The sequence below is a fragment of the Solanum dulcamara genome, chromosome 6 (assembly GCF_947179165.1).
Source record: "Solanum dulcamara chromosome 6, daSolDulc1.2, whole genome shotgun sequence".
NCBI lineage: Eukaryota > Viridiplantae > Streptophyta > Magnoliopsida > Solanales > Solanaceae > Solanum > Solanum dulcamara.
The window spans coordinates 56,991,001-57,055,096 of NC_077242.1; the positions used below are offsets into that span (position 1 = coordinate 56,991,001).

Sequence of the window (64,096 nt, forward strand, 5' to 3'; positions counted from 1 at the left end):
CTTAATTAATTTCAATTAATGTTATTCTACTCTATCATGCATGAATTTACTAAGATATATAATTTTTAATTGATTTCATATGGACCCATGCATTATGCCTACGATTTTCAATATGAACTATAAATTTATGATCATGAAATTTATGAAGGATTTATGAATGTCTTATGAAAGTAATGGATGATGTTTCAAGGATGTTTTCAATTATATATCAATGTATTGTGAAAGGTTTTCTCACAATATGAATGAGATCATGATTTAGATGCTTACAAAGGTATGTGTCTTTATGAATAATATTATTAATCTGATTTAAGGAGCTACTCTTATATGATTTTATGAATGTGGATTGGTACATGTTTATTTTCTTTCCTAATTTTAATGATTTTATATATATTCGGATGCGATTTGACTTAGCACCAGGAGGTCTTGAGGTGGAGACTTGGTAATAAGTCTCTAGTAATAACCTCTAGTCCCAAACTACGTGCCCTCATAGGTTTTCTTAAATGACTTAGCTAGTAGATCCACAAATAGCTCATGATGATAATGATAAGGAGTCTACCTTGGCAAGTAGCCTCTCTCTTTTCGGTGTAGGAGTTACACCAAAATCCATGTTATAGCTTACATAGTTTTATTATCGATGATAGTCCATATCCCACAAAATGACTATGTTTCTTATAAGTTCTTAAAGGATATTTTACGATGCATCAATCTTATCTCATGATTTTATGTTTTTCTTCACACTTTTCAAGTTATTTGGTTATGCATCGCATTGTCATGCTTATTATGTCCTTTTATTCATGTTATGCATATTTCTCACATACTTAGTAAATTCTATGTACTAACGTATACTTTTACTTATATTATTTTATAATATAGGTCATGATGCTCCCGTCTGCGTGGCTAGTTTGGACATTTACTCAGAGTTAGCTTATTTTGGTGAGTCCTCGTGATTCGAGGGTGAACCCGTCATGTCATTTCTATCCTATTCAAGTTTATGGTCTTTATATGGTTTGGATGAGCTAGGTCTTGTCCTACACCCCCCCTAAAGTCTAGTAGAGGCATTATCAAACTAGTAGAGTATATTTCATTTATTTCGTATTCTATTTTTGAATTCTCTTATATCGAGATTTCTATGGTTTAAGATTTATCTTCCACATTTAAAGTTTACTCTTGATTTCATGTTGTGTTATGTCATGATATGTATGCTAAGAGGCTTGATTAGACCCCTTTGGGATTTAGTTACCATGTCTGTTTAGGGTGTCTGGCTTGGATCATGACAACATCCAAGATCAGTGGTTGTCAAAAACATTCTTTTCTATTTGAAATATACTCTTTACCTTCAGTTTATCATCCTGAGCTCACCAAGATTCATTCTACAGGCCTTCACATATTCTGATTGGGTTGTCTCTCTAGATAATGAAAAGTCAACAAACGGCTATGCCATCTTTCTTGGATAGGATCTTATATCATAGTCATATAAATAAACTCATAGTTGCTCTCTCTTACAATGAATCTTAATATAAAGCTCTTTCTAATGTTGGTGTTAATCTCTCCTAGTTGCAATCATTTTTATTTGAACTAGATATCACTTTTCGCTCCCCAATGTCCTTTGGTGTAACAACCTTAGTTATCGCTTATTTTACAATAATTGTGTGTTCCATACTCATACCAAACATGTTGAAATTAGTTATCTTTGTTCAGTATAGGGTAGCCATAAAAAATATCTCCAACCAGTTCCTGTTACCAACAATCAACTTGTCATTGTTTTAACTAAATGTATTGACCCTCAAGGTTATTTTTATCTTTTCTAATATTTTTCAGCGTTTAGAACTTTCCTGTAGTGACCCCAAGTCATTTATGACTTACTGGCATTGATAGTTCGGTTGCCTAGTCGTTCATTTAGATTTTATGCCCGTTTTCTTATTTTGGAGCTCTTAGAGTTTGAATGGTTGACTTTGGTTAAAACTCTATGAAAACAACCTCAGAAAGAAATTTTGATGGTTCTATCAGCTCCGGAATGGCCAAATTAGGCTAGTAGCTGGGTTAGCACGAGTATCAAGTCAATCGGTGTGAGATTGAGGCCATTTGACGCTTTAGCCTTTGAAATTTGGCCTAAGGTTGACTTTGATCAACATTCTTAGAAAATGTACTCGGATAAAAATTTTGTCAGTGTGATTAGCTCTGAAATGTCGATTTTTGTCTAGAACGACCTTTCATTCATGTCCCAAGGCTTCCGGTCTCATATCGAGCCTCCTTATGGAAATGACAAAAATAATACTTGGGTGTGGGACCCACATTTTGTCGAGACAACCTCAGACAGAAATTTCAACTATGCTATTAAGTCCGGAGCATCAAATTTGGTGGGATATCATAGTCCGTTTGCACGCACGAGGTTCCGAATGAATTCCGAACGCCCATCGAAGAATCCCAAATTCTCTTGGCCTTAGCTGATGTAGGGTTGCTGGTGCATCCCACTCTTGTGTTACACATTCGTGGGCCTCTTGGCCTCTTTCGCAGGCCTCTTGGCAACATTCGTAGAAGCATGGAAGCCTAACCTCCGCGTTGGCGGGCACTTCGCCGCATTCACGGAGTGACATCCCCTAGACCTCCGCATTCGCGGGAGGACTCTCAGTGTTCGCGGAGGATTAGCATGCTTGTCTCATCGTTCGTGGGCTTGTTTCCGCATTTGTAGATAAAAAATTAGGCCTGGCAGTGGTCTTAAAACAAACCAGTTTAGCAGCCCAGTCTCATTTCAAGATTTGGCATTCTTGGGAATTTTGAGAGTAATTCTCAACCAAAATTCGTGATTCTTGTTCCGGTGAGTTAAAAATTCTTATGGGAACATTCTGGGACCCTTTCTTATCCTAAAAATCTTGTAAGTTCCGCGTAAATTCATTGTTTCCTTGCATTTTTAACTATTCTAGGCTTGAAATTGGTGGAGTTGTTTTGAGCTTTTTTGGTGATCGAAATGTGCCCAATTTTAGGACACAAGTTGCTTGAGCTATTTGGGACCTTCTGACGGAATTGGTTTTTTAATTTCGTGTGCGCATCCTACAATCCCATTTTAGACCCAATTTTGGGCCTGTCTCCGAAAAATAAGATTTTAGTGTCAAAACGTCTGTATTGACGAGGTGATCGATATTTTGATAGCATGGAGGAAATTGGTTGTCATTTAGTTGTCTCCCCTTCGTAGTGTGTTTTCATGTTTAGGTCTTGGGCTGGCACCACCACATACGTCCTTGGTTCCATGATTGTTTTCTATCTTTCCCCTTATATTAGATGTGCTTATTGCAGGCTTCCGTATTATTGTTGTTAGTTACTTGTGATATATACTCCATGCTAACATGTTCCTTATACTTGCTTTATCTTTGGAGCTAAGTCGGCCGATGCCTACTAAGTGCCACTTGGTTTTATTCATATTACACTTTTGCACCCAGCAGATCATAGTATGGGTTTTCACTACTTATTTGGATATTGTGCAGAGCAGCTCTTGGATTTTAGAGACTTGGGTGAGCTCTTGGCGTTCAAAGTTGTCTATCTCCCTCCGTTTTGGCCTGGACTAGCCTTTATTTCGTATTCGAAGATGGTCTGTATTACTATTATTATCATTGTATCTGTATAAGCCTTGTATTCCTTATTAAGTTTAGTAGCTCGATTACCGATTAATACTAGGTCTTGGGGGTTGTATTATTATCATTCTCTTTTCTTGTTATTAATATTATTATTATTTGTTTTCTTTTCTTCCGCTTGTGATGGTCTGTTGCTTATGATTCCGGACTGTGGGGTTAGGCTTACCTACAGGTGGGTTGATAGTAGGTGTCATTATGACTTGAGAAATCGGATCGTGACACTAAGCCACTCCCATATGCTCTCTTTGAATGTAACTACCATTCTACAAGATGAATATTATTTTTCCACCTTCAACTTACAAGAGTATTAGATCAAATCCTAACTCTTGTAATATTTCTAGAAAGAATCCTCTTTTAACAATTACGGGTTAGTCTTAGTTGGTATTAGCTTGGAACTAGAACTCTACATATCGATCGTGTATATAATATTCATGTAGTCGTATGATGTTTTTTGTGAAGGAAAATATACATATCGATTGCACAAGACTTTATCGATCTAATAAGTGTAGATCAAATTTTGATTTTTATATCTAACGACCTTTTATATATAAACAAACTTTTGAGACTTTTAAGTTTAAAGGAGGTAAGATCACATTAACTCTTAATCCTAAAAATGTCATTTTCCTATAAAATAAAACTTGGATAGAATATCTAAAGATCCCCACTCATGACTCAACTCCACCCAATGTTGACTTCAAATTTTTCCTAAATTATTTATAGTGTTAATTACCCCTGAGTTTGGCTATTTGATAGTCATGTATTCTACTTAAAACTTGAGTTGTTTCGTCTTTTAAAACAAGCTAACGTGTCTTTTTAAATTGAAGAATTCCTTTCTTCTTTCTCCCTCCTATTCTTAAATTCATTTTATAAAATTTCTTGGATCTAAACCATTATCACCCAAAAAAACAACACTATATATTTGCACCCACATCACATGTTCTGGCCAACTATGGGCATATTCTAGTTTTGAAATTGTGAATTTAAGATCTTCTTGAAAAAGTTGAGATGTTAATTTGTATATTAATTCTCTTTCTTAACTTTTATAATGTCAACAGAAGATGACTAGTTAGATGAGCCATCACTATGAGTGTCAAGTAGATGGGTCGCGCTGAAATCGAGCAACTTAAAATAGATTGAGCTAATAAATGGTTGAAATAAAATCAGTCCAAAAATTACTTCGGCTCAAATGGGTGAAAAAAGGACTAGTCATGACCCGTCCAATTTGTTTCAATTTTTTTAAATGGTAAACTTAACCCTGACTAGAGACACGGAAATTGAACCTCAACCCGATACTCAAGACATGAAATCATGACCCAACCTAAGATTAGAGCCCCGATCTTGACTAAAAATTGAGATCAATTTCGATATGACACTACTAGAAAATTCCCACACAGATACTAACCTGAGGAGGTCGTTTTTTATATTCTTTAAAATTTTATTTTGTAAAAACAACGATCTTTAGAGGTCAGTATTTGTAAGAACAAAAAATTTGCAAAAACTGACCTCCGAAGGTCATCTTTTGCAAATAAATAAAAAAAATTAAAACAGGCCTTCAAAGGTAGATATTTTGCAAAAATAAATTAAAAACAATTACCTCAGGAGGTCAGTTTTCGCAATTTTTATTTATTAAAGAATTTGACCTTTCCCAATATTTAGCTCTATAGAAATGACCTCCAACCTGAACTCTAAACGTGAGCCTCAAAGTTGATCTAAAACCCAACACTCAAGCACCCACTAGAGACTCGAAACCTGATCCTCAACCCTTACTTAGGATTTGAGTCGAGATTCAATTCTAACTCAAAATCTAGGAATTGAACACAACTCAAGACTCGAGACCGAAAATGTGATCCAGACCCATGACATGATAACCGACCTAACCTTGACCCTGGAATTGATACTTGAGCCTCGATCCTGACTAGGGAATCGATCTCCACCCCGACCCAAAATTCAAGAGTCGAGACCCAACTTATAAAAAAAAGTCAAAGTATGGTTTAAATAATAAATCCAAATTAAAGTAAATTTTAAATATGAGCTAGAATTGGGAGGAATTGACATATACATACAACCCTAAGATTGAATTGACATGTTTTAGATAAATAATTATTCAGTAAATAAAGCCTAAAAGAATTGACATTTTATAGACATATGTGTATTTTGCACAAAACATGGGAGGCAAATTCTATTCACGTTCATCTCTCTCTTCTAATTATTTTTAATTATTCTTTTTTAAAATAGTAGAAGATATTTAATAGTTAGTACCATCTCTATCTCTCTTTTAACTTTCAACCAAAAATTCTCCTTAAAACTAGCAAAAAGTTATTTAGAATTATATCTCTTCTAAAAATTAGCAAAGATATTTAATTATAACTATTCTTCTTCCATATTCCTACGAGTCCACCATCTACAAAAATAATTTTTTCAATCTGTATTTATCTAATCGATCGGTATACATTTATATTGGATACAATGGTTCGTATTCATCAACATCTTTTAGCATTAGTATCTTTCTAATTTTACATAGGTATATATTGGTCTGTATTCACCTAACATTGGTTTGCATTCACCTACCAAATTTATATATATTTGTTCAATTCAAGAGTGGCATTCATTGATATACATTGATTCGTATCCATTTAACAAATTTATATACATCTATTTGAGACGAAATTTATATCCATTATCAAATTCAAGCAACGAAATTCAATATTTTACAAAATTATCATAAATATATTAATTAATTATTTGAATACTCTAAGAGCAAGTTAGTGTATTCTATAACTTTCATAATGGAGGGGATTTTGGGTCAATAGTCTAGAAAATTGACTAAAATAAATATGAAGGAAAAAGACAATGATGCACCTGGAAAAAAAATCGTGGAAGCTGAATTTAATTTTTTGCTAATTTTAAGGAGAAATTTTAGTTGGAAGTTAGAAGAGAGAGAAAGTATTATATATATTACTATTTTACTATTTTTAATGAAAATGACATGAGTTTTGTAGCGCTAACTTTTTGATGAAATTGTTAAGTAGAATATGTGGAATGTCCACTAAACAAAATTATTTAAATAAGTGGGGTCCACTGAAAATGGGCAGCCCACTAAATTATGCCTATATATAGAGGTCATAATTGATATGGAAGGTACACACAGAAAACATATTAGAACAAAAATATACATACGATAATTCTCTTTTGTTCTTTCTTCTCTCAGATTCTCTCCGTCTCAAATTGCTAGATTTAGTTTATTTTATAACACGTTATCAGCAGAGGTTTCACCTATTGTTTCAAGGTAACAAAAAGTGGTAAAAATTTTATTTAAATTTATTTTCATAAAATGACAAATATTTTAAAAATTGAATTTACTGCTCTTGATATTTCTGGAAAAGACTACTCCTCATGGGCACTAGATGCCGAAATTCATTTAGAATCAGTGGGTCTGGCAGACGCCATTAAAGATGATAACCAGGCATCTAGTCAAGACCGTGCAAAAGCTATGATTTTCCTCCGCCACCATCTTGACGAGAGTCTTAAATTACAATATCTTACATTAAAAGATCCCTTGAAATTGTGGAAACATTTAAAAGAAAGGTATGACCACCTGAAGTTGGTCATGCTTCCACAAACACGTCATGACTGGTTAAATCTGAGACTAATGGACTTTAAAAATATAACTGAATATAATTCTGTTTTATTTCGAATTATAGCTCAGTTAACTTTATACGGAGATGAAATCACGGAGCAAGATAAACTTGAAAAAACATACTCCACATTTCCATCCGCGAATATGCTCCTGCAGCAGCAATATCGCAAAAAAAGCTTTACAAAATATTCTGAATTATTATCTCACTTACTTATTGCTGAACGCCATAATGAATTATTAATGAAAAATCATGATAGTCGGCCCATTGGTTCTTTGCCACTCCCTGAAGTGAATCAGGCAAATTCTAACCAACGAGAAAGAGGTCATGGCCCCAGTCGTAGTCGTGGTCGTAGTCAAAGAAGAAATTTTAATCATGATGCTCGGCTGGCACCGAGAAATAACCAGCAATATAAAAGGCAGGGTAAAAAGCCAGAAGCTTTACCGAAGAATAATTCAGAAACAATATGTCATAGATGTGGAGGTGTGAGGCACTGGTCGCGGATTTGCCGGTCGTCAAAACGTCTGGTTCAGCTATATCAGGCATCATTAAAAAGGGCAGAAAATAATCCAGAGACAAATTTTATCTCTGAGGACAATATTGAGCCTATGCATCTGGATGTAGCTGATTTCTTTAATTTTCCAGAAATAAATATGAATGTTGATAAGCCCGATAATATTTAAACAATTCTCTTTGTTGTTGTATGTATTAAATATTATGTTTGTATTTTTCTAGATCCATGTAATAAAATAAAATTTTGTATAATAAATTATGTATTAATTATAATATTTACTTTCTTTCTTTGTGAAGAAAATATGGAAATACCTCAAATCTTGTTTGGATCAATGATAAATCACGAGTATATTTGTGTAATTGATAGTGGAACAACCCATGCTATATTTAAAGACGAGAAATATTTTTCCAATTTACTTAGAAGAAAAGCTAATGTTACTACAATTTCTGGTAATTCAAAAATGATAGAACGCTCCGGAAGAGCTACTATAATTCTGCCTAAGGGAACAAAAATTGTTATAGAAGATGCATTATTTTCTTCTAAATCCCCAAGAAACTTGTTAAGTTTTAAAGATATCCGCAGAAATAGATATCATGTTGAGACATTAAATGAAATGAATATTGAATATCTTGGTATAACCAAGAGTGTCTCAGGCCAGAAATATATTTTGGAAAAATTACCAACTTTGTCATCTGGCCTATATTATGCAAAAATTAGTGCAATTGAAGCAAATATGATCGTAAACCAGAAGTTTACTGATCCAAATATATTTGTGCTATGGCATGATCGAATAGGTCATCTTGGATCAATAATAATGAGATGAATTCTTGAAAATTCAACTGGACATCCGTTAAAGAACCAGAAGATTCTTACAAATGATGAATTTTTATGTGCTGCTTATTATCAAGGCAAATTAATTGCCAGACCATCGACCCTGAAGGTTGGCATCGAATCTCCTGGCTTTTTAGAGCATATACATGGAGATATATGTGGACCTATTTATCCACCTAGTGGATAGTTTAGATATTTTATGGTCCTAATAGATGCATCATCTAGATGGTCTCATGTGTGCTTATTATCATCTCGCAACCTGGCGTTTGCGAAGTTGTTAGCACAAATAATAAGATTAAGGGCGCAATTCTCAGATTATCCAATTAAGGTCATTCGCCTTGATAATGCTGGAGAATTTACATCCCAAGCTTTTAATGATTATTGCTTATCAATTGGGATAAAAATTGAACATCCTGTTGCTCATGTTCATACTCAAAATGGCCTTGCAGAGTCATTTATAAAGCGCCTACAATTGATAGCAAGACCTTTACTAATGAAAACAAAATTGCCAATTACTGTTTGGGGTCATGCTATCTTACATGCAGCAGCACTTGTACGTCTCAGACCGATACATTATAATAAATACTCTCCGTCACAATTAGTATTTGGTCATGAACCAAATATAGCCCATTTAAGAATTTTTGGTTGTGCGGTATACGTGCCTGTAGCACCACCACAACGTACAAAAATGGGCCCTCAACGAAGGTTGGGCATATATGTTGGGTTTGACTCACCCTCCATAATTCGATACCTTGAACCGTTGACTGGAGATTTATTCACTGCGCGATTTACAGATTGTCGGTTTGATGAAACAATTTTCCCGCCATTAGGGGGAGAGAAAAAGGAACCCGAAAAAGAAAAAGAAATTGCGTGGAAAGTTTCATCACTATCACATTTTGATCCACGTACCCGCACATATGAACAAGAGGTCCAGAAGATCATCCACTTGCAGAAAATAGCAAATCAAATGCCAGATGCATTTATTGATTTAAAACGGATAACTAAGTCACATATCCCTGCAGTGAATGTACCTATCCGGATTGATGTCCCAAAAGGACCATCTACAAGTATCATGGCTTCTGAATCCCAAACACGCCAGAAGCGTGGTAGACCGTTGGGTTCAAAGGATAAAAATCCTAGAAAGAGAAGCGTGAGAAATAATAAAGATGATACTACAATAGAACCTCCTGAAGAAGGTCAAGATTTGAGTAATCCTGATATTCCTGAAGAAATCAATGAACCCGAGACTCAAGTGAATGAAGAACTTTCAATAAGTTCTTTCGGTGATGAGATAAAATTAGATCGATCTAAAATCACGGTTGATAATGTTTTTGTATATAATGTTTCACTTAACCTCATGCAAGATAGTGAAAGTCTTGAGCCTAAATCCGTCGAAGAATGTCGACGTAGATGTGATTGGCCAGAATGGCAAAAGACAATTCAATTAGAATTAGACTCACTTGCTAAACGTGAGGTTTTTGGACCTGTAGTCCAAACCCCTGAAGGTGTAAAACCAGTTGGCTATAAATGGGTTTTTGTTAGAAAACGAAATGAGAGAAATGAAATTGTAAGATATAAGGCACGCCTTGTTGCACAAGGATTCTCTCAAAGACTCGGAGTCAACTATGAAGAAACATATTCACCAGTTATGGATGGAATAACTTTTCGATATCTCATCAGTTTAGCTGTACATAAAAATCTTGAAATACATCTAATGGATGTAGTTACAGCTTACCTTTATGGTTCACTTGATAATGAAATTTACATGAAAATTCCAGATGGATTAAAATTGCCTAAAGCATGTAAAAAGTCTCAAGAAATGTACTCAATAAAACTGCAAAGATCATTATATGGGTTAAAACAATCAGGGCGTATGTGGTATAATCGCCTCAGTGAGTACTTGATAAATGAAGGCTATATAAATGATGTCATTTGTCCATGTGTTTTTATTAAGAAAACGAAATCAGAGTTTGTTATACTCGCCGTTTATGTTGATGACATAAATCTCATTGGAACCCCTGAAGAGGTCCAAAAGGCAATTGAATATCTAAAGAAAGAATTTGAAATGAAAGACCTTGGAAAGACAAAACTTTGTCTAGGTCTGCAAATTGAACATTTAGCAGACGGAGTTTTTGTCCATCAATCTGCCTACACTGAAAAAATCTTAAAAAGATTTTACATCGACAAAGCACATCCATTAAGTACTCCAATGGTTGTTCGATCACTTGAAGTGAAAAAGGATCAGGTTCGACCTCCAGAAAAGGATGAAGAAATTCTTGGTCCTGAAGTACCATATCTCAGTGCTATTGGCGCACTTATGTACCTTGCTAACGCAACTAGGCCTGATATAACATTTTCTGTCAATTTGCTAGCAAGGTATAGTTCATCTCCAACGCGAAGGCATTGGAACGGTATCAAACATATTTTGCGATACCTGAAGGGTACTATTGATATAGGTTTGTTTTATACTAACAAAGGTTGCGCAGACCTTATTGATTATGTAGATGCAGGTTATTTATCAGACCCACATAAAGCTCGATCTCAAACAGGTTATCTGTTTACACACGGAAGGACTGCTATATCATGGCGATCTACAAAATAGTCCATTGTTGCTACTTCTTCAAATCATGCTGAAATAATAGCAATTCATGAAGCAAGTAGAGAATGTGTGTGGTTGAGATCGATGATACAGTTCATCAAAAAAGATGTGGTCTGGAAAATAATGTTTAAATACCCACAATTATATTCGAAGACAATGTCGCGTTCATAGCTCAATTGAAAAGTGGCTTCATAAAAGGAGACAGAACGAAACACATTTCACCAAAATTATTCTTCACACATGATCTTCAGAAGAATGGTGAAATTGATGTACAACAAGTTCGTTCAAGTGATAATCTTGCAGATTTATTCACAAAGGCATTACCAACATCAACTTTTGAGAATCTAAGGCATAAGGTTGGAATGCACCGTCTCCAAAATATCAAATGAAGTTTTCATCAGGGGGAGTAAAATACGCGCTGCACTCTTTTTCCCTTAACCACGGTTTTTGTCCCATTGGGTTTTCCTGGCAAGGTTTTTAATGAAGCAGCAATCAAGGCGTATTACCAGATCTGTGTACTCTTTTTCCTTCATTAGGCTTTTCCCACTGGGTTTTTTCCGAGTAAGGTTTTAACGAGGCACAACATCAGAATAACTATGTATCTTATTTCTTGTAAAGTGTTTTTATAGCGGCACATTACACGTGGACATTCAAGGGGGAGTGTTAAGTAGAATATGTGGAATGTCCACTAAACAAAATTATTTAAATAAGTGGGGCCCACTGAAAATGGGCAGCCCACTAAATTATGCCTATATATAGAGGTCATAATTGATATGGAAGGTACACACAGAAAACATATTAGAACAAAAATATACATACGATAATTCTCTTTTGTTCTTTCTTCTCTCAGATTCTCTCCGTCTCAAATTGCTAGATTTAGTTTATTTTATAACATAAATGACTATTTTATGCCAATTTCTTGAAAGATGGTTAATATTTGTCAATTATGTGTGTTAATATAGTAGTGCGTCATTTTTTTCATTGAAGTCTGAAGATTGCTTTAAAATGGGTTATGATGGATTAGGCTAAAATCAACCCAATATGAATATGAATTTATTATTTTGTGCCAAATTCATAAAATTTTAGATGAATTGACCGAACCATCTATTTTGACACCTTTCGTGGTCACAATTGTATAATAATGTGGATTTAGAAAGATATATTGAATTGAAAATAGAGTGATTTTGATGTCAAAAAACAAACAGCCTGGGAATAAGTTAAATTAGTTAATTAAGAATAAGGTAAAATAAAAGTGAGATCAAGAATGAGCAAGTGTAATAAGTTGTTGAACGACAGTAGGATCAGCCAAAGTACTTGTATCCCCAAGCTCATCTAAGGTTTTGGAAGCAATTTTTCTCAATATTCTCCTCATTATTTTGCCACTCCTTGTCTTTGGTAGACCTGGTGCCCAATGGATCTTGTCTGGTGCAGCAAAACTTCCAATCTGTCAATTAATATAAGTATCACTTTTGGATATAGGCTAGTTTTCATCTTCTGCTTCTAACATATAATATATTTAACAAATTAAAGGCAAACATACCTTATCTCTGACAATTTTGATAAGACTTCTTCTGAGTTCCTCACTGTATGGAACACCTTCAGCCAAAGTAACAAATGCGTATATCCCTTGTCCTTTAACATCATGCTCCACGCCAACCACAGCAGCTTCAACACATTGAGGATGTGAAACTAAAGCTGACTCTACTTCAGCTGTACCAATGCGGTGTCCACTGTACATATATATAGTTCAAATAACAGAAGCTAGCAAGTAAATTGGATGAGGGAGGAAGGAAGGAATCAGAAGGTGCGTGTACCTGACGTTAATAACATCATCTACTCTGCCAGTGAGCCAGTAGTAACCATCTTTGTCCCTACATGTAACCAAGAGTTTATATATATATATATATATATATATATATACCTATGTACTTACGAATTATGATCATGGAAATGATGAAAATTAATTAGGTAGGTACGTACCTGTTGCAACCATCACCAGTAAAATAATATCCAGGGAAGGCACTAAAGTATGTAGTCTGATATCTTTCATGATCTCCATAAAGTGTTCTAAATGCAGAAGGCCATGAATTTTTCACGCATAAATATCCACTGCACTCACCTTCTAACTCCACACCCTTTTCGTCCACTATTACTGGCTGCAATAATAAATATTAGAAATTCTAATCGCGATAAAATGTAGCATGTGGCCCTACTGTTGTAGGTGGTACCTGGACACCAAAAAAAGGTAATGTAGCAGAACCAGGCTTCTGTGGCCAAGCTCCTGGTATTGGGGTAATCTGCAACACAAATATTAATAATAGTGAAATTGAACATTATACTCCAAATGTTAATCAGAATAATAGACCTCAGAAGTTATTGGATTTTAGGCTATAAAAGCATAACCTTTTTTTCTTTCTTTCTTGGTATTGACATGGGTAACTAGAGAGGTATATAGCAAGAAATTAAAAAAAATTATTATAAAACGAAAAGAGCAAATATTGAAATACCATGAAACCTCCGGTTTCTGTTTGCCACCATGTGTCAGATATAGGGCACTTTCCATCTCCTACAACATTGAAAAACCACCTGCGCCAATACATTAAAAAGAAATTGCAGATAATTAGTAATTTGTTTTTTGAGAAAGTTCTCATAACTCAAGAAAAATAAATAGGTTAAGCTAACCTCCATGCACTAGGATTGATTGGCTCACCAACACTTCCCAGTACCCTCAATGATTTTCTTGAATACCGAGTCACATACTAAAAATATATTCATAACAAATTAAAAATATTTTCATGAATAACAAGAAACATACCATAAAAACATACATTTTATGATCAAAAAAAGAAGAAAATTGTATTTTGGTCCATACATAAACTTCTCGAATCAGAAGAATTATTACTGTCAAAACCATGTAAAGAATTTAAAGATACTCTCATCGTTCATTTTTTAGTACTTATCCACTATATTAAAAATATATGTTTCACTTTTGTTAGTCATTTTTAACATATCAAGAGAAAAGCATTTTTTTTTCTTTTTGTTTTAGTTTCCCACTTGTTCGGAATCCGTAGAACCCCGATTAAATTCGGATCGCGCACTGCAGACGCTCATTAGGGGATGACACTCCCAACAAGATTTTTTCCATACCCAAGGCTCGAACCCGATACCTCTAATTAAGGGTGAAACAGTCTAACCACTGCACCACAATTTTCCAAATCATTTTTCAAGACCTAAACCTAAATGTCCATTAATATGGACGGCTCAAATGAAAGGCCAGTGAAGCCTTGGCGCTGGAGCCAAAGAAAATTTGAGTGAATTAATTTTATGATTTGATTTTTACTTATACAATAATAAAAAATGTGCTTTTGAAAAGTACAAAATCTTTATTAAAAGAGAATGAAAGAAAGATTGTCTAATTTTAAATGTAATGGAAAATATTTTAGGACTTCGAATTGGACTTCTCAAGTTTTCATATTAGTAAATAAAGTTTTTAGAACATGATCCAATATTATGTATTCCAAGTACATAGGCTAACATTTTATTAGCTTAATTAACTATTCCAAATATAAATGATAATTATGTTTAGTAAAAATACAAAAATAATATTATCAATATATAGACATAAATTAATTGTAAAAAAATTTAAGGTCTCCTATTAATATTTGACTTTATATATGATACTAATTTTATTAGGTTGTCCTCCTATGGAAGGCAAGTTACTCGAAATCAATTGACTAAGAGAATTAAATATTAGATTAAAGCTTACCTCGTCTCCCTCGCGCATGAGAGATCTTACTAACGTGGGAGCAGTATAAAAAATTGAAATTTTGTACTTATCAACAATATCCCAACAACGTCCCGCATCAGGATAATTCGGAACCTGCAACATATGAGTCATATGTTATGTAAATTAAGTTTTTAAAAGTGATTAGAAGGATTTTTTTGGGTTACCCATATTTGTAATTAAACTCAAAAAGTGGTTAAAATAAAGCAACATATATCGATTTATTACTAATTACCCCTTCAAAAACCACATTCGTCGCTCCATTCAGTAAAGGTCCATATGTAACATAGCTATGTCCAGTAATCCAACCACAATCAGCCGTACACCTACAAAATACAATTAAAAAATTATTTAAATGAATAATGAAGAAGAAAATTGGACGACTAATAACCAAAAAAGGAAATAGGAATTATGATTTGATCCCTATTAGATGGAAGATGACACTTTGATTGGTGGCGACTTTAATTGTGTAAAGCGAATGTAGTAATATATTCAATCATCAAAATACTTTTGACTCATTTACAAGGGTATAATAGATCAGAATCTTCTTAAACTTAGTTATTGCAAATCTAAACTGTACATTGGTCTAATTACCCTCATGAATTTGATAATTTAATAATTTATATCCCCTAATTATTGACAACTCATAAAAGTGTGACACACACATTGGCACACGAGTTTTCTTGTTTATGTGACTTTTTTAGAATAAAATTTATATTTTACGAAATAAATTTCACCAATTACTTCAATCATCTTTTTCGGGCCAAATTTGTAAATAAAAAAATATAAAATTGTAATGACTTGTGCCCATCGTGTCGGGTAAGCCAATGGGAAAGGAAACCGAGCCGAAAGGTTTTTGGGTAGTGCTTGAAAATTTTGAGCCTTCAAGACTTGGACGGAATCTGAATCAGGTGAGGTCTAAGGTGATCCGATAATGGATGGGGGATTGAATTTACAGTTTGATTGATTAAATTGATAACCAAGATGATGCAGGTCATGTACGTCTTTATAGAATCATATTCGGGGAGTAAAACTCCCAAAATTGAACTTGGCGTGAAGGGTAGATATTAAAACGTCATGGGATGAGGGTGTGTTGCGATATGGAAGACCTTGAGACTCTTTACGAGCTCTTTGCCTCTACATATCCCTCCAGAGTGGTATTATTTCTGTTAGGGCAGGGCCTCCAGAACGGGATGGTCCCGTTATAGAGGGATAGTCGCGACTTAATACGGAGAAAAATCCCAAAAATGGTATTTTTTGCATAAAACTGTTCTTAAGAGTTAAGAGGCAACCCATGACACTTTTTCATCAAATTTCCATGAATTCTCGTCCAAAGGTAAGATAATTACTCCCGTAATTCGTATTTAAATTCTTAGAACCTAGAATTATGGTTGGTGATCATTGAGGGAAGGTTTTGGCACGAAATTAATGGTGGGAAGTATCCCTAGATGGGGGGTTATGATCATTTGTTTGGCCTAAGCTGGGAATTACGTTATAATTCATATAATTAAGTCATTTTATTGATCCTTTGTGTGTATGTGACTATTTTTAGACAAAGAACAAGTCAAACGAACCCGAAAAGGGAAAGCTTCAACAGTTTAGAGTTGTCAAGAAATTGATTTCGAGGTAGGTGATAGTTTTGTCTTCTCGAATATGTTATATGTGCTTGCTAATCACTCCACTGTATACATATACACATGTGAATAGGGAAATATGAAATGAACCATGCGAAAATACTATTTTTTGTCTATGACTTGTAATGAACTTGTTCTTGGTAAATATGATTGTTGAACTATTCATTGTGTTGTGGTTGATTGAGTGTATGCTTGGATCGGATGTCACGTTCCGACACGTAACTAGATCGGGTGTCACGTTCCAACTCATTTGGATTGGTGTCACGTTTTGAAATAACCCTAGACCGGGTGTCATATTCTGACACACTAATAGGTGTTTGTAGGTCCCGTAAGAGGACCCTTTTATTAAAATTATATGATAATTGGGACTGTTAATATGTGAGTATGTTTAAGTACTAGTTATGAGATCATAAGTGGTAAGATGCGTTGTATATATATGTTTACTACGCTGTAATTACTTGCTCATGTCTTACTTACTGGCTAACCATGTGATCCTACTAGTACACCATTATTTTTATGCACTGATACTGCACTTGTTCTATCTTTGTTGAGTACAGGGCATCTTCAGGCGGGTGTTGAGAAACCTCGCATAGAAGACCATTAGTTTCTAGAGTTCAAGCGTGAGCTAGTTCTTTCAAGCTACCATGAACTCTTCTATATCTAAGTCCTGCACACAGGACTTAGAATTTCAGACATTTCATATTTTTATGAATTTTGGGGTTGCATCCCCTTCCTTTAGACTTGTTGTTAGTTAGAATTTTTGGTACATCGACTTTCAGTTCCTAGGTGTTAATTTTTGCATAGTTGGGTTGTTGAGTAGGTTTTTCTGAGTTTATGGGAACTAAGGCTTGTTGAATTGTTTAAACCTGCTTTTGCAATTTTAATTTGTTTATCTCTTGTGATTACTCTTAGTGTAGGCTGAAATAGTGGTTCTCCTACCGGAGGGTTAGTATAGGTGGCAATCACAGTGGGTTAAGATCATGAAAAAGTTGGTATCAGAGCCCTAGGTTTGTTGATCTCGTTATATCAAAAAGAGTTTAATATAGTTGCAGAACGCAACAGAGACGTATGTACTTATTTTCGAGAGGCTACATGACTTTAGAAAAACTTTCTCTATCTTCTTTCCTTCATTCTATAACCTGATTTCAATTGTTATGTGATCCAAATTGGTATCTAACATATTTCACTCTCTTTTCTACAGATGGTTATCACACGCTACAATGGTGTTTGGCCCATAGCTCCTATTGAGCTAGAAGAAAAGCCAGTTGTAAGAGGATGCGGCTGAGGAAGGGCAGCACCTGCTAGAGGTGAGGCTCCATTCAAGGAGATAATAAGAGAGGAGGCCCATCCCACACACTAGGATGAAGTAGAAGGCAACATAGAGGTTGAGGAAGAGGAGACTGTTGAACAGGTGGAGGACACACCAAGCTGGGGTTGCCGGTCTGCCCCATTTGGACCCAATATTAGCTCAGCAAATTATAGCTTTCCTTAGTGGATTAGCTAGTACTGGAGACATTCCCAGAATGCTCGCAACACCAGCTCCAGTTGCTCGCCCATTTTTGCTATAACTCCTCAGACAAAGGGAGTGTTAGGCACTAATGCCTTTTTTCGAACACTTATGGGGCCAATGATGGTCGATACTAAGCATGATATGCTGATCGAATTTCTGAAGCTTAAGCCTCTAGTCTTTCATGGTTCCAAGAGTGAGGATGTCTATGAGTTCATCCTTGACTATTATGAGAGGTTGCACAAGTTGGGGATAGTTCACCAGCACGGGGTTGAGTTCGGGACTTTCCAACTGCAGGGTGAAGTCAAGCAGTGGTGGAGGACCTATATGGAGTGTCGCTTACCAGTTTTGCCTCCACTTACTTGGGTCTAGTTCCATGCTATGTTCATGAAAAAATATGTGCCCTATACCTTAAGGGATTGCAAAAAGGATTCATGGCATTGAAATAAGGTAACATGATTATGGCTGCTTATGAGGCTAAGTTCTATGCCTTGTCCAGATATGTTACTCAACTGGTAACCATAGAAGAGGAGAGAATATGGTTATTTGTGAAGAGATTGAATCTCGAGTTGCAGGTATTATCTCTCCATATGACCTCTTCAAGTAAAACTTTTAATGAAGTGACAGATTTTATGAAGAAGGTAGAAGGAATGCGACAGGATGGAAAGGCCAAGGCTTTGGCCAAAAAGCCCAAAAATATAGGTAACTTCCAGGGATCCTATTCTAAAGGGTTATTCAGGCTGATGATTGCAGCCCAGTGAATTCAGCCAGCAATACCCGCTTCTACGGGTAGTTTTTCATGTACTCCACAACAGAACCCTGCTCGAAAGGGCAGGGAGTTTCTTTTATGCTAGGCAGCAGACCATTATTTGAGCATGACTATTTTAATTATGGAGAGCAGGGATATATAAGTAGAGAGTATCCCCACCCTTGCAGGACTGATTCAACGCCGCAGTAGACCAAAGCAGTGGTACCGATGGGCGGAGATGGTAATGGTAGAAGATGTCCACAAAGTGGGCGAGAAGGAAATCTAAGAGGTCGTAGAGATCGAGGTAATAGTAGTGAAGGTTAAGGAGCAGTGCAGCCAAGTAGGGAGATGGCCCGCCAGGATGACAGGGCTCAGTTTTATGCCTTTTCGGGCAAGACCTAGGTTGAGGCATCTGATGCAGTGATCACAAATAATATTTTTGTCTGTGATTGGATGGATACTATTTTATTTGATCCGATTTTTACTTATTCATATGTGTCAGTGCGATTTGTGATATACTTAATGCCTTCATTCATATTTCTACCCGTATTAGAGAGTCTGTTATAGTCACCCGTGTATATTGTGCTTGTCTTGTTATGTTTATGAGTTTTCAGACTTGGGTTGACTTAGTTATTCTAGACATGACTGATTTTGATGTGATCTTAAGCATGACTTGATTGTCCCCCTATTGTGTTGTGCTTAGCTGTAATGCTAAGACTGTGACCCTAGAGATATCGAGGAGGGAAAGGTTAGAGTGGGAAGGGTTGTTGATGTTGAATCTCCCTCTATTGAGTCTATTCTAGTAGTATGTAAGTTTTAGGAAGTATTTCCTACTTATTTGCCTGGTATGCCTCTTCATAGAGACAGAGATTTTTATATTGACTTAGAGTCGGACACCCACTCAATCTCTATTCCTCCTTATCGCATGGCTCTAGCAGAGTTGAGAGAGCTTAAGACTCAAATTCAAGAATTTTTTGATAAGGGATTTATCTATCCTAGTGCTTCTTAGTAGGGTGCTCCGATCTTGTTTGTTAAGAAAAAAGATGGCAACATGAGAATGTGTATAGATTATCGGTAATTGAATAGGGTCACCATTCAAAATAAGTACCCATTGCCTCGCATAGATGACCTATTTGATCAGTTGTAGGTGCATCGATATTTGCAAAAATTGATCTAAGATCTGGGTACCATCAGCTAATGATTAGACCTAAGAATGTACCCAAAACAACTTTTAGAACCAGATATGGACATTATGAGTTTTTGGTGATGTCGTTTGGGCCAACCAATGCACCTGCAGCCTTCATGAGTTTAATGAATGGGGTATTCAAGACATTCCTAGATTCCTTCATGATCGTATTTATAGATGATATCATGGTTTACTTGAAGAGTGAGAAAGAACATGCAGACCATCTTTGCATTGTTCTGGGTGTTTGGGGAAAATACAAACTGTATGCGAAATTCTCTAAGTGTGAATTCTGGCTGTTTTTAGTTGCCTTTTTAGGGCATGTTGTTTCAAAAGAAGGGTAATGGTAGATCCACAAAAGATTAAAGTGGTCAAGAACTAGGGTCGGCCTAATTATGTGACTGAAGTTAGGAGTTTTGTGGGACTTTCCAATTATTATCGTCGGTTCGTGAGGAACTTTGCTTCCATCGCTACTCATTTAACAAGATTGACTCAGAATAAAGTACCATTTGAGTGGATTAATAAATGTGAAGAGAGCTTCCAAAAGCTCAAAACTCTTCTGACCATGACACTTGTCTTGACCCTGCTAATTGAAGGTAAATATTTCATTATTTATTGTGATACTTCACATTAGGGTTTGGGTATTGTGTTGATGCAGGATAAGAATGTTATAGCCTATGCCTCGCAATATTTTAAGTTTCATGAAAGAAACTACTCGGCTCATGACTTATAGTTGACAGCGGTAGTTTTTGCTCTAAAAATATGGAGACATTATCTCTATGGAGTCAAGTGTGAAGTGTTTACTGACCACCGCAATATACAACATGTGTTCACTCAGAAGAACTTGAACCTAAGGCAGCGAAGATGGATGGAGTTGCTCAAGGATTATGATGTCACCATCTAGTATCATCCAGGTAAGGCTAGTGTGGTGACAGACGCATTAAGCCAGAAACTGGTTAGTATGGGCAGCCTACCTTGTTTGGGAGCCTACAAGCGGCCTCTGGCTAGAGAGATTCGGGTCTTGGAGACTAAATTCATAAGGCTAGGCATCTCAGAAAAGGGTGGGGTGTTGGCCAGTGTTGATCTAAGGCCTACTTTTATTGAAGAGATTAAGGCCAAGTAGTTTGAGGATGTAAACTTGAATAAGATTAGAGGAAAGGTCTTATTGGCCAAGTCCCATGATGCAGTCTTTGATGCATGTGAGGTGCACAACTTTAGGGGAATGATTTGTGTTTCCCGGGTAGATGGTTTAATTCAGAAAGTGTTGTCTGAATCTCATAATTCACGGTACTCTATTCACCTCAAAGTGACCAAGATGTATCAAGATTTAAAGCAGCTGTATTGGTGGCCGGGTATGAAGAAAAACATAGTTGAGTATGTGGCTAAGTGTCAGAATTGTCAGCAAGTAAAATATGAGAACCAAAGGCTTGCGAGTTTGCTTCAGAAAATGTCTATTCCTGAATAGAAGTGGAAACAAATAACATGGATTTTGTGGTGGGACTTCCCAAGACCTTGGAAAATATGATTCCATTTGGATTGTAGTTAATCGATTGATGAAGTCGGCCCATTTTATTCCAGTCAGAGTAGACTACAACGCACAACAATTGGCAAAGATATATTTGAAAAAGATAGTAAGGTTGCACGAGGTGCCCCTTTCTATCATCGCAGACTGTGGTATGCAGTTCACCTCTAAATTTTGGGGAAAGTTGCATGAGGAGTTGGGAACCCAACCCACCTTCAGCACAGCCTTTCATCCATAGACTGATGGGCAGTTAGAGAGGACTCTACAGGTGTCGGAAGCTATGTTGAGATCTTGTGTGATCGACTTTGGCGAACATTAGGATAAGTTCTTGCCCTTGTGTGAGTTCTCCTATAAGAATAGCCATCACTCTAGCATCGAGATGGCACCATTGGAAGCCCTATATGGGAGGGGAATATAGGTCTCCCATAGGGTAGTTTGATGCTGGAGATGTAAAGCTCTTAGGAGTTGAATTGGTAAGAGATGCTCAGGATAAGGTAAGGAGTATCTAAGATAAGCTTCTAGCAGCCTAGATTCATCAAAAAAAAGTATGATGACCGTAAGGAAAGGGACACATTCCAGGAAGATGAGCAAGTTCTTCTAAAGATGTCATACATAAGGAGAGTAATGAGATTTGATAAGAAGGGCAAGCTCAGTCCTCGCTATATTGGCTCTTTTGAGATTCTTGATTGTGTAGGCTTACAGATTGGCCTTACACCTAGCTTGTCTGGGTACATCCAGTATTCCATGTGTCCATGCTAAAGAAGTATCAGGGAGATGGAGATTATATCATTAAGTGGGATTCAGTTTTGCTAGACAAGGATCTTCAGTATGAGGAAGAGTCAGTAGCAATCCTAGATCGTGATATCCAGAAGTTGAGGATAAAAAAATTAGATTCGTAAAAATCCAATGGAAGCATCGTCCGATAGAGCAAGCTACTTGGGAGACTGAAAAGGACATGTGGGACAAGTATCCCCAGCTATTCGTCGAATTAGGTACTATTCTATCTCTATCTTAGCCCGTTCATCCTAGTTGATCACTCGGGTATAAGTGATGGGTAAATTATTACCTATTGTAAAGACCTGTTCTCATCATTACAGCTAAGCCAATGGGGAAGGAAACTGGGTCAAAAAACTTTTGGATAGTGACTTGGAAATTTTTAGCCTAGGCCAGACTTGAATGAAATCTGAGTCAGTGAGGTCTAGGGTGATCCAGTAATGGATGGGGGATTAAATTTATAATTTGATTAATTAAATAGATAGCCAAGATGATACAGAGCCTGTATGGCTTTACAAAATTATATTCGGACAAGTAAAACTCCCAAAATTAAATTTGGCGTGAAGGGTAGATGTTAAGGCGTTATGGGATGAGGGTGTGTTGTGATATGGTAGACCTTGAGACTCTTTACGAGCTTTATATCTCCGCATATCCCTCTAGAGAGACATTCTTCCTGCCAGGGCGGGGACGCCAGAGCGAGATGGTCCCACTGTAGCAGGATAGTCGCGACTTAATATGGGAAAAACTCAGAAATGGTATTTTCTACATAAAACTGTTCTTAATAGTTAAGAGGCGATGTAGGGCACTTTTTCATTAGTTTTTTATGAATTCTTGCGCCAAAGGTAGATAATTACTCCCATATTCGTATTTCGATTCTTAGAACCTAGAATTATGGTTGGTAATCATTAAGGGGGGGTTGCATAAAATTAATGGTGAAAAGTAGCCCTAGATGGCGAGGGGTTAGGATTATGGGTTTGTCCTAAGTTGGAAATTACGTTATAATTCATATAATTAGTCTATTTTATTGATCCTATATATGTATCTGACTATTTTTAGACCTAGAATAAGCCAAACGAACACAAAAAGGAAAAACTCCAGTAGTTTAGAGTTGTCAAAAGCTTGGTTTTGAGGTAGATGATGGTTTTGTCTTCCTGTATGTGTTATATGTGCTTGGTAATTACTCCACTGTATGTATATACGATGTGAATACGGAAAGATGAAATGAACCATGCAAAATGACTAATTATTGTCTATGGCTTCCAATGAACCTGTTCTTGGTAGATATGACTGTTGATCTATTCACTGTGTTGTGGTTGATGGTGTATGATTGGATTAGATGTCATGTTCTGACACATAACTAGATCAGGTGTCACATTTCGACACACATTTGAATCGAATGTCATATTCCGACACAATCCTAAACTAGGTGTCATATTTCGACACACTAATAGGTGTTTGTAGGTCCCATGAGAGGACCCTTTCTTGAAGTTGCATTATAATTAGGAGTGTCAATCTGTGAGTATGTTTAAGTACTAGTCATGAGATGATAAGTGGTAAGATGTTCTACATATATGTGTTTACTGTGTTGTAAATGGTTGCTCATGTGTCACTTACTGGCTAGCCGCGTGATCCTACTAGTACGCCGTTGTTTTTGTGTATTGATACTGCACTTGTTCTGTCTTTGTTGGGTATAGAACATCTTCAGGTGTCTATTGAGAGACCTCGAACAAAAGACCGTTAGTTGCCAGAGTTCAAGGTTGAGCTAGTTCTTTCAGGCTACCATGAACTCTTCTATATCTTAGTCCTTCACCCAGGACTTAGACTTTCAGATATTTGTTATTTATATGACTTTCGGGGTTGTATCCCCTACCTTTACACTTGTTTTTAGTTAGAAGTTTGGTATATCAACTTTCAGTTCCTAGGCATTAATTTTCGCTTAGTTGGGTTGTTGACTAGGTTTTTCTTAGTTTATGAGAACTCAATTTTGTTGAATTATTTAAACCTGCTTCCGAAACTTTAATTTGTTTATCTCAAGCGATTACTATTACTTTGGGCTGAAATATTGGTTCTCCCACAGGAGGGTTAGTATGGGTGCCAATCATGGAGGGTCAGGTCGCGAAAAATTTGGTATCAAAGCCCTAAGTTCGTTGATCTCGTTGTACCAAAATGAGTCTAGTAGAGTCTTGCGGAATAATACAGAGACATCTGCACTTTTTCTTCGAGAGGCTATAGGACTTTAGAAAAACTTCCTCTATCTTCTTTCCTTAGTGTTATAACCTTCTTCCAATTGGTATCTGATGATCCAAATTGATATCTAACATCTTTCAATCTCTTGTCCGCAGATGGTTAATACATGTTATAATGGTGTTCAGCCTGTAGCTCCTATTGAGCTAGAAGAGGAGCCAGCTGCAAGAGAACGCGGCTGAGGTAGGGGCAGGAGAAGGGGACACTGAGAGGCCAAGGAAGGGCAGCACCCACCAGGGGTGAGGCTCAAGTCGAGGAGATACTTAGAGCGGAGGCCCCTCCTGCACCTGCAGGATGAAGTAGACGACAACATAGAGGTTGAGGAAGAGGAGATTGTTGAACAGGTGGAGGACACCCAAGCTGGGGTTGCCAGTCTTCCCCCTCTAGACCCAATATTAGCTCAGCATATTATGGCTTTCCTGACTGGATTCGAGGGTACTGGAGCTTTTCTTGTTCCCATAAAGAGAGTGTTTTCACGTTCTTTGCCATATCAACGTCTAGAGGGCAGTGGCAGAAATAGATGTTCGACTAAGGAGTGTCAAAATATAACGAAGTAAAATCACATAGAACCCAAAAAATATCAATATATGATAGTAAAAAATGATAAAAGGTCACTAGGTGGGAGAATTGTTTGGTGATTGTAGTCATTAGGAAGCGTGAAACCAAAGTGAGAATTATAGTCAATTCCCAATTATAATTTCTTTCATGAAAATTTGAACAACTTAAATCGAATTTCAGAATCTAAAAAGGGAAATAAATGAAAGTATAAAAGAATCTTGACACTATCCATTCGTATATATAACTGAAATTCATTTGGTAAAGATATTGAAGAAAGAAATTAAATGTGTTGGACATACCAATAAATGTCTTTTGGTTTGTAGTCAAATGCATATTTGAATGTTGTGGCAGTGTATACCATATAGCCTCCAGTTGTATGAAGAACACCCTTAATTAACATCAACTAAAAATCATCAAAATACAGAAACATACATGAAAATAACACTAATTGATACAAGCATGAATTTGACCTTAGGCTTTCCAGTACTGCCACTAGTGTAAAGCAGGAAAAGTGGATCTTCTGCATCAACCCATGCCACATCACATGTAATTGGATATTTCAAAACAACATCCTGGAATATTTACACAAAAATAACTCAAAATACTAAATGATATTTTTTTAAAATGTATTTTTAGTCGATTTTTCTTTACTGCTCCACACCCCCCAAATACTTTAGGGAGACATTCTCCATGGATGGTACCTATTGAATTAATACAATTTTATAAATAAATTTAAAATTAATATTTTCACTTTCATTAGATGAAAAGGGTATATTTGAGTCACTTTTGTAATGGTAGGGGTATATGTGAGCTACTTTTGTCTCTATAAAGATATATGTGAGTCACTTTTATAATTGTTGTGTTTAAATGAAGTGTGAATGAGAAATAAGAATTGAGAAATGTGGGGGAACCAAATGAAGGGAAAATGAAAAGTAATTTCTTCCTTCATTGATAGAAGAAAAGAAATGTTTTGTCCTTATATAAGGAAACACTTCCTTTAACTCATAAAGATTTAAGTAGAGGGTGCCCCCTCGTGCCGTCGTCGTCGCTCGGCTTTTATTTGGCTTTGAAAAATGATTTTATTGATAAGTTTTTAGACAAAATTTATTTATTAATTCATTAATTGATTTCCTTTTTCTGAATATTAATTTAGAATTGATTCACAATTATTGATTATTATTAATTAATTAATTTGCGGATTAATTTGAATTAATTAAATTTGTGAAATTAATTAAACAACCAAATTAACTAAACTGAATTTATTTAAATTTAGCAAAAATATTTCAGAACTGGCCTGTTCCTTCCGAAAAGACATTTATTTTTCAAAAGTCACTATACCTATTTTGAACAGATGAGACTGTTCTGAACAGGTATATTTGAACCCTTTGTTGGTTATAAATAGAGAGATTTCCTCTTAGTTTTCGATATGAAAATTTCTCCCTCTTCTGCATATATTTTCTTTAAAAATAAAATTGTGTCTTTGTGTGATTACATTGTTGCTTTTTGTGTTCGCTGAAATTATCGAAATTTGAGGTACCGCTACTTTTTTAGGGAATCTCTTTCTATGTTAGTTAGCGGGGGCGGGCTATCCATTTTATACAGGGAGGAAATAATCCATAACGTTGGGTATAATGAGGGGATTAAATTCTTTAAGGACACAAGTGAATTTTGTGGACTCGGATACTATTTTACTTTTCATCTTTATTGTTTCTGATTTACTAACTTTAATACAGCAAATAACAAGCTTCAGGAATTTAATATTTTTTCTGTCTGAATCTAATACTGATTCGAAGAATATAAAACATTCATCGATATTCAAGGTTCATTCGGTTAACGATTAGAAAAATAAAAAAAACTTCATCATTAAACTAGAAATAATTTGTATATTTCTGCTTCGTCTTATATTCTGTTTGGGGGCTGGAGAATAAAGTCGAAAGACTTTCTACTCCAGTGATTAACTTGGTTTGAAGAAATAAAATCTTCATCAAGTTAATTAATTTTTTTGTTTTTCTTAGTTCGAAGAATATAATAACCTCATCGAGTTGAACAAAAATTCTTATTTGGTCATTTTGTTGTTTAATACTAATTTTATTTTGTCAAATAGAAAGGGAGATACAAATGTATCCAGTTTTGTAGCAAACATAATGCCTTCAACTAGTCGAATACCAGTTTTTACAGCAATGGCTACTGTAGAAAAATCTGGAAAGTTCACCGACATTGACTTCAAACGGTGGCTGCAGAAGATGTTCTTCAATATGACTACCCTCAGTCTACAATGTTTTATCAATGGAGATGTTCCTGTATTAGAGAAAGAAACTCCTGAAAATGAAAAGTTTAATGTGACTAAGGCATGGAAATATTCTGATTTTCTTTGCATGAACTACATACTCAATGGATTGAAAGATGACTTATATAATGTCTTTAGTATTTGTAAAACCTCTAAAGAACTCTGGTATGCTCTTGAGAAGAAATACAAAACTGAAGATGAAGGCTTGAAGAAATTTATGGCTGCAAAATTTTTGGACTATACGATGGTTAATAGCAAGACTGTCATGTCTCAAGTCCAAGAACTACAAGTCATTATTCATGTTCTCTTGGCAGAAGGTATGATCAAATTCAATAGTTTGATTGTTAAAATTATTGAATGTTTTATTTATTTTAAATTATCCATTGTAGGTATGATCATAAACGAGACATTTCAAGTAGCAACATTGATTGAGAAACTGTCTCCTTTATGAAAAGACATCAAAAATTATTTGAAGCACAAGCAAAGGGAGATGACTCTTGAACACTTGATTGTTTCTCTAAGGCTCGAGGAAGATAACAAGGCTGCCGAGAAAAAGGCTAAAGAAAACTCAACAATTATGGGAGCAAATATAGTTGAGGCTAGTCCAACTAAATCAAAAAAGAGAAAGAAACCTTCTGGACCGAAGAACTATCCTAGTAAAAAGAGGTTCAAATGAGACTGCCATAGTTGTGGAAAAACTGACATAAACCTATGGAATGTTGTGCTCCCAAGAAGGAAAAGAAGAAAGGTCAAGACAACATGGTAGATACAAATGGTGATGTTAAAAACTTGTGTGCAATGCTGACCGAATGTAACCTAGTAGGAAATTCCAAAGTGGTGGCTTGATTCTGGAGTCACGTCACATGTTTGTGCTATGCGAGAAGCCTCCACTTTTTATTCCCTTACTGTACCTGGTAAGACTATCTATATGGAAAATTTTACAATGGCAAAGGTGGAAGGATATGGTAGAGTATTCCTGAAAATGACCGTTGGCAAGGTGGTGATTCTAAACAAAGTTTGTCATGTTCCAGAAATGAGAACGAACTTGGTTTCTATCGGGCTTCTAATCAAGAGTGGATTCGAGTGCATTCTGATTTCAGATAAAGTAGTAATTAATAAGAATGAAATGTATTTAGAAAAAGGCTACCTCACTGATGTGTCACCAAAATACAACACTTACGATGCTCAAAACATGGAATTATTAGAAGTTCTCAAGCACGTTTTGTTAGTTTGTTATGTGTTTTTGGTTAGTTTTTCAGGGAATTGAAGTTCACTTGGGTTAATGATCTTTTGCTAGGTTTATGTGGGGATTTGATTGATCTTGGAGTACGTTGGAAGCTTGGTTTTGAGGAGAGACAACAAGGAAAACAAATTATCCAAGAAGTGCTAAATTGACTTGAGCTTGGCAAGGATTTGCAACAACTTGAAAGGAGAACTCAAAGAACGAACTTCAACGGGCTTTGACGTATCTTGTACTGAACACTTAGAGGTGAAAGCTACATATTTGGACCAAGGATGCACACCAAGAGAACCTTCAAGGGCTGTGGTGCACAACACTGGGCGTGAAGGGAAGCCCTCCATCTGTTTAGAAGGCAGCCACCAAGTAAAAGCCACCAAAATGGCCAAGGCAAACTCCACAGACCTCACCATGATTCGTGGTGCTCACCACTGGCCGTGGTGGGGTGTACTGCCACAAAAAGGCAAGGCAATGACCAAGGAAGACCACCATGAGGTGTGGTACTCACCACTGCCCGTGATGGTGCCCGTCCAGTGTTATCCAAGTCCAAAACCAAGTTGGTTTCTTAGTTCATTTAGGATTAGTTTTAGGTTTCTATAAATATCCTCTTGTGTTATATTTTTAGGGCACGCTTTTGATACACTTTTCACATATTTTTACTATTGTTTTGAGGCTTCAAACACATGACCAGAACATTATTTAGAGAGATATTTCCTTCATCAAAGGGGCGCGGATAGATTTGAGAGAAAGTGACAACACTTGGTTTCTTTTGATTCTTGTTTTGACGTTTTAATTCAAGGTTTAATCTTCAATTGTAAGTTTAATTCATTGGTGTTTTAATACAATCCTAGTCTAATCTTCATATAGTTTACAGTTTCAATATTATTTATTTGTCACCGCATTATTATTTTTATTTGAAACACAACCAAACCCCGTACTTTTACTTTATGCAAGTTTATTTTCAGGAGGTAGCAACTACGATATAGTGATAGCTAATATAACTTGTTTAAACCTCTTCCCTATGGGTTTGACCCAGACTCATAGTTGGATAAAATATACTGCTAACGATGGTCTATATCTCTTTCAAGAGGTTTAATTGAGCGTTATCAAAATGGCGTCGTTGTCGGGGAACACGACTTTAAAATAATCTATTAGTTGTTATTTCTGTTCGTAGTTCTATTTCCTAGTTTTATTGTTTTTTTTTGTTTTTTTTGTGGTTACTACAAGGTACATGTGGAAACTTGATCAAATATGAGTAATCAAGTACATCACGTCGTGCCGCGATACTAAATAAAGCGCTTCACGGGAGGCAACCTATGTGGATACTTGATGAAGTCTGAGTAGTCAGATAACCCACTATTGATGCCCAGGGAATCACAAGTATGATCACTTACCTTGTTTTTAATTTCTGGATTTTTGAGTGCACTGGGGACAATGCACAAATTTTAGTGGGGAGTGGGGCATCCTGAAATTATTTGGAGTTTTTCTTGCCATGTTTCTTTTTTCTGAAGGTGTATTATCTAGTAGAATTGGCATGTTTGGGTTTTTGTGTGAATGAAAGTGTCTATAGGAGTTTGTATTAGCCTGTGAAAGTAATAAAAATAGCCCCTATTTAAAATTCTTGTGTAATTGTGTGATTGCTTCTCAATTGTGATAGCTAATTTGTTAAGATCTTTGTAACATTGTACATAGTGATTTGTTGGTCAAATGCTAGTTATGATTATGTTGATTGGTACCAAATAGCATAAGATTAGTGCCATGTGTGGGTGAGCTAAATTTGTGTGGTTTGATTGATGCATTTGTAAGCTAGAACTTGTTCGGTTAGTCTCACTAAAATAATTGGATAGCTGGATTAGGAAGGATCATAGGATTTTGTTGATAATGAGTCACTTAGACTAAATTTAACCAACCAGATAAAATTGTACCCTTTGAATCAGAAGTTTGAGCTTTAATAGACCTTTTTTTATCAACTAAAATTCACCTTTCTTTCTGATTTGAATCCAAATTTTGGCCCTGGTCCCTTCAAGGACAATGTGTACCTCAACTCAGGCTAAAATCCTAAGTTGAGGATGGATACTATAAGGAGAATCAGTTTGTGAATCTTTATCTTGGACCTAGTCCCTCTTATGAGATTATGCACTTCAGCTCAGGCAGAAAGCCTAAATTGAGGGTGGCCACCCTAAGAAAAAATAGCAAAGTTAGGATATGAAAAGAATGGTGCAATGAGAAGAAAAGAAAATCATGGGTTGTGGCCGCAAGTGAAAAAGAAAATAAGTGCAAAAATGAGTCATAAAAAAATAAGATTGAAAAAAGCGAAACCACTCCCGAGAAGAAAGAATGAGAAAATAAGGGAACAACAAGAATTTGGGGTGTTGAAAACAAGTAGCTAAGTCAAAGTAACATTTAAAAGGGCAAAGTAGTCACTTTTATCCTAAATGTACCCTACCTGAGCCCGAGCCTATGATACATGCCTAAAAAGTCCTATTGTGATCCTAAAAAGGTTATTCAAGAGTTGAAGTGTTGACAATAAGGGCAAGCCTATGATCTTTACTTTTGCATTGTTTGAACTTCTTTTGAGAGTGCGAGTAGTTTTGTTCTAGTCTATGTTTATCCTTTATACATTGTGTGAGAGATTTTCTTTTGGAGAGGGCACTGTGATTGTGTTGTTTAGTAGTTACATTGATTAGTATATGACTATTTGCATTAATTTAGTTAGCTAATAATATCACGATGTTATGAAGTAATCCCTGCAATATTGGTTAGAGCATGAGTGCATTGCATAAGTGAAGTTGGGCATGAGAATGATGTTATAGGGCTGCTATATACATATTTCCTATGAGTTGTTTGTATTTGCGTGTCGTTTGGTTTGATGTTATGTTATTGCTTGAGGACAATCAACAATTCTAAGTTGAGTGTGTTGATGTGTCGCCAAAATATGACACTTATGACACTCAAAACATGAAATTATTGTAAGTTCTCAAGCATGTTTTGTTAGTTTGATATGTATTTTTTGTTAGTTTTCAGGGAATTGAAGTTCGCTTGGGTTGATGATCTTTGGCTTGGTTTATGTGGGGATTTGATTGATCTTGGAATAAGTTGGAAGCTTGTTTTTGAGAAGAGATCAAAAGGAAAACAAATTATGTAAGAAGTGCTAAATTGACTTGAGCTTGGCAAGGATTTGCGACAACTTGAAAGAAGAACTCAAAGAACGAACTTCACCGGGCCTTGACGTATCTTGTACTGAACACTTGGAGTTGAAATATGCATGTTTGGACCAAGGGTTAACACCATGAGACTCTTCAAGGGCCGTGGTACACACCACTAGACGTGAAGGAAAGCCCTTCATCCGTAAAGAAGGCAGCCACCAATAAAAAGACATCAAAATGGCCAAGGCAAACTTCACGGACCTCACCACGAGCTGTGGTGCTCACCATTGGCCATGGTGGGTGTCGCGGTGAGGTGGCATTCCACAAAAGGCCAAGGTAATGACCAAGGAAGACCACTACGACACTAGACATGGTGGTGCCCATCCAGTGTTATCCAAATCCAATCTTCAATTGTAAGTCTGATTCGTTGGTGTTTGTAAGCTTTCTAATACATGTTTTCTTCAATATTTATTGAGTTATCCATTTTAATTATTCAAGTCTAAACCCACAATTAGGATTGTGGAAACCATGACGACATAACTAGAATAGGCAAACGCTGGATTGATATTTGTGAATTATTTTTGTATGAATTATGATTTCTTTATTCAAAAGTCTTTCTTAGTGAGTGCACACATTAAGAACTTGCCCTTATTCATTTCTTTTCCGGGGGGAGGTAGTGATTAGGAAAAGACTATCACAATAGTAATTCGTAGAGTCTGGCTTTGAAAGAAGGAATAAACTTCGTCTAAAGTTACTTGACACCGGAAGGAGATAGTACTCTAAGATCCAGGGCGAAGGCTAGTAAAATATACATTTTGAGACCGAGAGGAGGTGAATGAGATACGTCTAAGAAGGACCGGGAGGTTTATTAGATGTTACCTAACTCGCTAGATTTTGCATGCAATACAATGAACGATATCATAAATACGATTAGCCTATTAACTTACAAGTCATGGGGAACACAATACTAGTCTAGTATTCATATAGTTTACATTTTCAATCTTGTTTATTTGTCACTGCACTATTATTTTGTATTTGAAACACAACCAAACACCCCACTTTTACTTTATGCAAGTTTATTTTTGGGAAGTAGCAACTACAACTGAATAGTGATAGCTAATAGAACTTGTTTCAATCTCTTCCCTGTGGGTTCGACCCGACTCTTAGTTGGGTAATATATATTGCTAACGATCTTCTGTATCTCTTTCTACAGGTGTAATTGAGTGTTATCACTCACAGAGGGCCTTTTCAAACTGAATGTAATGTTTGGTGATAATAATAAATTTAAGCTTCTTCTTACTTACTTGAGTCAAATAATTTATGGCATTCACGCTTAGGACATGTCAATTATAACATTTTGTGAAAACTGATCAACTTAAATGTATTGCCTAATTTTGAGTGCAATAAATCAAAATGTCAAGTGTATGTTGAATCTAAATATGCTAAGCATCCCTATAAATCTGTTGAAAGGAATTCCAGTCCATTAGAATTGGTTCACACAGACATTTATGATATGAAGTCAACACCAACTCGTGGTGGGAAAAAGTATTTTATAACTTTTATTGACGATTGCACTAGATATTGTTATCTCTATTTGTTGAATAGTAAGAATGAAGCAATAAAAACATTTAGACAATACAAAATTAAAGTTGAAAACAGTTGGATAGAAAGATAAAAATGATAAGAAGTGATAGAGGTGGAAAGTATGAATCTCCTTTGGTAGAAATATGTTTGGAAAATGGAATCATCTATCAAACTACTGCCCCTTTCTCACCTCAATCTAACGGAATTGCACAAAGGAAAAATCAAACTTTAAAGGAAATGATGAATGTCTTACTTATAAGTTCAGGTTTACCACAAAATTTGTGGGGGAAAGCCATCCGTACAACAAATCAAATACTCAATAGAGTTCCCTACAACAAAACACAGTCTATTTCATATGAGAAATGGAAAGGAAGAAAACCAAACTTGAAATACTTCAAAGTGTGGGGGTGTTTATCCAAAGTCCAAGTTCCTAAACCTAAGAGGGTCACAACGGAACCTAAGATCACGACTTTGTTTTTATTGGATATGCTACAAACAGTAAAGCATGTCGATTTTTGGTTCACATGTCCGAACATCCGAATATTCATAAAAATACGGTAATAAAATCAGATAGCACTGAGTTCTTTGAACATATCTATCCGTATAAAATTAGATTTGAATTGTCTAATATAGCGTCTAAACAACCTCGAGAAGAACCAAAGGAGAATGCACCTAATAAAGAGATTCCAAAGTGTAGTAAACATCAAAGGACATCTTCATTTGGATTTGCTTTTGTCACATTTCTTCTTGAACATGAGCCTCAAACATTCAAAGAAGCTATGTCCACTGAAGACTCGTCCTTTTGGAAAGAGGCTGTCAATAGTGAGATTGATTCAATATTGAGCAGCCATACTTGGGAATTGGTTGATATTCCTCCAGGAAATAAACCTTTGGGTTCAAAATGGATTTTCAAAAGAAAAATGAAAGTTGATGAAACTATTGACAAATACAAGGTAAGACTTGTCGTCAAAGAATTTAGACAGAAATAAGGTCTTGATTATTTTGATTCATACTCACCTGTAACTAAGATTACATTAATTTGGATGTTAATTATGCTAGTTGCGGTATATGGCCTTGAAATTCATCAAATAGATGTAAAAATAGCTTTCTTAAATGGAGAATTGGAGGAAAAAATTTACATAGAACAACCTGGGGGCTTTGTGGTTCTTGGTAAAGAAAAGAAAGTGTCCAAACTTGTTAAGTCATTTGATGGACTAAAACAAGCACCTAAATAATGGCATGCGAAGTTTGATCAAATCATGTTGGCAAATGGATTTAAGATTAATGAGTGTGATAAATGTGTTTACATTAAAGACACTCCAAACAAAGTTGTTGTTGTTTGTTTATATGTGGATGATATGTTAATAATGAGTAACGACATTGCAAATATAAATGATACTAAACGTATGTTTTCTAGTAAGTTTGATATGAAAGATCTAGGAGTTGCCAATTTGATATTGGCAATTAAGATTCACAAAACTCCTCAGGGTCTAGAAATATCTCAAACTCATTATATCCAAAAAGGTACTTGAAAAATACAAGTACTTAAACTTCAAATGTGCAAAAACACCAATTGATGTGAACTTGGATCTTGCTAAGAATAAAGGTGAAAGTCAGGCTCAATTGGATTATGCAACAGTGTTGAAAAGTTTGATGTACATCATAAACTATACACGATCAGACATAGCTTGTGTTATCGGTAAATTTAATTGATATACAAGTAATCCCAACCAAAATCATTGGATGGCAATGAAATGAGTTTTATGGTATTTAGAACACACTCAAAACTTTGTTTTGCATTATAATAGGTCTCCAGCAGTTGTTGAAGGATATAGTGATGCAAATTGGATTACTGGATCAACTAAAACCAAGTCCACAAGTGGATACATTTTCATCATTGGTGGAGGAGCGATATCTTGGAAATCATCCGAACAAACATATATAGCTCACTTTACAATGGAGTTTGAGTTCATAGCCTTAGACAATGCCTGTGATGAAGTAGAATGGCTCCGAAATTTCTTAGAAGATATTCCATTTTGGCCCAAACCAATGGCTCCTATATGCATACATTGTGATAGTCAAGATGCAATATGAAGAGCTGGGAGCGTTATGTATAATGGTAAGTCTTGTCACATACGACGAATACATAATACCGTTAAGCAACTACTCTCTAGTAGAATTATCGCAATTGAGTATGTATAGTCAAAGGATAATGTGTCGGATCTACTTACAAAAGGCCTAACTAGAGAGGGAGTTGAGGGATCATCAAAGGGAATGGGACTATGGCTGAGGATAAATTATCGTGGCGGTAACTCTACCTAAAAGACTAGAGATCCCAAGATCTAGGTTCAAGGAGATCAAACAAAGTTATTGATGATGGTTCAAAATTGTCAAAATAATTTTTATGATTCATTCTCATGATGCGACTATGTTCAGTAACAAGGATAAGGCATTAGAACCTTTTAATGACATCTAAATTGATACAGGGCATATAAAATAGTGTTTCTATGAGATAACACATTTAGATATCACCTATGTAAGTGTGAAGTGTAAGTCGGTTCAAGAAAAATCTGGTAAGGCCAGTTTTTTACACTCTTATGAACCAAGAAGTGTTCATGGCTGAAAAGAACAAAATAATGAGAACTAAAAACAGTTAAAGGGTTAATTGTGTGACTTATGTTGTCTAGATATACACTAAAGCTTGACGGTTCAAAGATATCAAATCTACCGATTGATCGAGTATATCCGATATATGTTCATTATAGAAAGTTCAAAGGGAAGCCTACTTATCCAGATGCAATTAATCCTTACTTACGAATCACACAATTTTTCATGCATATATTTTAAACAATAGTCATTCCCCATTTATGTGGGGGATCGTTGAGTTTAAGTGAAGTCTGAATGGAAAATAAGAATTGAAAAATATGGGGAAACTAAATGAAAGAAAAATGAAAAGTCATTTCTCCATCATTGATACAAGAAAGAAAATGTTTTGTCCTTAGATAAGGAAACACTTCATTTAACTCATAAAGGGTTAAGAAGAGGGTGCCCCATCGAGCCGTCCTCGTTGCTCGCTCGGCTCGGCTTTGATTGATAATTTTAGACAAAATTTATTTATTAATCTCACTAATTGATTTCCTTTTTCTGAATATTGATTCAGTATTAATTTGGAATTATTGATTATTATTAATTAATTAATTCGCAGATTAATTTGAATTAATTAAATTCGCAGAATTAACTAAATAACTAAATTAACTAAACGAGATTTATTTAAATTTTGCGGAAATATTTTGAAAAGGACCTGTTCCTTCCGAAAAGACATATCTTTCCCAAAAGACACTATGCATATTCTGAACAGATGAGACTGTTCAGAACAAGTATATTCGAACCCTTTATTGGCTATAAATAGAGAGGTTTCCTCTCAGTTTTTTTATATGAAAAATTCTTTCTCTTCTACATATATTTTCTTAAAAACAAAGTTGTTTCTTTTGTGTGATTACGTTGCTGCTTTCTGAGTTCGCTGAAATTATTAAAGTTTGAGATACCGTTACTTCTTTAATGTTTTATCCGTTTAATCCTAGCAGAAAATAATCCATAACTTCGGATATAGTAAAGGGATTAAATTCCTTAAGGACACATAGTAAATTATGTGGAGATACTATTTTACTTTTCATCTTTATTGCTTTTGATTTACTAACTTTAATACAACAGATAACAATAACGAGGGTATATCAATTCTAAATCGCAAAATTAAAAGGTATATCAGGCCCTTTTTCCTGCGTAAATTAAAGTTGAAGTTGGTTTGAAGTTTGAACTAACCTGCCACCAAATATCTCTTCCTTCAACCCATTTAGTCATTTCTTTTTGTAATGCTGATTCATTCTCAAAAGTCAAACACACATCTGCAAGAGAGTAAAAGAAATTAGTGCAAGTTATATATATAATATTTATGGATGTTGATTAGTAATTTTGTGACCTATGTGGACTGCATTTTGGGCAGATTGTGTTAAGGCATCATCAACAATGTCTTTTAGAAAAATAGTCTTGGGTCCTCTCCTAACTGCATTGCATGTTATGACAACTTTTGGCTTGCAATCCACGATTCTCTGTGCAAGAGATTCTGCTGAGAACCCCGCAAATACTACCTGTATATATAACTTGAATCATTATGTATATTTTAGGAGTGTAATTAAATTACCCTAATAAAATCATTATGTACGTTTTAGGAGAGTGATACCTAAACAAATGACAAGAGGCATTATATATAGCTGTAAGTAAGGTTGTACAGGGTAAACTAATAAACCGCACCAGACCGATAAATCGAACCAAACCGGAAAACAAAACCGACTAGTGGTTTGGTTTGACTTGTTTTGGTGTTTGAAAAAAAACCCGACCATTATAGGGTTAGTTTGGTTTTAACTAAAAAAAGTCAAACCGAACTCAAACGGACCCGATTATAGATATACTACTTTTAAATTATGTTATACATAAAAATATTTATTAAAATATAATTTATAAATATTTTTTAAAAAAATTTCATAATTTTTGTTTTCTTTCTTACATTTAGATTTGGACTTGAGAAGCCCATCTAAATAATATTCAAAAAAAGCTCATCTTATAAAGTTATATTATAAAGTTAAAACTTCAAACAATGTTCTGCCTCCATCTTATATGTTGATATTTTGTACTAGAACTCTTTTTAAGAAGCATTGTTCTATGCTTTTTATTAGATACTATGAAAAACCCGAGAAACCCGTAAAAACCCGAAAACCCCAAAAAAATCCAAAAAACCAAGAAAAATTGATATCGAAAAATCCGACTTTTATTGATTTGGTTTGGTTTATAAATTTAATAACCCGACACAAATAATTTGATTTGATTTGTAAAAAATCCGAACCACCCAATCCATGTACACCCCTAGCTATAAGACTTATTTGGTTTGATTTTTCCTATACTGGCTAGTGTAATTGGGTGGAAGGACACCTATTAAGATTAACATTTGATTAAATTCTTAGAAGTTATGGCACCTTCAAATTGATACTCTTTCGGAACAATTGGTGTTTTTGGGTAAAACTTATCATGTTTAAACTAATTCAAAAAATATACTCTATAATCTATGCCTTCACACACATGATGTAGTCATTTATTAACGTATATTCTTATCTTAATTTATCATTTAATCATAATAATTAATTAATATTTAATTTAATATAAATATTGGGAAACAATAAGTTTTATAGATATTTTTGCATAGCTAATTGAACGAGATATTTTAAATATCGATAAACTAAAAGAAGAGATAGCTACCATTTACCCAATTATTATGTAGTACTCTCTCTGATTTATATTAAGTAAATTGTTAGAGTGTAACACACTCCTTAAGAAAAGTATTTAAGGATAAAAATTAAAATGTTATTTTTTACTATTACTTTTTTGATTATTTATTCTAGAAAATATAAAGTAATTAAGATCTCTGTTGCAGGAACAAACGCCGGCGACGTCACTTTCTCTGGCGAGTCTACTTCTTGCATTTTTCGGAGAAATAAGTTTGTTCAGATTGGTCAAAATCGGAACTAGAGCTTCCAATATCCGGCGGTTGCAAGTAGATCTGTCCGGAGAGGATCAGATCTGACTTAAAAAGGCTTCTCCGGCGATTTTTCCGGCGAAGCTTTTGGTCTCTTCTTGCATTTTCTGGCGGCTTCAAGCAAATTCCGACAGCGTCCAACTTTTCCGACGACGTTTAGGATTCAGCATCACTTTCTGATCAACAACCTCAGGTCGGGATTTTCAGGTAAAAACAAATCAGAGTCGTCCATTACCGACGCCGATGTCTTTCTGGTGAGGTCTGCAGCTCCAGGTTCGGTCGTTCCTCAACTGATCTCTTGTGTACCAGTTTATCTTCTAATATCTTCTTGACCTGTTTGAGTTAGGTGTAGAAGCATATTGTTCTGTTTTGCTTGCTGGTATGGATTTTCTTCAACTATTGTAGTGTTATTGATTTCCTGTGCTTGCTTATTAGTTAGTGTGCGTTGTCTATATTCGACATTTATTGTTCTGTCTACAAATTTTTGGGTGCTTGGCCCAAGAATTTTGGGTACCTCCGGTTCCTATATCTTCCCCTATTTATTCCTTACTCATACAATTGTAACTACATTTTGCTAACTTTAAACCTTCGAATAATTTTTTTAGTTCACACACGTTTTCATGGCTTTGGATAGTGATGGTATACTAGGGTCATGTTCTCACTCAGGGACGGGGACGGGGACGAGGGTTAGGAGGGGTAAGTGGGTTAAAGGAGTGTCTAGAATGAGAATAGGATCTTGGAACATTGGGACGTTGATGGGAAAATCCATAGAGCTAGTTAAGATCCTAAAGAAGAGGAAGATTAATATAGCGTGTGTACAAGAGACCAAATGGGTAGGTTCTAAAGCTAATGAGGTAGACGGGTATAAGCTTTGGTTCTCTGGTAGATCGAAGAATAGGAATGGGGTAGGCATTTTAGTAGACAGTAACTTAAGGGATCAGGTGGTGGAGGTTAGGAGATCCAATGATAGGATGATGTCGATTAAGGTGGTCGTTGAAGGGAACACGTTGAACATTATTAGCGCGTATGCGCCGCAAACAGGCTTAAACAAGGAGGATAAGAGGCGTTTTTGGGAGGATTTGGACGAGTTAGTGGGAGGCATACCGTCTACTGAGAAGCTTTTCATGGGAGGGGATTTCAATGGGCACATCGGGTTTACTTTGGGAGGGTATGATGATGTGCATGGAGGTTTCGGCTTTGGGGTCAGAAATGGAGGAGGAGTCTCATTGTTGGATTTTGCAAGAGCTTTTGGGTTGGCCAATTCGAGTTTTCCTAAAAAGGAGGATCACTTGATAACCTTCCGAAGTGCGGTGGCTAAGACCCAGATAGACTTTTTACTCCTTAGGAAGGATGATAAAGGTCTGTGCAAAGACTATAAGGTCATTCCGATCGATAACCTTACGACCCGACATAAGCTCTTAGTGATGGATTTAGGGATCAAGATGACGAGGAAAAAGAGGATCGGGGATGAATGACCTAGGATCAGATGGGGGAGTTTGACCACGACTAGCGCCCTGGAGATGGGGGAGAAATTGAAGGATATGGGGGCCTGGGATAGTAGTGGGGATGCGAACACTATGTGGGATAGGATGGCTAGTTGTATTAGGGTGGTAGCAAGGGAAGTGTTGGGAGTCTCAACAGGTAGCCGTGGCCGGCACCGAGGGGACTGGTGGTGGAATGGAGAAGTGCAAGGGAAGGTGGAAGCGAAGAAGATAGCGTATGCGAAGCTGATAGAAAGCAAGGATGAGGTGGAGAAATGGACGAATAGGGAACTTTATAAGATAGCGAGGAAGGAGGCGAAGTCGGCGGTTTCGACGGCAAAAACGGCAGCTTTTGAACGTCTTTATGCTGAACTAGAAGAAAAAGGCGGAGATAGGAAATGGTTCAAGCTAGCCAGGATGCGGGAGCGAAGGGCACGCGATGTGGATCAAGTGAAGTGCATTAAGGACGAACATGGAAAAGTATTGGTAGAAGAGACCCTCATTAAACAGAAAAGGCAGTCGTACTTCCATAAACTCTTGAACGAAGAAGGAGACAGAGAGATTATGTTGGGAGATTTGGAATACACAGGGAGGCTTCGCGTTGGTGAGTGTTGCAGGAGTATTTCGGTCGAAGAGCTTAAGGGTGTTGTGCGTAGGATGCGCTGGGGAAGAGCGACCGGACCTGACGAGATCCCTGGTGAATTTTGGAAGAGCACGAGCCAGGTAGGTTTGGAGTGGCTGACTAGGTTATTTAATGTCATCTTTAGGACAGCAATGATGCCCGAAGAATGGAGGTCGAGCGTATTAATCCCTCTATACAAAAATAAGGGAGATATCCAGAGTTGCAACAACTATAGGGGTATCAAGCTTCTAAGCCATACTATGAAAGTGTGGGAAAGAGTGGTGGAGATGAGGGTTAGGAGAGGCGTGTCTATTTCAGAGAACCAGTTTGGATTTATGCCAGGACGCTCAACTACTGAAGCTATCCATCTTATGAGGAGACTGGTGGAGCGGTATAGGGAGAGAAAGAGAGACTTGCATATGGTATTCATTGATCTAGAAAAGGCTTACGATAAAGTTCCACGAGAAATACTATAGAGATGTTTGGAGGTTAAAGGTGTACCGGTGGCGTACATTAGAGTGATCAAGGATATGTACGAGGGCGCCAAAACCAGGGTAAGGACAGTAGGAGGAGACTCAGAGCACTTTCCAGTTGTGATGGGGTTACATCAAGGATCAACCCTTAGTCCGTTTTTATTTGCCTTAGTGATGGATGTATTGACGCGAAAAATTCAAGGGGAGGTGCTATGGTGTATGCTTTTTGCGGATGATATAGTCCTGATCGATGAGACTCGTAGCGGAGTTAACGCTAAGCTGGAGGATTGGAGACACACCCTGGAGTCTAAAGGGTTTAAGCTGAGTAGGACCAAGACAGAGTACTTAGAGTGCAAGTTCAGTGAGACACCCCATGAGGTTGGCGCAGAAGTTATGCTTGGTGACCAGGCTATCCAAAACAAAAGTAGTTTCAAGTACCTGGGGTCTATCATGCAAGGCAGCGGGGAGATTGATGACGATGTCACACATCGTATTGAGGCAGGATGGATGAAATAGAGGCTCGCTTCCGGGGTGCTCTGTGACAAGAAGGTGCCACCACAACTTAAGGGCAAGTTCTACAAAGTGGTTGTTAGACCGACTATGTTATATGGGGCGGAGTGTTGGCCAATTAAGGTCTCTCACGTCCAAAAGATGAAAGTAGCCGAGATGAGAATGTTGAGATGGATGTGTGGGCATACCAGGAGCGACAGGATTAGAAACGAGGCTATTCGGGATAAGGTAGGAGTGGCCTCAGTGGAAGACAAGATGCGGGAAATGCGACTTAGGTGGTTTGGGCATGTGAAGAGGAGAGACACGGATGCCCCATTGAGGAGGTGTGAGAGGTTGGCCATGGATGACTTCAGAAGAGGTAGGGGTAGGCCGAAGAAATATTGGGGAGAGGTGATTAGACAAGAAATGGCGCAGTTACAGCTTATCGAGGACATGACCTTAGATAGGAGTGTGTGGAGGAACCGCATTCGGGTAGAAGTCTAGTACATAGTCGCGTTACCCTACCCTACTAGTAGGCGCATTAGCGCACTATAACTTCCTTCGTGGAGGACCCAGATTAGGATTAAAGGCTAAGTGATTCATCTTTTGCACCATAGTAGTTGTAGTTCTGTCCATTGTTTATTGCCTTTTGATTTCTGCATTGTATTGTTGTTTATAGTTGTGGCGACGTTGTACTTTGACTGTCTTATCTATCTTATCTTATCTTATTTATTTATTTATTGTAGTTATGCCTCTTTCTTCCCGTACCACTCTACCACGACTTTCCCTTTTGCTATTTCTGTTTTCATCTTGTTTTCTATATGTTTGCTCCTATCTGACCTTTTATCTTGTCCTCTCTTAAAGCCGAGGGTCTTTCGGAAACAGCCGCCCTACCTTTCAAGGTGGGGGTTAGGTCTGCGTACACTCTACCCTCCCCAGACCCCACATTATGGGAATATACTGGGTTTGTTGTTGTTGTTGTATTAAAAAGAAGGGTAAATATGAAAAAGAGTCTCAATAATTTTCTTAAATATTCAAAAATTTACTAATTTTAAATTATAAAAAAAATCAATAATTAATTTAATATGAACAGGAGGAAGTATTAGAGAGAAATATTACCGAGTGAATGGCACCAATCCGAGCACAGGCAAGCATAGCAATTGGAAGCTCCATAAGCATAGGCAAGTAAATGATAACTGCATCACCCTTACCAACTCCAATATTTTTCAAGTAATTTGCCAGCTGTCACAAAAGAAAATTAAACTTTCCTATCATTAGAATTGAGAACTAGTACTTACTAATTTGTCAAAAAAAAAAAATTGGAATTTTAGTTTCTATCCAAATTGGGTGGAATTAGTAACCTTGAAAATAAAATGGATAATTTAATATAATAAATTAAATTATCCTAATAATATAAAAGAAAAATTAATTTATCAACGGCTTCCTTTTGTCTAATAATAATTGTCCACTATTGATTTGATATAGAAATTAAGAATAGAGATAATTTTATCAAATCATCCTTATTAAATACAAGTCAGCATTAAAAAATGAATAGTATTTAATAGCAAGAGTAAAATAGACACATCATAATAAATTATTCATTGATTTTATAAACTGACAAATATTATTGGATATTTGAAAATAGTATAGTGGACAGGTAAGTATATAATATGTTGAATCCTATTTTATTTTCATTGATATTTCATGATTTTTATTTAAAATACATTGCAAATGCTTGACTTTAAGCAAATTTCAACCGCTTACATTGTTGGATGGTTGCAGCATTCTGACATTGAAAAGACGGAAAATGTGATCCATACTAAATTTAAAGCAGTTGGGAGGAAAGTTGAGAATAATAAATGTAAGATCTTGAACATGTCAAAAAAAAAAGTTGTTGTTGAACCCTTTTTCATATTTTGTAGAGTATTATTAATAGAGAAGTGAATAAAATAAGAGTGCATAAATTCAAAAGAAAAAATAACCTGACAAACTCTGGCCAAGAGTTGAGTGTATGTTAAAGTGGCATCACGACCAGGGTCATTTCCTTCCCATAAAATTGCAATTTTGTCACCATTTCCAGCATCAATGTTTCTATCCAAGCAGTTGTAACATATGTTTGTTTTACCACCTTTGAACCACTGTTGAGAACCATGTAAGACATGAGACACTTTTATAATTGAACATAAGTGTTGCATTTCTCAAATTAAGTTTTAAGAGAAACAATTTTATAGTGAAAAATAATGAGAAAATAAGGAAAGATGGTTAAAAGATGAGAAGATTGGGCATAATAAAAAGACCAACTTATCCCGGCCACTATTGTAGCTAGTCTTTGGAATATGGAGACATTTAATTTGAGGTGATAAACTTGTGCATAGGCCGGACCAAGTTCGACTGAGTTTTTTTTTTTTTTTTTTTTTGAGTTTTTAGTATTTAATTTTGTATAGTGCTATATTATTAAAAAAAACAAATTTTGACAACTTGGTTTAAAAAATATAAGTATTATTAGTTTAAGTTGGGCATTTCATTAAACTATGATTGAATTATATCGGACATTGATCTGAATTAAAACTCAAATCAAATGATGTTAACTTAATATTGGCATAGAATAGAACTAGTGGGCAAACAAATAAAAAATTCAAAAAATGTTAAATTTCTTCAATAAAAGAATTAATGGTATTAAAATAAATAGATGAATTTAATTTTAAAGTAAAGATGCGGAGTTAGTATGAATATAGTTAAGTTTGTAATTAGAGATGTGAATGGGAGTGATAAACCTCAATATTTATTTTGCCGTTGCGAATGTCAAGATTATCGGTGTAAACAGGTTGTCCCCATTTTTTTTCCCAATAGAAGTCGGATGCAACGTGAGACCAGAATCCGGCTGGATCCTCCACTGATCTATCATACATCTCCACATACTGCACTCACAAATTTATATGTCAATCCCAATTAATTAATATGATGGGAGAAGAAACCAAACGAACCTTTTGTATGGAAGAAAGATGAGCCTGTTGGGAGAATTGTTCACTGGGGAACACTAAATTAACTTGTTCAGATGCAACAATGATACCCTTTTTGTTGCTTGAACAATTCATTCCTGACTTCATCTTCACCCACTCGATCTCACCTATTCACAATTCTTCTATTCAATACAAAGACATACATCTACCGCCGTTGATGATACTACTTTCAATTATAAGAGAACCCAGAAGTCAAATCTGGCAGCCCTAAAAAAATACAGTAATTTATGAGTAAGTCAAACACAGCATATACTCCCTTCGTGGAATTTGACACATTTATTAAAAAAATTGACATATATATTTTATAACAATATCCCTATAAATTGATGATTATCTGAAAAATAATTTGAACCATGAAAATCTATTTTTAAAATAATAAACGGGGAAAAGTAACCAAGAAAGTATGAGAACTACTCTTAGATCCGTGGCAATTTTGTTACTTACTACTATTATCTATGTCTACGCTAGACTATTTTAAATAGGGATCGGTGCGCACGATTTGGACGACATCTCTGGAGCCATCAACTATGTAATTAAAAACTGGCTTCAAAATCTTTGAAAATCTCTACAAATTTTGTTTTTTTTCCTTAATAAAATATTACTACTTAAAATGCCTCTTCTTTATCTTTATTTGATTCATTATTCATGATTAGTTCCTTCATGTTCTTCAAGTTAATTGTATTTGCTCAATTATTGGCATAATGTATTATTTTCATAACAACCAAATATTTAGAAGAACAGATATAGAAAGACAAAAAAATCTCTTTATGTCCATTGTATAAACTTCTAAAAGGTACAAAAATAAAAATAAAGAAGAAAACATTATATCATGAAGGCGGAACTCATCGATGGTCTCCTAAAGTTGGCACCAACTTTCACTTAGACACCTCAACTAAGCTTTGTTCATTTTAGAGTCCTCAAGTAAAATCTTAATGTGTCATTTTGACACTTTGTGCTGACTTGGCATAGTGTGCTGCACCCATTTTGAGGTCTCCATTTTTTTTCTTTTTTTACACAATCTCAGAGCTTCACTCCTCTCAAATTTTGAGTTTGCCGCACCCATTTTTACACAAGCAAAAAAGATAATCAAATCAAACCACCCACTTCACTGAATTGAACATTTCCACCATTAACAAACATTTCCCCCCAAAAAACACTAAAATCGTAACACCAAATCAAAAACAAGGAAAAAAAGGGATTCACACCCATATAATAAAACTGCAAAGAGAAAAAGGAACACTCATTAATCATACCTCTTCAGTCGAAGAAATGAAACCCAACTGAAGCTGAAGAAAAGCTAAAACAGAGGAGAGAGTGAAAAGCAAATAAAATAGTAATCTTTAGGCCCATGAAAAGTAACCTGAATCGGATTAGACAATGAAATGGAGATGAAAATGATTCAAAAAACAGTGTATTTCAATTCAACTTTTTAAATAAATGTGGAGTTGGGATTGGGATGGGTGGAGGTGGAGAAGACGACCTGATAAGGCGGAGGAGAGGTTGGGGCTTGGCTGAGTGGTGGTGGAGTCGTGGACTGAGTGGGGTGGGTGAAGAAGACAACTAGGTGGAGGATGAGTTTTTTCTTTTTTTTTTGAAAATCACTTTTTTTGTTAGAAGTGATGAATTTCTTTTTTTTTTAATTATTATTTTGATAAAAAATGTCATATGTCATCAAGGTAATGACCATTTTTTTTGCTATTCAAAAATTATTATTTCAAAATTATTTTTGATATATATGTCACATGTCTTCATTTAATTGGTCACTTTGACACATCATCGGCAAGTGTGTTACACACACTTTGGATATTTGGTAATTGTAAAAAAACCGTCAAAATGACACATCGAAACCTTACTTTAGGTATTTAAAATGAACAAAGCTTAATTAAAGAATCTAAATAAAAATTGATGTCAACTTTAAAGAATCACCGATTGATTCGTCTATCATGAATTATGATGATATGGTTTTGTTCATGAATATCATAGATGTTACTCTGCAACCACTCTTTGATTAAAGTGGGAAAAAGTTAAATTACAGCTCATTAGTACAACAGGTATACCTTGCATTTCTTTTTTAAAAAAACTAGTTAATTAGCTAACATAGATATAATTTGAATTAATTACGGCTCACGATAAATATCTAGCTATAATTACAGTTTGAGTTTTATATAATTCGCGTGATTATACAACGTTGTACACAATTATACAAATAATGTGAATTGTATACTGAAATATACAAATACTGCGAATTGTATAGAGAATTATACAAATGATGTGCACGAATTGTATTGCGAAATATACAAACGTTATACAAAAACTGCGAATTGTATAACGAATTATACAAATGTTATACAAAAATTGTAAATTGTATAGCGAATTATACAAACACTATGAAAATTATACAAATATTGTTATAATTATAATTACGAAATGTAATTACCCAAACTATAATTATGAAGCATAACTAAAATATTTTTTAATGCCTATATGCCAAATTTCCTCCATTGCCGTTGTGTTGTGGATCTCTATATATATCCTCTGCACAAATTTAAAACACACATCCCGGAGTTTAATGGTCAACGATAAGGTAACTAATGGAGTAAAACTCAATGTGAAAAAGTCCCAAATCTATGTAGGGTCTTAAGGAAGTACTAAAAATAAATTAACTTTAATACCAAAAAATTAGTATAAGTTACCTTTGATAAAAAGAGGAAATAAGTTAGTTTGATAACTCGGTTAAACACTTCAACTTTGCCCAACAAAATATTTTATTTATAAACTCAAATAGTTCTCAACAATATTTCACAATAAAAAAAAACATATCAACACCTCTTTTTATAATATTGCAAAACTGCATTTAACTAGAATTAGAAATGTATTCCTATATTATTTAGACTAAACATTTTATTTAAACATAAATTAAATAAATAATAAATTTTAAACAAATTTAATTTCTTACTCTAACTTTAAATTATTATTTCAACACTTTTTTTCTATTCCTATGCTAAATGAAATTAATATCCTTAGAGGTGATGTAACAAAGAAAGTGGGACTACCCTCTCGTAACAAACGAAAAAATATATTTTAAAAAAAGTTTAGCAATGCGTGCGACATTTTTTAATTGAAGTCATTAATTAGCTATACTTAATTCTTAATTAGTGGGACCTTCTCTTTAATCCTATCCATTTTTCTCTGTCTTAGAAATCAACAACACAACTAATAGCATCTCTAAATCAAGACACAATATCCATTATCAATCTATTCGTCACGCAATAATACTAATTTATCTCCAAAAATGGAAAGAAGTTCAATACTAGTCACACGTCTATGAAACAAAAAATTATTCATGAATTAAGTAAAAAAATGACTATGGAGCGACTCTAAGAATTTAAAAGAAGGTCCATGACAAATAGATAAGCTTCCTGCTCATGTGAACAAGTGCAAGGCTCACCATGGAATATCAACTTGCTAGTTCTAGTTAACGAAATTCTCGCCAATGACACCAATGTTCTCTGTAAAGAAAAATTAGCGAGAGTGAGATGCTAGCTCAATGAGTAATAACACTTACCACAACCATTTTAATGAGGGACAAGTTAGAAAACATGCTAGTATGATAATCACAATTCATGAAATAAAGTCTTTTTTAGGAAAACGATAATAATAATCAATCTTGTTTGTCATATGTAAATAAAATCAACTTATCCATTTAGTAATAAACTCATTAAAACACTTTCATAACAAATCTTATATTTGGGAGGTTTCCAAATATAAATCATGCAATCAGCATGACTTTCTTCTTTTAGAAATAATCAATAACAATGGACCCCTCATAAAGGAGTCAAATATTCATATCACTAAATTCCTACTCCATGGATATTAGTAAAAATATGTTAGTTCTATCTTCTCACTAGTGAAGCTATATTAGTAACCGGTAAATACACGGTGCACCAGGTCTAATGAACCCGTTGTTAGCTATGAGATGCATCAAGGTCTACTCCCATTTATATATTTTTCTTATGAACAATAAGCACTTGTAGGAAAGCATTTTCAAAATCGAACAGAGCACTCAAGTCTTATCAAATCATATTACATCAAACTGTAATGAAAACATATGTCAAAATACTACTTCTCAACCAAATGTTAAACCCTTTCGATAACAATAATCATATCTCAATTATCAATAAACGTGTCTTATAAAAGCGAGTTCATCTCAAGTAACTATTTCAAGAAGATAAAAAAAAGAGATTGTATCAGGAATTATGTACAAAAGAATATGAGAATGTCCTCTGGCATCGAGGAATTGCATGTATAGAGATTCAAAAAAGAATCGATCTAATCATATCAAGTAAAGGATTTTTCCTCTATGTAAATTCAAAATATTCGGTAACACATTCACTTTATAAATGTGAGACCCCGAAAGTTAGAAAGTCGAAGTGTTGAAATTTCTTTAAAAGAACTCAAAATTTGGCAGTTGTGGCTCGCTAAAAAGGCTTGGCGACTCGCCAAAGTGGTTAGGCATATCGCCAAAGGGAACCACGAGCTAGCCAAAATATTCTGAAAAATATGCTCAGAAGGCAAGGAAAGTCAGCGAGGTAAAGAGGGTCTCGGCGACTCACCAAGTTGGACAGGCGTTCAAGGGTATCTCGCCAAAAGTTCTATAATACCCCACAACTTAGCCTTTTAGAATTCGAATATTTCATCGTTAGTATTTAAGATTGAACCAGGTAGTGTACTACTTGTTCTTATGTTTTAAGGTCCACTACAATGAGTAGAAAGTGTATTGGAAGTGGTTTAGAGTCATAAGAGACCTCTAGTACGAAGTTGAGTTCAAAACATTTCTACCGGTTAAGTTTTTTGCATTAGTTCATACAAGGGTCAACTTTAAATGATCACATATCCTATAATATAAATAATTAGGCGGACCATGAATTATAAAATTAAAGATCTTTGAGTCTTATTTCCAACGTCACCAAGTGCATCATTTGGAACTCCGAGTAAAAAGTTATGCACGTTTTAGTGAAGTTGTTGAAAAGTGGATCTGGGGGAGCAAGTCTGCGACGTCTCTTGGCCACAAAATTTTGATCCGAGAAAATTTTGAGACAGTAGATTCCGTGATGTCTCTGTGTCGCAGAGTTCTAAAAATGAGATCTAGGGACCAGGTCCGCGACGCGGACTTGGGGTGTTATTTTTGTCTGAAATCAATTTTTAAGCGAGGGCACTTTAGACCTTTCCCTACCTATTAGTTAATGAACCTATACATTTTTAGGACCTAATTTGACCCTATTAACTAACTTAAACCCCAATTCCTTCTCATTCTTTCACAAATCATCAATTACAATAATTCTCTCTCTACAAAGGCTCTCAAATTATCATTGAAGACAATCAAGCAATTCTCTCAAGTTCTTCACCAAAATCCAACATTTCATCAAGCTTATTCTAATTTCTTATTCAAGGTATGTGGCTATTCATCCAAAGGTACCTTTCACCCATTGAGCCCAATAAATTCTCATCTTTTTCAATAAATTCAATTATGTATTTTTATGGATTTGATGATCTCAATTTCAATTACATGAATTATGACTTAAACTATGATTATGAATCTATTTTAATATGAATTGATTATTTTTGCATGGAATTGAAGAGTTTTCTATAAATTTTCCTACATTACTTTTTAGGGTTCATGGCATGGATGATAGGTATTTTCAATTATACTTTCAATTGTTATTATTTTGATGAATTATGTACTAGTTGATAAAAATCATATGATTATGCATGTTTTCAATTAAATTTCAAAATTTCTAAGTCAATTAATTGTGAACCCATGTTTTCTCCTTAATTTCAAGTATGTTTTCAAGGAATTATAATTATGAATTTCAAGGAATTTCAGTGAATGTTTATGAATGACTCATGAAGGGTTATGAATAATTTTTTAATGATTTTTCAAGTAAGCTTAATGAAAAGGTGACTTAAGATCCTTAAAGATGACTTAAGACCCTATGCAACACTCTCTAAAATGTTGTACGTGGTGTTTCAATTCTCGATGAAAATAATATTGCTTCTGTATTTTGGGCATAATTTTTCATAGATTTGTCCAAATTATGTGATTCAAATTTATGAATAACCCTCTCACCATTACCTACAACTTTTGTAATTACCATATCTTAAGATTCGGAGGCTAAGTAGGTCAACTAAATTAAATTTTGCAAGACATGGTGCTGTAACAAAATGGAGTATTTGTAGAAGAAAAATTATATCTCACTGTAAGTTGCTTCAAATCGGTTGATTCTTAAACAACATGAAAGTAGAATTCTAGAGCTACAATTCATATGAGACATCAAATCCTAATGAGAAATTTATCTTGTTCAAATGCAATTCTGAAAAAGGGTATTCTGTTAAAAGAAGGTTCATCTCACCAACCATGAAAAGATATAGATCCATTTGACTTCACCCATGACATCAATAGTCCTCCATTTGATATCACCCATGACATCACAATCCTCTATTGAATTTTGAAGATCATCCTTTGTAATTATTTTTATTTATTGATAGGTCCTTCCTCCACACCTATAAATACCACCTTATTTCCTCATTTTATTCATCAAGATTTTTCAAGCAACTCTTCTTTCTATATACGTTTTTACTCAATCTAAAATATAGTTTTAGTTTTTAGTAGTGTAAAAATACTATTTCGATGATTCTTATACCCCGGATAGTACACAAAATGCTCCGACGAGGAGAAAAGGCTAAGGGTTTTAATTCACAGTAAAACTTAGGATTTCAGGTTTGTAAGGCTATTCATAGCATTGGACTGAGTTCGTCCATGAGCCCAATATTTAAATTCATCATCATTGAGTTATAATTGAGCTTTACCCTAATTCTTGAATTCTAAATGAGTTAATTCTGCTTCTATTGAATTAGATATCTTTATGCACTGAGATTATTATTATTTTTATCTTTCATATTATTGGAATTATTATTCGTGGCTACTTTTCCATGAATTCTAATTGATTTAATATGCATGAATATTTTTACGCGTGTTTTGAGTAAAGATGTTGGCTTTTAATATTCATTGACAAAAAGAGTGATTTGAATTAATAATATATATGTAGTTTATTGTGTTTTGAAAGAGCAAAAGAATTGAGTTTAAATGAATTTGATTTTTTTGATTAAATGATGTTTTGATTAAATGTAAATGATGTTTTGAAGTATAATGATTGATGAAGAGGTAATGAGATGAGTTTGACGTTTTAAATAAAAGTCCAATAAGACTAGATGACGAGATTAATATTTGCACATATTTTGGAGGTAGTATTGAGCACCGAATTGGGTAAGAGTTTAATTGACTCAAACCACAGAACTACATAGCTAGCGTAGGATAGCGTCGATGCCTCTTAAGTCCCTAAAAGAGGACATTGATGATTGGATCCAAGATGGTGATGTCCTTTACTCTAGCAAGGTATTGAATGGATGTGGTAACGACATCACTTTGTTGTATCATCACTAGCACATAAGTGATGATTGTCGGTTAGAGAAACTCCCAACTGAGTAAGCATTGCTTATTATTATTTTTAAACTTGCATTACATATTGATGTTGAGATGATGTTGAGTTTTGAGCTGAGTCTTCCTGAGAAGAGTTTCTTGATATCTATCCTTACTTTGTTGCCATTTTACATACTCGTACATTCCATATACTGACGTCATTCGAACTGCATCATTTTATGATGTAGATACAGGTATTAGAGATTCTCAACAGGTACATCATTGAAGATCATTACTTTCCAGCTATTTGATTAGTCCTTCTTATATTCGGAGGAACTCTTTATCCTTTTATTATTGTTGAGTATTATGTTTCTTTTGAGGTAGCCATGCACATGTTATTGACACTGTATGATAGTGTTAGAGGCTTTATAGACAGGGTTTGATTATGTAATTAGAGTAGTTGTCCTTTGAAACTACTTCTTCTAAGGATTATTTCTTTCCTTTGATGTTGATTATGGCGAGCCCACATAAGTATTCTTATTTTAACTTAAGTCTTCCGCTGATGAACGAATGAGTGATGAGATCAAGTAGTTCGTTTTGAGTCCAGATATAGTTTCTAAGTGCCAGTCACGCCTAGGGTACCTTCTCGGAGCGTGAAAAACTTAGTATTAGAGCACAAAGTTCAAGAATACTAAGGTGTCTATAAAGTCATGTCTAGTAGAGTCTTTCTTATGGGTGTGTTGTACACCACACTTATAATCAGGAGGCTATAGGACATTAGGAATTATTTCACTTCTTTCATAATCTGAGTTCGTGCGATAGAGTTTAACTCTATAAAACTTTCTTTCTAATTCGTGCATTTACACGTTGCATACCATGCCTCCTAAACGTACAGCTAGTCAGAGGAACGCTGCTAGTACTGAGGTTCCACAGTCAGAGATGCTTCCACTAGGAACTAGGGGCCGACCTACAAGGTCTACTAGGTTGTTAAAAATGGTTTGTTGCTTTCCCAAGCAGGGGAAGGGATTGATCTAAGGCAAGGTTTACTTATCCCACTCTAGTGCTGGTAGAAGCCTCCTTTCGAGTAGTCTCATAAGTCAGACCGGTTCCAACCATTCTTATGGAGGTACCCCAAATACCTACTATTCAAACCACTCCTACTTCAGAGGTAGAATTCAGAGGAGAAATTTCCATGCTCACTAAATTGGTAGCTTCCCAGATGGGTAACCATAGTTCACCAACTCTTAGCTCTAGCTCTCAAGAGTTGTCTTTCACCACAAGGATTAGAGATTTTCTAAGGATGAACCCGCCAGTCTTTATAGGGTCTAGGGTTGAGGAGGATCCTCAAAATTTTATTGATGAGGTGTGGAAAATCTTGAAAGCGGTGCATACTACCGAGATTGAGGGTGTTGAGTTGGTTTCCTACCAGATCAAGGATGTGGCGAATGTGTGATATGACCAGTGAGAGTAAAGTCACGGTGAGGATGTAGGACCTACAGTTTGGGATGTGTTTGAAAGTGCCTTCCTTGACCACTTATTTCCCAAAGAGCTACGAGAAGCAAAAGTTGAGCATTTTGTGAACCTCACGCAGTAGAGCATGACTATGAAGGAGTATAGTTTGAAGTTTTTACAGTTTTCAAAATATGCCCGAGAAATGATTCCTTATATGAGGGCCAAGATGAGAAAGTTTATCTCTGGCCTAGGCAAATATTTAAAGAAAGAATATAAGGTAATGCTAATGATTTCTGACATAGATTTTTCTAGATTGATGGTGTATGCTCAGCAGGTTGAGGATGAAAAGAAAAAGGACCGAGAGGAACACTTAAGCAAGTAGGCTAAATGTTGGGCATGAGAATGAGCAGAAGCAAGAGAAGGGTAACAAGACCTTTTTTTAGAAAAGGTCTTCTAATTTTGCACCTTCCTCAACAAGTGATTTTACACCTAATACCATGTATGATTAGAGGTCGCTGAGTCAGCAGAACTTTCAAGCTTAGGGTTATCCGTCCCAAGTAAGTATTGCTCAAGGTTCTAAAAGAAAGCCACCATGTGCTAGATGTATGAATCTCTATTTGAGAGAGTGTCATGAGGGTACCAATGCTTTCTAAAGATGTGTAAAGACAGGTCTGGTCTAGAATGAGTGTCATTCAAAGAGATAAGAAGATAAAGATAGTAGAGCTCAGTTTTCTTCTGCAGCACTGCAGAATAAAGGTAATCAGAGAGGTGTAGCTTCAGGTGCAGGCGGGGGAACAAACCATCAGTATGCTATGGATAGTCGGCAAGACCAAGAGAATACACCCGATGTTGTTACTGGTATGCTTTGAGTCCTTTCTTTTGATTTGTATGCATTACTTGATCTGGGTGCTACGTTATCTTTTGTGACTTCTTACTTGGCTAGTTAATTTGAGATCCTTCCTGAGTGCCTTCTTGAGCCTTTCAGCGTGTCTACTCCTGTTGGTGAGTCTATCTTAGCTGAGAGGGTCTATAGAGATTGTACTTTATCAATCTATCATAGGGATACCATGGATGACTTAGTTGAGTTGGAAATGGTTGATTTTGATATGATTTTTGGCATAGACTGGATTTATGCTTGTTATGCCTCAGTTGATTATAGAACCCGAATTGTCAAGTTTCAATTTTCGAATGAGCCTTTCTTAGAGTGGAAGGGGAGTTCTGTAGTGCCTAGGGGTAAATTTATTTCCTACCTTAAGGCCAGAAAGTTAATCCCTAAGGGATGCATGTATCATATAGTCCAAGTCAAAAATATTAATGATCAAGCTCTATCTCTCGAGTCAGTTCCCGTTATGAGTGAATTTCCTGAAGTCTTTCCTAAGGATCTACCCGAAATCCCTCCTGATAGAGAAATAGACTTTGGTATTGATGTTCTTCTAGTTACACAACATATCTCCATTCCTCCTTATAGGATGGCTCCCATTGAGTTGAAAGAGTTGAAAGAATAGTTGAAAGACCTCCTAGATAAGGGATTTATTAGGCCAAGTGTCTTACCTTGGGGCGCTCTTGTTCTATTCATGCAAAAAAAAGATGGGTCAGTTAGAATGTGCATTGATTATCGGCAACTGAACAAGGTCACCATAAAGAACAAGTATCCTCTCCCCAGGATAGATGATTTATTTGACCAACTTTAGGGTGCCACATGCTTCTCTAAGATAGATCTCAGATCAACCTATCATCAATTGAAAGTTAAAGAATGTGACATCTCGAGAAGACAGTTTTCCGAACCCGCTATGGTCATTTTGAGTTTCTTATTATATCCTTTGGATTGACTAATGCTCTTGTAGCTTTTATGGATCTCATGAACTGGGTATTCAAGCCATACCTGGATACATGTGATTATCTTCATCGATGATATTTTGGTCTACTCTAGAAGCAAGAGAGGGCATGTTAACCACCTTAGGGTTGTCCTACAAACTCTCAAGGAGAGGGAGTTATATGCTAAGTTTTCGAAGTGTGAGTTTTGACTTGCATCTATAGAGCTCCTAGGCCATATTATATTTGGTGATGGAATATAAGTTGATACTCAAAAGATTGAGGCAGTTAAGAACTGGCCCAGACCCACCTCTCCAACTGACATAAGGAGTTTGTTGGGTTTGGCTAGTTACTACAAGAGGTTTGTTGATGGATTTTTATCCATATCCTCACCAATGACTAAACTGACTTATAAAAAGGCTAAGTTTCAATGGTCTGATGCTTTTGAGAAAAACTTTTAACAGTTGAAATGTAGATTGACTACTGCTCTAGTGTTGTCCCTACCCGAGGGAATGGATGGTTTTGTAATCTATTGGGATGCTTCCAGAGTTGGGTTGGGATGTGTGTTGATGCAGAAAGGTAAGGTCATTGCCTATGCCTCCAGATAACCTAAGACCCATGAGAGTAAGTACCCCACTCATGACCTTGAGTTGGCAGGTGTGGTATTAGATCTTAAGATATGGCATCACTATCTTTATGGTGTATATGTGGATGTATTCAAGGACCATAAGAGCTTGCAGTATGTATTTAGTCAGAAGGAGCTAAACTTGAAGCAGAGGAGATGGCTAGAGTTGCTCAGGGATTATGACATGAGCATTCTATACCACCTAGGTAAAGTAAACTTAGTTGTCGATACTCTTAACAGGTTATCCATGGGGAGTACGACTCATATAGAAGAGGAAAAGAAGGAGTTGGCAAAGAAAGTGCATAGACTTGTGCGTTTGGGAGTTCAACTTATTGACTCTAGTGAGGGTGGTACAATTGTTCAGAATGGAGCTGAATCATCTCTAGTTGTAGAAGTGAAAGGAAAGAAAGATCAGGATCCCATTCTCCTTCAACTAAAATACGAGGTTCACAAGCAGAAGGTATTGGATTTTGCCAAAGGGGAAGATAGAGTGTTGAGATATCAAAAAAAATTATGTGTTCCAAGTATTGATGGCAATTGAGAGGGAATCATGGCAAAAGCCCATAATTATAGGTATTCCATCCATTCAGGTTCGACAGAGATGTACCATGACTTAAGAAAAGTATATTTGTGGAGTACAATGAAGAGAGATATAGCAGAGTTTGTGTCCAAGTGCCCGAACTGCCAATAAGTTAAAGTTGAGCACCAAAGCCTTGGAAGTGGGAGATGATAAACATGGACTTCATTACTAGTTTACTGTGAACCCACAAATAATTTGAATCTATTTGGGTGATTGTGGATAGGATGACCAAATCAGCCCATTCCTTGCCGGTTAAGACTACTAACACCATAGAGGATTATGCTAGACTGTATCTTAGAGAGATTGTTAGACTTTATGGAGTTCATTTTTCTATCATCTCATATAGGGGATCTCAATTCACTGCTTAGTTTGGAAACCATTTTCAGAAGGGTTTGGGTTCAAGAGTAAACCTTAGTATTATTTTTCATCTGCAGAAAGACGGCCAGGCAGAGTAGGATGATCATTTACCTCTTATTGAGTTTGCATACAATAATAGCTTTCATTCGAGTATTCAAATGGATCCTTATGAAGCTCTGTATGAGAGGAGATGTAGATCACCAATTGGTTGGTTTGAAGTTGGTGAAGCTAAGTTGATTGTGACAGACTTGGTTCACCAAGCTATGGAGAAGGTGAAAACCATCCAAGAGTGGTTGAGGACTTCTCAGAGTCGCCAGAAATCCTAAACTGATGTTAGGAGGAGAGATTTGGAGTTCAAAGTGTATGATTGGGTATACTTGAAAGTTTTACCCATAAAGGGTGTGATTATATTTGGAAAGAAAGGGAAGCTTAGTCCCCCGCTACATTGGTCCTTATCAGGTTGTGAAGAGGGTTGGTAACGTAGCCTATGAATTAGAGTTTCCCCTAGAGTTAGCAGCTATTCATCATGTATTTCACATCTCTATTTTTAAGAAGTGTTTGAGAAATTCTTCACTTGTTGTCCCGATTGAGAGCATTGGGATGAAAGAGAGTTTGAGTTATCAAGAGATTCTAGTTCAGATTCTTGGTCATCAAGTTCGCAAATTAAGAACTAAGGAAGTGACATCTGTCAAAGTCCTATGGTGAAATTAATTTGTTAAAGAGGCTACATGGGAAGCTGAAAAAGATATGAAGGCTAAATATCTTCATCTATTCATTGACTATATGAGTACGTGTTATTTGAGCATTTGAGTATCGGAGTTTTGAGAAATTGATGTATTGATGATATTTGTTCTTAGTGTCTCCTAGTTTCATCTTCATTCGAGGAAGAATGATCCCAAGGTGCAAATATTGTAACACCCCCTAAAATATTGTATTTGGTGTTTCAATTCTCGACGAAAATGATACTGATTCTGTATTGTGAGCATAACTTTTCATAGAATAGTCCAAATTAGGTTATTCAAATTTTTGAATAACCCTCATATCATTACCTACAACTTTCTTGAGACCATATCTTAAGATTTGGAGGCTAAGTAGGTCAACTAAATTAATGTTTTCAAGACATTGTGCTGTAATGAAATAGATTATTTGTAAAAGAAAAATCATATCTCACTGTAGGTAGCTCCAAATCGGTTGATTCATAAATGAAATGCAAGTATACTTATATAGCTACAAGTCATATGAAGACACCAAATCCTAATGAGAAAGTTATCTTATTCAAATGGAGATCTGAAAAAGGTCCGTTAAAAGAAGGTTCATCTCACTAACAATGGAAAGATCTAGATCCATTTGACATCACCCATTTCATCAGTATTCCTCCTTTTGACATCACCCATGACATCGCAATTCTCCATTGAATTTTTAAGATCATCATTTGTAATTATTTTTATTTATTGTTAGGTCTCTCCTCCACATTTATAAATACCACCTTATTTCCTCATTTTATTTATCAAAACTTTCTCAAGCAACTCTTTTCTTTATATACTCTTTACTCATTCTCAAATATAATTTTAGTTTTTAGTAGTGTAAAAATAATATTTTGGTTATTCTTATACTCCGGGTAGTACACAAAAAACTCCAACGAGGAGAAAAGGCTAGGAGTTCAAAAGTGTTCATTGAGTTCTTCAATTCGGAGTAAAACTTCCGATTTCAGGTATGTAAGGCTATTCATAGCATTGGATTGAGTTCATCCATTCGCCAATATTTAAATTCATCGTAATTGAGTTATAGTTGAGTTTTATCCTAATTCTTAAATTCTAAATGAGTTCATTCTTCTTCTATTAAGTTAGATATATTTATGCATTGAAATCATTATTATTTTTATCTCTCATATTATTGGAATTATTGTTCGTGGCTACTTTTCTATGAACCCTAATTAATTTGATGTTAATGAATATTCTTACGCGTGTTTTGAGTAAAGATATTGACTTTTAATATTCATTAATAAAAAGAGTGATTTGAATTAATACTATTTATATATTTTATTGAGTTTAAATGAATTTGATTCTTTGGATTAAATAATATTTTGAGCAAGATGTTTTGATGAGATATAAATGCTGTTTTGAAGTATAATGATTGATGAAGAGGAATGAGATGAGTTTGACGTTTGAAATAAAAGTCCAATAAGACTAGATGATGAGGTTATATTGAGCACACATTTTGGGAGTTGTATTGATCACCGAATTGAGTAAGAGTTTAAATGACTCAAACCCCAAAACTACGTAGTTAGTGTAGGATGGAGGCTATGCCTCTTAAGTCCCAAAAAGAGGACTTTGATGATTGGATCCAAGATGGTGATGTCCTTTACCCTGGCAAGGTATTGGATGGATGTGACAACGACATCGCTTCGTTGTATCATCACTAGCTCATAAGTGATTACTGTCGATTAGAGAAATTTCCAATTGAGTAAGCATTGCTTATTATTATTTTTAAACTTGCATTACATATTGATGTTGAGATGTGTTGAGTTCTGAGCTGAGTTTTCCGAAAAAGAGTTTCTTGATATCTATTCTTACTTTTCTTCCATTTTACATACTCATACATTCCACGTACTGACGTCATTTGTCCTGCATTATTTTATGATGCAGATATAGGTATTAGAAATCCTCAATAGGCGCATCGTTGAAGATAATTACTTTCCAACTATTTGGCGAGTCCTTCTTGTATTCAAAGAAACTCTTTATCCTTTTATTATTATTGAGTATTACTTTTCTTTTGAGGTAACCATAGACATGTCATTGACACTGTCTGATAATATTAGAGATTTCATAGACAGAGTTTTATTATGTAATTGGAGTAGTTCTCCTTTAAAACTACTTCTTCTAAGAATTATTTCTTTCCTTTGATGTTGATGATGGCGAGACGACATAAGTATTCTTATTTTAACTTAAGTCTTCCACTGATGAACGAATGAGTGATGCGACCAAGTGATTCTCTCGGAGGCTAAAAATAGTGTCTGAATGCCGGCCACGCCTAGGATATTCTCTTGGGGCGTGACACCTTAATAAAAAGGTGTCTTAAGATCCTTAAAGCCGACTTAAAACTTTAATAAAAAGGTGACTTAATATCCTTAAAGGTGACTCAAGACCTTAATGAAAAGTTGACTTAAGATCCTTAATAGTGGCTTAAGACCTTAATGAAAAGGTGACTTAATATCCTTAAAGGTGACTAAATACCCTAATGATAATCTTTGTAAAATAAGATTCGTAATTAAGAAAGGTCTATATCCATATTACATGAATCAAATGATAATGAGTTATTCCTATGAACAAGTTTTATGTATTATGATTTATGACAAGCTTATGATTTATGATGATGTAGAATATTCCATTGAGAGTTGACCTAGAACAAATTGGATCTTGGGATAAGAGATTCACCCATTAGTAGAGGCATGAGACTATTAGTAGAAATCTCATTGTCCCATAACTACATGCCACCGTAGGAAGAAGAATCACCCGTTAGTAGAGGCTTGATTCCTTATAAAGGATCACCCAATAATTGAGGCTTGATCCTTAATAGCTTAATGGATCCACTTAGGAATCACGGTTCGTACCTTGGAAAGTATGGACCCTCTCTTTTCTATTTGTGAGGTAATATAAAACCCCCTAAAAATATTGTATATGGTATTTCAATTCTCGACGAAAATAATACTGTTTTTGTATTTTAGGCATAATTTTTCATAATATAGTCTAAATTAGGTGATTCAAATTTCTGAATAACCCCAACGTCATTACCTATAATTTTGTGAAGACAATAGCTTGAGATTCAAAGACTAAGTAGGTCAAATAAATTAATCTTTGCAAGACCTGGTGTTGCGATGAAATGGAGTATTTGTAGAAAAAAATCCATATCTTGCTGTAGGATACTCCAAATCAGTTGATTCTTAAACAATACGAATGAAGACTTCTAGATCTACAATTCTTATGAAGACACCAAATCCTTATTAGAAAGTTATCTTGTTCAAACGTAGCTCTAAAAAAGGGTATTCTGTAAAAAGGAGATTAATCTCACCAACCATAGAAGATCTAGATCCATTTGAAATCACGATCCTCTATTAAATTTTCAGATTTTTTTTATAATTATTTTAATTATCATTAGTTCCCTATTTCACACCTATAAATACATACCTTATTTCATTATTTTGTACATCAAGCTTTCTCAAGCAACTCTTCTTTCTATACACTTATTTACTCAATCTCAAAATATAGTTTTAGGTTTTAGTAGTGTAGAAATACTATTCTGGTGATTCATATACTCCGGATAGTACACAAAATGCTCCGGTGAAGAGAAAAGGCTAGGATTCAAGAGTGTTCATTAAGTCCTTCTATTCTGAGTAAAGCTTCGGATCTAAGGTATGTGAGTATTGATTCATGGATCCTTTCATCATGAAGTCCAAATGAATTATCAAAGTCTTCTATTTAATTCAAGTATGAAACTTTATGGGTTTTCATATCATGATTCCAAATGCATAGATTATTAAGTATTTGAAGTTTAATTACCTATCTTATATTGACATATGTAAGGCTTCAATGAGAGTATTCCTTCCACTCTCATGTCTAAAGTATTTTGATTATATGATAAATTATGTTTATTTTCTCAATTCTTTTCAAGCTTTACTCTAAGGTATGTGGGTGTTTATCCATGGGTTATTCCATCATGTAGTCTAAAACTCTTTCAATAAATTTCTTGATTTCAAATAAGATTTTCTGATGAGTAATTCTTATTTCTACTTAGTAGCATGAATAATAGTTAAACTAATGATTATTGGTCTATTTTGATGCAAAATGATTTCACATGTATAAAATGATGCTTTGCAAGTATTTTCTTTATTTATCTCTTTAAAGGTGCTTGAAATTCATGGTAGGTTGTTTAAAGCATGATTTTTAATTTAATGGATTTCAAATTATTTATGCATAATTTCATTTATATTCATGCTTGAAAGTTGAAGTGATTTGAACCCACCTAGTTTACTATGTTTTCAATGAAGTTTGATTTGAAAGCTTTGACTCCAAATAAATATTTATGAAAGAAATGTTTATGATCAAAAGGGAGTCTTATGAAATAAAAGAATGATGAAATGATATGAATGATGGATTCTTTATGCAATAAAGACAATTTTTGCATATTTGAATTACCAAAGGTTTTAATGAGCTATTCTACCGAATATGATATTTTGAATTCTCAAGTTATATGCTATGACTATTTTGAAGTATTAAACTATTTCGTTGGATTGACTTAGTAACGAATGGGTCATTGAGGTGAGATTCGTTAAGAGAATCCTAGTAGCAACCATTTGTCTCATTAACTATATGCCAACATAGGAGTCCCTGTAGGTTTAGTAGGCTAATGGATTTATGAAAGTCCTTAAAGCTAAAGTTAAAGAATGAATGTAAAGTTGATGGAGTTCTACCCTAGGCAAGTAGACTCCCCGGCCAACGTAGGAGGTTATGTTGGATTTCATGTAATAGATCACATGGTTTTAATGTCGATTGTATTCAACTTCTCACAAATGTACATTTCCAATGCTATTTACATGATTACTCATGCATGTATACATCCACATATGTATGATTTAAATAATATTTACTTGATTACTCATGCATGCACTCATTTATGTACTTTATCTTATAAATGTCCTAAATATTTTGCTTTGTAATGCATGTCTACATACTTAGTACGTTCAAAGTACTAACGCATACTGTTTGCCTACATGATATCACCATGTAGGGACCAGTTCTTCTCTTTGTTCTCCTCCACGTAGCTAGTTAAGATTTCGTTGAAGGCTATTTTTGGTGAGTTCCCATGTTTCAGAAATAATACTCCTTTATCTTTCTAGCTTATGATATGCTAAGATCTTTAGACACTTACTATGATATTTCTTTTAATTATAATTGAGGGTGAGCTACGGACTTGTCTTAGCCCTGTTAAATCTAAAAGTTAGAGGTATTATAGGACATATGTAAGTTGAAGATTTACTATTATGGTTTCCGCTTGTTTTTTTTTTATCATTTCCTATGAAAGGCTAAATGAATGCTAAGAGGCTTGTTTGAGGTACTTTTGGGTTTCTCATTCGCCGTGTCACATCTAGCCCCTAGGCTTGGGTCGTGAAAGGTAAACACCGGACTCCATGTTATAGCTCACATGATTTATGTCGGTTAACAGTATCTCTCACAAAGACATATGGCTCTCAAAAATGACTTTTAATACCCTACATATGGTCCTTATGATGTCTTAAATGACTAATCCTATCATTTATCTTCTTTACATGATACTCTTACTCTTATGGCTTATTGTGAATTGACTCTTCTCGTGTCTAGGTATGATTTTATTATTTCTTTATAATGCTATTTGAAATGGTCATTTGCACAACATGGTTTTATTATGCATTACATTGCCTACATATTTAGTACATTCAAACATACTAACGCATACTTCAATGCCTACATTATATCACAATGTAGAGACAGGTGTTTGATGTGAGGCCAAAAATACATATTTTTAATGATTAGTTGCCTCACATTTAGTATTTTTATTTTTCCTTTTTCAGCATAAATTTTATGAATTGTGCTAAATAGTGCAGTTTGTTTGTAAAATTAATCTGACACGAAAATGAAGAAATTTGGAGCCAAAATAAATTAAAGATGAAGGATCAAA

General features: G+C 35.3%; 1 protein-coding gene across 3 annotated transcripts; it reads right to left on the bottom strand.

The window, feature by feature from the left end:
* Positions 1 to 12,367: 12,367 nt before the first annotated feature.
* On the bottom strand, positions 12,368 to 46,480 carry LOC129891179 (acetyl-coenzyme A synthetase, chloroplastic/glyoxysomal-like). Of its 3 annotated transcripts, XM_055966453.1 has the most exons (18): positions 46,336 to 46,480; positions 45,047 to 45,289; positions 44,837 to 44,980; positions 44,045 to 44,200; positions 43,182 to 43,304; positions 37,390 to 37,558; positions 37,233 to 37,315; positions 25,630 to 25,731; positions 25,459 to 25,547; positions 15,225 to 15,315; positions 14,972 to 15,085; positions 13,888 to 13,964; positions 13,713 to 13,791; positions 13,434 to 13,502; positions 13,186 to 13,361; positions 13,020 to 13,076; positions 12,746 to 12,935; positions 12,368 to 12,649 (listed from the first exon to the last, which is right to left on the bottom strand). In XM_055966453.1, the coding sequence occupies exons 2-18, from the start codon at positions 45,167 to 45,169 to the stop codon at positions 12,464 to 12,466; spliced, it is 2,028 nt and encodes a 675-aa protein (XP_055822428.1). In that variant the 5' UTR covers positions 45,170 to 45,289; positions 46,336 to 46,480; the 3' UTR covers positions 12,368 to 12,463. The 3 variants fall into 3 exon arrangements, with proteins under 3 accessions (XP_055822428.1, XP_055822426.1, XP_055822429.1); XM_055966451.1 differs by lacking the exon at positions 46,336 to 46,480 and having other exon boundaries at positions 45,047 to 45,351; XM_055966454.1 differs by lacking the exon at positions 46,336 to 46,480 and having other exon boundaries at positions 45,190 to 45,350.
* Between the last annotated feature and the right edge of the window lie 17,616 nt (positions 46,481 to 64,096).

Excerpts from the sequence above, each read along its gene's own strand:
- LOC129891179 (XM_055966453.1), bottom strand. The coding sequence starts at position 45,169 with ATGAAGTCAGGAATGAATTGTTCAAGCAACAAAAAGGGTATCATTGTT. Across the intron at positions 15,086-15,224 it reads CGAATGTGGTTTTTGAAGGG|GTTCCGAATTATCCTGATGC; the intron begins GTAATTAGTAAT and ends CATATGTTGCAG. Across the intron at positions 13,362-13,433 it reads TACCTTTTTTTGGTGTCCAG|CCAGTAATAGTGGACGAAAA; the intron begins GTACCACCTACA and ends TTATTATTGCAG.